The sequence below is a fragment of the Micropterus salmoides genome, unplaced genomic scaffold, assembly GCF_014851395.1.
Source record: "Micropterus salmoides isolate LMB-PRFRI ecotype aquatic unplaced genomic scaffold, ASM1485139v1 Ms_hic_scaffold_10, whole genome shotgun sequence".
In the NCBI taxonomy this organism is placed as follows: Eukaryota; Metazoa; Chordata; class Actinopteri; order Centrarchiformes; family Centrarchidae; genus Micropterus; species Micropterus salmoides.
Window position 1 is genome coordinate 3,019,569 of NW_024040041.1, and position 72,089 is coordinate 3,091,657.

The window sequence follows — 72,089 nt, forward strand, 5'->3', positions numbered from 1 at the left end:
AGATTGACAGATTCGTCAACAATATTTGAGAGATATAGGCCTTTTGTGTACATAGAGAAAATCTTAGATCTGTGAGTTCAGCTCATGATGAATGGGGGCAAAAACAAAAGTGTTTTGTTTATAATTTTTTCAGTGTATATGACAGGATTAAGTACAGGTCAGGTGAGATATTTTGAAATATAACTTTAAAATGGCTAAAATGCTGTGACTCAGTTATTTCACTCTATTAACAGCAGCATACAGGATATTATCATAATGTCACTGATTTTCTGACACCAGTTATTAGTGTGCTTGAATTTTGTTGGTATAGCAATTAAATGCTGCATTACATTACTTGAAAACTATTGTTTTTCCTGAATGCTAGATACACTATATTGCCAAAAGGTTTGGGACGCCTGCACATGCACATGAAGATTAATAACATCCCATTCTTAATCAGTTGGGTTTAATATGGAGTTGGCCCACCCTTTGCAGCTATAACAGCTTCAACTCTTATGGGAAGGCTGTTCACAAGATTTAGGAGTGTGTTCATAGGAATTTTTGACCACTCTTCTAGAAGCGCATTTGTGAGGTCAGGCACAGATGTTGGACGAGAAGGCCTGGCTCGCACTCTCCACTCTAATTCATCCCAAAGGTTTTCTGTCAGGCTGAGGTCAGGACTCTGTGCAGGCCAGTCAAGTTCTCCATTCCAGACTCACTCGTCCATGTCTTTATGGACCTTGCTTTGTGCACTGGTACCCAGTCATGTTGGAACAGGAAGGGGACATCCCCAAACTGTTGGGAGCATGAAATTGTCCAAAATGTCTTGGTATGCTGAAGCGTTAACAGATCCTTTCACTGGAACTAAGGGGCCAAGCCCTGAAAAACAACCCCACACTAAACTTTACACACTTGGCACAATGCAGTCAGGCAAGTACCGTTCCCCAGGCAACCGCCAAACCCAGACTTGTCCATCAGATTGCCAGAGAGAGAAGCGTGATTCGTCACTCCAGAGAACACGTCTCCACTGCTCTAGTGTCCAGTCGCGTCGTGCTTTACACCACTGCATCCAACGCTGTGCATTGCACTTGATGATGGAAGGCTGCTCGGCCATGGAAACCCATTCCATGAAGCTCTCTACGCACTGTTCTTGAGCTAATCTGAAGGCCACACGACGTTTGGAGGTCTGTAGCTGTTGTATGTGGCCTACCACTTCGTGGCTGAGTTTCTGTTGTTCCTGTCACTTCCACTTTGTTATAATACCACAAACAGTTGACCGTGGAATATTTAGTAGTGAGGAAATTTCACGAATGGACTTTGCACAGGTGGCGTCCTATCACAGTACCACGCTTGAATTCACTGAGCTCCTGAGAGCGACCCATTCTTTCACAAATGTTTGTAGAAGCAGTCTGCATGCCTAGGTGCTTGATTTAATACACGTGTGGCCATGAAGTGATTGGAACACCTAAATTCAATGATTCGGAGGGGTGTCCCAATACTTTTGGTAATATAGTGTACATACTCTGAAAGCTTTACTTCAAAATGTGTAAAGATATCTATGCCAGTATTTTTTTCTACCATATGACCTCTGGTGGGATCTGTACCTACAACTGTTGATGATTTGTTCTGTGGAACAGGGACACAGTTTCTGTAAAGAAAATGTTGCTGTTAATTTTTTTCTATTCACCTCGATTGTGTTGAGGTGGAGGCAGACATCTCGGAGACAGACATCAGTAAACCATCCTAGAAGATTTGCAATTTAATTTACTTGAGGTTGAAATCTTCTCATGGCTGCGTGAATCTGGACAAACACAGACTCTCTTGACCTGCATGGTTAGTCTGCCCAAGAAGCAATGAGTGTGTCACTTGTCTGGCACAGATCATATCCACGGTTCTTCTCAACACTGCATATAGTGTATGAATGACATTGCATACTGTCTGATACTTTAAAGTTTCCTGTGAATTACATGAGGATGCATTGTCCCAAACTGAAAATGTGAATATGACACATGATTTTGAAGCTGAGGTAGGCAATTTACTTCAGTAGCACTTTTGTTCTATTTGTTATTATTAAATCCCGACAGCAATAAATAAATCAAATGCTTTGACACAAAATGAAAACAATCCGGTTTCTGTGGCTGTAGCAGAACTGTAATAATCAAATGACTAGCTGGCCTACCTGCGTGCACTCTGTCTCTGTACTCACTGCACATGACCATGTGTTTTGGTGGAGTGGCTCTGGAGGGAGGCCTGTTGGATACTTTTAGAATCTAGCTGTCTTTTGCTGGTTTCTAAAACCTGCCCCGTTGCTTAAAGTGCATGTGCACTGGTGTACAAAGTAACATGTGTGGTCAATATTACACCAATTGAACTGCTTTATTGTACATACATTACAAATATACTAGATTAGGGCAATGACATGAGAAATCATTTAAGGATACTCTTTATGTGTTTCCAAAAAGTTCCAAAAAATCTCTTGGAAAGTGAAGAAGGTGAAATGCTTCTCTCTCTTTCTTTGTTTTTTGTTCATGTTTAAGAGTTAGTTGGCTCTGTTACTTTGGGTACCATGTAGCTACGGGGACCAGACGCAATAAAATAATAATAATAATAAACTTGTTTTGAGCACTGACAGACGTTTATCGTGTTCTGATTGAACACATTCTCAACTCACATTTTCTGTGTTTAAATAAGTACAATACGTCATGGCGGATGGGTTAAACTGGAGTTACTTAAAAGCCAAGGGTGTCTCATACAGACGCTGAAAGGTAGGCCTACCTTGTTTGTCAAATAACGAAGCTTTGTCAGGTTTCTCAAAGCGTCTCTATTTGGCGTCCCTGGGATAAGACTGAGCTGGTCTGACCCACTTAACCCAATATAAAAACAAACAATCCACCACATGCCTGAAGTCAATAATGATTTGTCTCTATTTGTGTCAATCAATCTGTCACTGTCAAGGCTGTTGCTTTCCTGACAGAACCTGTATGAGGTTAGTTGTCAAGCAAAAGAGAAAGTCTGGCTTTTCTATCGAGCTCCGGGAGGCTTTACACCTTCCTTAATGAAGTAGGCTACCTGGCAACAAAATGCTGCGTTCAAGGTGTTGTTGAAAGATGCGCTCGGTAGGTGTGCAAAGAACTGAGGCTAATTGGCTCGCATCCTTAAAATGCTTGGTGCGTGCAGAAGTGCATACAGGCTTTATGGGTTTGAAAATATGGTGATCATCTCTTTTGAACAAAGGCTCTGTTTACAATGCAGCTGACACTATATAGGCTAAGATCAGTTTTTCTGCCATGTGATTGAAAATCAGTCTTAGAAACGAACTATGATTTCTTTCAACTTGGGTTTCATATTTGCAGTCCAATCCATTAGGTTTAATGGCTATAATTGCAACCTCTCCATCTCACTATTGCCGTTAGCATGTGCCAGATTTACCGTCCCTCATGCTCACACTGTCCTGCGCATGAGCACGAACGCCAGCTGTTGCTGATTGGCTGGAATAGTGTTGTGTGGTTCAGTCTGAGCCACTTTGATTGCTTTCCACTATAAACTAGAAGGTGACATGGGAGTGGATTCTCACTCCAGTCCCATCCCACTCCCACAAAAAAATCCTGTCCTGTCCTAATCCCCGAAGAATGACTCCTGTCCCAATCCCATTCCCGAGAAAACTTTATTTATTTATTTTTTTAAATCAGAAAATAGGCCTAGAGTTTCTTCATATTAGAATTGCATTTTTATCTAGGCCTAATAATGGAACTATTATTCCCGTCGACTGTTTTCCTGTCCCATCACAGCCCTGTGATGATTGGGGAAATTGACTCCCAAACCGCGGGAATCCCTCAGGAATCCCGTGACCCGCAGGATTCCCGAAAAATAAGTGACAGGCTTTATTAGGCATACAGACACTGTTTTTCAGCGCACAGACAGACTGCTTACGCACCTTGAGGAAATAGGCTATAGCTAAATTCGATAATAAAGATTGTCTTTCTCTAGTATCGCATAGCGACCTTTAAACGGTTGAAATTGCTAGGCCTATCTTTTACCTGTGTAGGCTACTCTGGTTTACAGACGCCATCAGACTTCAGTTAAGTTGTAGAATGGGAAACTGCTATGGTGCCCGGTGCTGGTGGTGTTGGTTGCATTCAAAAGCCTATTTTACTATTTAACAGTGTATTGTGAGACAATATTGAATTTTTACACTCCTTTTTTGCAGTTAACTTTAATGTACATTGTAGTTGACAAACTAATTATGCACTTGATTCTTTGGTTTTGTGAAATGAGGCTTTGAACGCAGCAAGCAGCTCACTGTTGTCATGAATACCTCACTGTTACTTTAACTGTTTACAACATCAGAGATCAGAGTGAATGCTTTTCAAATAATAAAGCATATGTTATAACTGTGGGCAGGGCTTTGTGCTGTGAATGATCTGGAATAAGAATGGTTAAATAAAATGGTCATCAAACTGAATTTGTGTTTTGAGTTAAAGTCAATGACTGATTTTGAACAGTTAAAGCAGTGCGTTAAACGCCACAAAAGACATCAGGTCTCGTTAAGGACTGTACAAAGATAATTTGGTTGGGAAAAGTGCGCTGAGAATTGAAGATGATTGTAGCATGATGAATACGAACAATTATACATCTTCCATTGAGAAAGGAGTGAACTTTCCTTGATTTCATTTAGCCAACGCTCTTATCCAAAGCGGCTTACAATTGCTATGTCAGAGGTCGCACGCCTCTGGAGCACACCAGTGTGCTCAGGGACACACTGGTGGATGTGTCACAGTGGGGAGTTGAACCTAGGTGTTATCTTATCTTATCCACTGAACCATCACCACCCCATTTCATTAGTCACATGACCTCTGGGTCACTGCACAGATCCTGCCAGGACTCAAATTTCATACGTTTTGGATCCTACTATTGGTTCTGCTCTGTTAAAAAACATTTTGAAATAAAAGGATCTTGAGCAGAACCATTTATTACTTAAGATTTTTATGATTCTATTACATTTGGGTCCTCAAAAGACAAAAAAATGACACTTGTCATGCCCAAAAGCTAGATTATAAACAGATAAATAGCCATAAATTAATTATCATTAGTTAATATTTTATTTAACCATTAATAAAGCCACTAATAACGTCCAAGCCCTTTCCGAAGAGTGCCTTATTACTATGTGGTGCCAACACATTTATCTTGACTTGGTCATTATTTCTGGACGTTATCGGCTCACTTTCTTTTGGCCACATTCATTTGACTTCATTAAATGTGGCAACTCAAGGAACTTCCTTTACAGACGAAGGCCTTAAGATGCGCTAACAAAAGCTAGTGAGTGAGCCTTGAGATAACAAGTGAACAATAGTTGAAAAGGACACAAACAGTGTTGATTATGGAACCTTTTATTTGAAACAAAACCATTAAGAAAGTCTCTTTTCCTTAATAAAATCCATTGTTGAAACATCAATAAAAATACTTCATTGCATCAACAGAGAGCATAAAAAGGTCCAGGAGACGCAATCCTAGTCTGTCAGCTCATTTTGCATCGACAGTTCATACAGGCTAGAGGGGAAGACGGCTGGGCTAACAGGACTGTTAGATTTAACCAGCGTGAAGACACTTTAGAAAGACAATGAATTTACCTATGTGTCACGATTAAACATCAGAAAATACACACCGACTTTACAAATCGACCAGTTTATACAATAAGACCCATTGAGAAAGAAAGCAAGCCATTACCAGCTCACCTGTAATATACCTCACAGCGCCACAATTAGCCCTCCATGTGTTCTGGATCCCTCTGCTGGAAGCCAGCTTCTGAACCTCATCACAACTGTCATACAAATGAGCCAGACTAAACATATTTATATTGAAATTATACAAAACAAAAGTATAACATAATCTCTCATTTGTCCCACAAATATGATATAAGACACTTTACAGACAAAATGGCCCCAATCCTTACAGGAAAACTAGAAAATATTTACCCACAATTTTCTCAAGGGCAGCGATAGAATTTAAAAACTAGATTTTCAAATCAAGATTTGCTTTTTCGAATCATGGATGACTGGATTTAAATGTCTCCATTATGAAAAGAGGTAGGCGAAAGGCTGGTAAGACATCCGGCTTTGTCTAAATCAGTCTTCATTTGTTCCATAGTGGCACCTCACCTCTACAAGGCACCAAAAACCCAATGAGAGGTTCATTTATGCATCCAAACGCCCTTCTCCTCTATATCCTTGCAGTAATGGTAGCAGCAGACCTCTGGATCTTTGTTGATGAGTCACTACAGTACATTCATGCATCGGTTACCGGACCAACACGGGTGCAATTAAGTTATTTTTACTAACAGAGGGGTATATTATTCCTCTTCATCATATCACCATGTGTTTAGCACCTGGCTAGATTCATTCAGCCTCGGCTCTAAGCTAGGTGCAGTGTTTTACCACAGGTCCAGGTTTTGAGTCTTGCTGAAGCCTGGGTCTTTGCGGAGATTCCAGTAGGTGTCATTGTACAGCCACACCTCTGTGCCGGCCTCATTAACAGCTTTCCTGAGATAATAAAAGACAAGGGAAAAAAAGTTCATGCACTCATCTCTTGAAAAATGTTGTTTCTTTTAGCATCATTTTAACATTTAATATTTAGCGGTTACTAAGAGTAAAATGAGAAGTTTAATGACTCTTTATTACTACTTATTTTAGGTCATTTTTATAATCCAAGTACCTTTGTTGCCTGCCATACCCAATGTCTGGCAAGTTCCTAGATCCAGTTGAATTATTCAGGCTTTTACTAAACAGTTAAAGAGCTACACATTCTAAAGGTCATTTCCTTTCTTCTGGTTTCTGCCCAGAGAACTTAGATGTAGTAGATGACCACACAGCCCAGATGAACCATTAACTTTCAACAATAACTGTCTTTCCATTCTCCACTACATGAGGATAGGAAATAACCTGTGATGATGTCATCAAACTGAGGTGGTGAGTTTGACAGGCATGGATACGGTCTAATAAAAAGATGCTTTTCTGTCCTCCAGGAGCCTGAGAATTATTATTAAAATCATACCAGGGACAAAAAGTCACGATATTTTGGCCTCTGCTGCGTCTATTTCAATAATTTTTTTTAAATCTGTGTAATCTTGTGATATAAACGTGCAATGCAGAGCTCCTCACCTGAAGAACCTGGGGATGTGCTCCTCCCCTCTCTTTGCCAACTCCTTCCTCCTCTCCCTCTGCTTCTCCTCCACCTCATCCTTCTTTTTATCTGCCTTGGCAACCTTCCCTTCCTCTAGGAGCCTGATGGGTATAAGAGGGGCAGGAATTAAACAACTGGTCAACATGGGAGGGCAAAACAATAAAACAAGTTTTTCACTTTAAATGAATAAAAATCCAGTTTGTACCTCTGGTCTGGTCTGAAGCGTGTGTCTGTAGGCGGGAGGACAGCCTTCAGCTGAGGAGTCAGTTCATTTAGTTCTCTGGCATATTGTGAGAAGCCATAGAACTGGAAGTGGTCATCAGGCTGCACGTCTAACAGGAAATTACATCATGCATTTTTAGACTGGGGACAGTGGAAACATTTTACAAATCCTAAAGATAGGATTTCTGGTTGACAACTTTGAGAGGGATCGCTGTCAAAATAGCTACCATCTTGGAGTCAAGTTTTATTCTACAAAAGTGAAGACATGGGGAGGTTTTGTGAAGAAATTACAGATAGCCATGGGTATATGGTGTATTGTGAATGGACAACTACTAAGGACTTTGAATACAAGCCTATTCATGCCCTCCGTGTGTGTCGACATTGCTTAGCCTTTAAATTGAGGCATTCTCACTGTAGACAATTTTCCCTCTTCCTGCATGTGTCAGCTGCAGCTGTGTTACTGTGTTGCATTTGTCTAATATTACAGTTTGCAAAATATGACTCTCTGGTGCCAGTAGAGTTGTCCATCCAAAGAAGGTTAAATTCAAGGGCAACTGGATTTGGTTGAAGCTACTAGAAGACATTTTGTCCATCATCCCTCAGAGACGTCTTCAGTTCTGAAATGAGCAGTAGGAAAACTCAGCTATTTAACCTCTCTGGGGTTGTTTGCCAGGATCACCGATACCGCTGGTTCGTTAGTGCTCCTGGCTTTTGAAACGACAGTTGTTACAGTCGTTAGAACCACCCGTGGCCAAGTCTGAACGACCATCGTTGGTATCTTCACCTGAGGCCAAGAGGTAACATTTGAGGTAACAAGTTTCCTGGGAAGTGATGAAAGGAAAGCACTGTACTACAACATTGTACTAGTCATTTCAGAACTGAAGAAGGCTCTTGGATGAGGGACGAAATGTCTTCTAGTATCTAGTATCTTGAGGACTCTTCCAGTGCTCAGATTGGAAGGGGATGCTACTCACTGGGCTTCCAGATGCACTTCTGTGTAGGCATGGTGTCACAGACGATGCCCTCATGCCAGAGGCCTCCAAAACGGTGAACCACTTCTCCAGCCCGGTCCAGAATTACACCCTGCACCTCGTTCTTATTGTTGTCTGAGCTCCAGTAGCGAGACTGTAAAGGGTGGTTTAAACAGAAGAGAACAAAGCAGTCCATGTGCATTATTGGGACTTCTAACTGAACTAGAAGAAACAGATGGACGAGAGACTGTGTGCACATCAGTCTGTGTGTGTGTGTGTGTGTCTGTGTGTGTGTGTGTGTGTCTGTGCGCGCCCTGACCTTGACAAAGGTGATCTTGCAGGTGCAGACGTCGCTTTTTGTGTTTCTGATGACCACCTCACCATAGTGCTCCAACGAGCGCTGCTGACTCAGCACGTTGTGAATACATGTCACTGCCTTGTTCCATTCATAGTGATCACCGTACCTACACACACACCAACAATATTTAACCTCCCTTAATACTTTGGGCATTTTAGCCTGTTTTTTTAGACTTTAGAGTTTTCTAGATTTTAATGCATTTAAAATTCCAAACCCTCTAGAGCTGAGCTCATCTTTCCCTCAACAAGTTTAATTTATGTACCAAAATATTAGTTTATGAATGCAGGATTGAGCATCTCCAGCAGTTGTCCAGAGTATACTACAAACCCTGTCCAAAACAACCCAAAAATGTCTCTAAAAAGCTCTCTATACATAACCACAGAACTGACAACAAACCTAAATATTATGTTTGCTATGAAAAAGGCATACTTGGAATATGGTTACAGGTAACATACACGTATCACATACATATATCCTTACATCATGTCTGCATTGTCCACTAAAACAGGTTTTATGTGAGTGACTGGCTCAATTATAAAGACCCCTCTACTCTTCTTATATACACTCACAGCTTTATTGGCTGCAATCCTTGAGTGTTTTCATGCTGCACACTTACCACTGGATGCATCTAGCTGTCAATGTGATTTTACAACCAATTTCATTAAAAGGATCAGAGGTCTCTCATTCCAGATTGCAACAAGATGCTTGTTTTGCTCCTCAGTGTTAACCATTTCTGCAATACTAAGTAATATTGGCCGAAACATTTGTGTATTTTTTCTTGAATCCATCTACAGTAGCTTTATTTTGGTTGTCTGGTTTACCATGCAGAAATTCAACCACTTCCTGTGATGGTTAGTTTGGTTCAGCCATACTTAAACTGGATTTAATCAGTGGACTTTTGTCCTTCAAGAGTCCCCAGTTGTCTAACAATGATCTGTTGTTTTTATGAAGTGGCAACCTCCGGCGCTGAGCCTTAAACCTGCCAACAGGGGGCGACTCCACTGGTTGCAAAAAGAAGTCTGTGTTTTCGTCTCAGTACTCTGACCCTTTCACAGCGTGTTTTCAGTTCGTGAATAACTGAAACATTTTGATCACCTACAAATGTCTTCTTTAGCAGTACTAAAAGACACTAAGGATTTGCTGGAATTTTTTTCCGGTAAGCACAAGTTGTTTGCTGGTCAAAATTAGCATCACAATTTATATCGCAGTAAACTACAGATGCACCTTGCCAACTAAGCTATCCAGCTCCACCCTCTCATCCAAATATAGTCACTTCTGGTTCCAAAAAAACAAAACAAGATGGCAACGGCCAAAATGCCAAATTCAAAGCTCCAAAATAGTAGTCAGCAAACCAATGGGTGATTTCACAGTGGCCACGTCTTTTACCGTGTTGGTCTAAATATAAGACGACCCAGATCATAAGACGACCCCCCCTTTTTCAAGACTCATTTTTGGAAAATTAAGTCAGTTGTATGGTCGTACTTAAACTAGTTAGTAGCTTATCCTTGTGTCGTACATCTAGTGCTGCATTATGTGACTGGTGCTGTTAAATGAAGAAGTGGCTCACTTGGGGAGGGTAACATTGACCAGTCCAGAAGAGATGATCTCCACTGACTTCCCCCAAAACTTGTACTTCCATCTCTGATCTGAGAGCAGACAGACAAGAGGAGGAAACACACAGAGCATTAGGTTTGACTCCACTTCTACAGTACAGGTGAATCCAGCATTCATCTCCAAGCACACCGCTCCTACCTTGCCAGAAAGTGAAGTTTTCTGAATCTGCGTGACAGGCAGAGACGGGTGGGTGATGGCTAACCTGAAAGCCCAACAAATAACACAGCATTACAGTTTGTTGTAAACCCAGATGTTGAGGTTTGGTCACATTGTGTCTATATCCTTCTCTGCTGGTTACCTGCTCACTGATGTAGTGGAAGCCTCTGTCTTCTCTGTGGCTCTCGTAAGTTTCTCCCAGAACAGGGTTGAAGGGTTTGTAGCGATTCCTCCAGGTTGCCCATGCATATCCAGAGATGGAGAACACTGCCACGTAAACCTGAGAACATGCATTTTTTATTTATTAATAAGCTCACCACTGAACTCAACTGTATCTAAGCCCCCGCTGGTTAGGAATCTAAGTAAAGCAAACTCACCATTCTCTCATATGGATCATCAATGTGGTTGGCGATGTCCAGTAGCTCAGAGTACTCCAGCTCTTCACTGAGTCTCTGCAGCAAAGACACCGGCTCATTGAGAGCGATTGGCATGGAGACTCTGGACAGGTCTTTGCCTATGTTGTTGTACAAGATGGTCATGATGCCGATGTGGCTGTTGTCTGTTCCTGGGGCGGGGAGGGCAGTGCGACGACCTGGATCACAGCAACGCAAATCAGTGCAATCAAAGGGCCTCTCATAAGACAAAAAAGCACCAAGTAGTCAAGCAACATAATACAAGCATGGAAATATAACATAAGCATGGGGGAAACAAGCGTCTCTTGAGCTACTTTTTAAAGATGACCACAGATCTTAGGTCCAGTGAAGTCAAATAATTTATGAGGCACAACCTCTAGGGTAGTGGATCTCTAACTTTTCTAAACCTGGGGAGCCAGCATTTCTTTGAGGGCCATTTACAATGAGAAATATTTTCATTGCTTGATCTGACAGTCACTATTTCTTACTGGTACAAATGGTAAACCCATGCGCTGAAAGCATGCTATGTTACCGTGACTATCTGCAAGTGTGAGTTATCATGTCACCACTCTGAGCTACGGTGCAACTCCACATGTAATAATGTTGTTGTTTTGTGCAACAAAGTGAATTTAAAAAGTACATGAACAAATCTTGGCTCTGCCTGAAGACACTCCCAGGCACCCACTTTGGGAACCATTGCTTTAAGGCACAATCTCATTTAGCCTTTCGCAATCAACCCTGATCAGAGGATATGTAGACGTAGAAGTGATAAATGTCTGTGCTAAATCAATCAGTGTCTTTACATGCACTTTAGAAACTGGGTGACAATTGGCTTTTTGCACACATCTGATTTCTTAAACCACAGCATCAGTAAATCCACTTTTCATAGGTAGAGGATTCGAGAAACCAAATTTCTAGCTAAATTTCTCTGGGAGAAAGACAATTTCTTAACCATGTATGCGTTTAAGCTGGCTTCTAATTAGCTTTTTACATGTGAGCATGTGTGTGACAAAAGACTTCCGAGAGAGTGGCTGGATCAAAAAGGAGCGATCGAAGGAATGACGGCTTTTTGTCACCGCTGTTTTGTGTTACATCCATAAGGAGAAGTTGTGTGCTTTCACTACTGGGCCTGTCCACTAACTATCAGGAAGCAGTCTTGTGTCTCTGGTCTAAAAATCAGTACTGAAGAGCCTACACTGGTTAACAAAGAGTACACATCAGTGCACTCATTCACAACATAAATGAGACAACACAGTGGTGGTGTTACCAGTATTGGTGGGCACTGGGCTGGGTCTGGCAGGAGCACTGTTCAGACTGGCCCGGTAGTTGAGGGTAGCAGTGGCTGAGGAAGAGAGAGTCAGTCATTTTTATGCTGGAGTGGTGGTTGGGCAGTATGGTCTCTGACTGCTACTGGCTACTAGACTCACTGTGTCCCTCTTCAGGTTCTGAGTTGCTGGTGGTGGTGATGTCACTCAGGCCTGACTCATCCGAAGCTTCTGCCTCCGATGAGCTCTCGCACACGATCACCTCACTGGCATCAAAATACTCTGCCATGGATTCTGCTACTGAGGGCGCACGAGAGAAGTGACGACCCATAGATGGTGTCCTCTGCGAGGGAGCACAGGAGGAGAGGAGAACAGGATGTGTTTCAAACTATATATACAATTTTCTTAATGAATGTTCGTACAAAGTAAGAGTTGGAGTTGACAAGTAACAGGTAAAAAACACGGTCAGGTTGGAGGGTGAGTTCCCACAGGTGCCAACCGCAACATGTCGACAGGCATGGTTTCGTCCAGCTCTTGGGTACAACTGCCGGAATAGCATGAAGTGACCACACCAAGCACATGACAACTGTGTCATTCATTTGTGTTTTCTTGTAACAGACTGTATCGTAGGAGAAGAATCTCTTTGTTCCAGTGGTAGACAGTAATTAAGTACATTTACTCAAGTACTGTACTTAAGTGCAAATTTGAGGTAGTGTTTTCACACCACTTTCTACTTCAACTCTACTACATCTCAGAGGGAGATATTGTACTTTTTACTTCACTACATTTATCTGACAGCTTTAGTTACTTTACAAATTAAGACACACACAACAAGTGCAGCTGACACGATTATTAGATTGACAGTGAAATTAACTTTTCGTGTAAAAACATTTCATGGATTTCACCCTCACAACTGTGAAGATTAGCTGCTTTTCCTTTTAATTATTTTAATTTATTTGTGATTTATTTTGTACTGTTGGTTCGACAAAGCAAGCACTGAGGTGGTGTAATTTTGGGCTCTGGGTATTTGTGACGGCATTTTTCACTATTTTGAGAATTTAGAAAATTGATTCATGGGAGGAAATAATCAACAGATTAATCCATAATGAAAATAATTTGTTACACTCAACAGGACTTATCTGTAACAGAGTATTTTTAAAGTGTGTTATTAGAACTTTTACTTAAGTAAAGGATCTGGATACACCGCCCATGACTGACTGACTGACTCACACACACCTGAGTAACTTGAATTATTACTAAAAAGGAAACCTGTTTATAATGAATGCCACTGTTTAATAAATAGGAAAGTTTGCATACCGTATTTTTTTATTCTGTTTGTCATGTATGCAACCGCTGATAACCACACTAATAGTACTTAAGTATATTTAAAATCCGGTACTTTTGAACTTTTACTCAAGTACAAATCTAAATTTAAGACTAATTTTAGTGGAGCAATATTTAGCAAGGGTATCTGTACTGTACAAGTAGAAGATCTGTGTACTTTGTGCACTGCTGCTTGGTGAGATGTGCTCTGCTGTAACGGCTTGTGCGAGAATTGTGTCATATGCAAGATAAAAATGAATACAAATGAGTGACAGCGGCATAATGAAATGACATGCATGGAGAGATAAACCGTCTTTCACACACCAGCACAGTACACACCTGGTCAGGACGGACGGTGCAGAAGGATTCATCAGTAGAGTCAGAGGACAGGGAAAGCGAGTGGACTTTGGTCAGACGTGACTGTATGTCCAGCTAAACACGCATGCATGGGGACATGCACACAAATACACAGACCACCCATGCAAGACACATGAAGAGGAAACAAGAAAAAAATAAATAAAAATGGTCAGACTCCAGAGCTTTTATACAACAGGTGGCGTTAATCAACGTGTCGCTCTATCGTGTTAACAGGGCCAGAACACGCCACTGCATTTTTCTTTTGGTCAACAGCTATTAAGAGTCAATTAAGTATTTTTGCTGCACTAGTAATGCCTTTACCTGTTTTCACAGGTACTGCTAATCCTTATTATGTAAAATTGGTCAACAATTTGAGTGATTTTTGCCTTTATTCTCAATACCGAAATTATTGACAGGAATTAACTTGACTGTTGAAGAGAACACAGGATGACAGTCAGCTGTCAGAAAAATAAACACCATAATAAAGCCCAAAGTCACAGTAACTGATGCCCCATAGGTTGAAAAAGAGAAGCACGGACAGAAAACAAACCGCTAAGAAAAAACCTTATGCAACACCAGACGAGACGGGTCAGTTTGATAGCCCATCCACTCACAAGACTGCTCAGTTTCAGTGTGAGACAACGATAGTATTATTTGTGTCTTTGAGTGTGCGGAAATAGGGTAACAAAGACTTGCAGTGTGTTCCTTCAGGGAACACCTGTGAGAACTTGTGCCTGTCCTGCCAAAACAGCCCAAACCTGCTCAACAGTTTCACACAGCACCTCACCAACAAACTGTAAGGGCTTGGCTGCCATTGTCTTTTTTTCAAACCAAACTGTGCCTATATTTTATGCCAATAATGAATGTTTTAACTCTGGGAGAAAAAGTAAGGAGAGGTGGTGAGGAAATGAACAAAGAGGGAAAGGGGGATAGATCTTCAGGATGAACAAGGATAGTTTTGAGCTTTGTTTCCACCTAACCCTGTGTGTTACCTCAGATAATGTGCTGCAGAGTGTAGCAAGCTGCTGCGAGGTGTTCTGCCTCAGGTCTGGGCTGGTCCAGGCCTGCCTCAGTCTTTCCCTCTCCAAGGTCAAAACCTCATGTATGGACTTAAGAGAAGCATGAACTACACCCCAACATACAGAAAAACATCATCAATTATAGTCCAGTTCATACACATACCATGCTACCTGTAATAAAGAGTAGGAACCCAAATGTTGCAGATGATAATAGGTGTTAGGTTAAGCATGTTATATGTCCTTTTATTTTATAAAATGTCAAAAAAACAAACAATTAAACAAATAACAGACTTAAATAGTACCAGAAGTGACATCTTTAAATAGCCCATTTTGATTAAACATGTTTTTGCTTACATTAATAACAATCAAAAAGTTTAATGAATCAATTATTTCAGAAATTATTTCTGAACTATGAACAGAGAACTTTCATGTGTATAGCGCCCCGTTTGAAAAACAGACACCCGTCATTGAAAACTAGCTCAATTACACCTATTGACAGATATACAGCTGTAGGTGAGAGGGCCGTACCCCTCTGAGAAACAGTGCAGATGTCCTGGTGAAGCTTCTTGGCCTCAGGTGAGGTGACCTGAGGGTTGGACAGCTGATTGTAGACGTAGTCAGGGATGGACTGAACAGACGCCCCCAAACCTGAGCTGCCATTGGTACTCAGGTGGCTGGAAGTGAACTGGAGAAGATGAGACGGAGAGAAAATGAACAGCAATTTAACAACTTGTTAAACAGAGGACGTAACTATTTTACAAAACAAAATTAAGATGAATCACAATACTGCATAGGAGGTTTAAAGTCAGTCCTACCGTTCCCCCCATGGCTTCAACGCGGGACAAAGTCCTGGAGTGACCAGCCCCTTTCCCTGTCTTCCGCTTGGGTTTCTCCAGGGAGAGATTCTAAAAACGGACACCAAGAGGGTTAAAGCTTAGACTGATATTTACTACTGCTACTTTCTATTATCTACAGTGTTTTTTCATCATATATCGTTTGTCTTTAATGAAACTACAACAAACTAGCCTGGACTACACTCAATAATCATCTTAGTGCACCATTATTTTTCTAGTTAAATATCACTTCAAGAATCACACATATATTCACAGCTGTTACCAGAGTACTCACTTGCATGCTGATTCGCATCTCCAGGTCTGTGTTTGTGATTGGCAGGCCTCCTTCCAGCCAATGGAGTCGCTGGATGAGCTGGGCCAGTTCAGTCAACTCGACCTGACAACGGGCCAGGTCTGATAGACAGAGGACACAGACCATGCAAAAGGACACAGACCATGCAAAAAAAAAAAAAAAATCTCACATCAATGTGTGTTTATTATCTGCAACTTAATAAATGTCACGGCTGAATCTGATTGAATAGGACTGTAGACCAGGCTTCCTCTGTGGCTGAAGATTACAGGTGATTCTTACCGTTTGAGGATGTGTCGATGTCGTGGGTCTGCTGCAGCCAGGCTGACACCTTGTTGGTCACACCCTGGTGAGGGGCGATGGAGGGACTTCCCATGTCATGTTGGTACACTGGCGCTGAGCTGGCATAGTGAGGAGGCTGCATGGTCAAACACATCAGGGTTAAAAGTAAACCAGTGACAGAAAAATTACACTCTTTTACATAACTATTACACTACAGTCGTCGTGGAAAATACTGTAAATAATGCTGGAATGGTTCGTCATTTACCCAATGAATTAATCGACAGAAAAATGTATTGATCAGAATTTTGATATAATACCAAATATTTGCAGGTCACCGCTTCTCAAACATGAGATTTTATCTGCCGTTCTCCATCTCATCTAATCTTAAACAGTTTTTTGACAGAAAACAATGATTAAGATATACATTTGAAATATTTCATTAAGCAACTGATCCAACTGTAATGCTGATCCATATAACATAACCAGCTGATTGAGCAATAATGAAACAGTTCTTTGAACCCCTAACCTTTTGTGAATCTTGTGCACAGAAGCCATTACGTATTTCTTCATACTACATGCTGATAAGAGTGTGTGTGTACAAGGTTAGTACACAAATACTGTGTAAGAGACATAAAATAAATAAATAAATGAATAAATAAAATAAGATAAATGAGTGAGTAGAGTTGATGTCTCTACACTGTCAACCACCTCCCACAATTCTTTGTGCTTTGTTACCATAGAAATAACCCAGGGGGCATTTTCTTAAGAATGACACAACCCATGACAGTGGATGAGTGGCAGTTGTTGTCGTTGTCAGCAAATGTATTAAAATGTGTATTATCTATTTTGCCATTTTTTTGATAAAATGTGTGACATTAACTTGAGCAGGAATCTCTACTGACTGTTATTCGGTTTTTCTGGGCCAAAGTGGCCATGGCTGGCAGGTTGCTCGGGCCCATGGAGAGAGCGTGAAGGACACCACGATGGACACTCATGGCCTCGTTTTTCCTAAATACACGATGGGCACACAGCTTGGTCAACCAGATGTAGAACATATCATGGCTCTTTGCCTAAGAGGGAGGAAAACAAAGAAAGGAGGACACAATAAAGAGAGGAACAAATGTTAAGTTCATGGCAGGATAAATAATATCCAGGTGTTTGGTTGTAAACTTCCTTAGGAAACTCTAGATTTTACTGATAGTGAGTGAAGATAAACTCAGGGTTCTTGACATCTCTCTGAACTGCGTTGTGTAGGTTACCTGGAGGTGGTAAAGGTTGTCTCCAGCATCCAGATCAATGCGTTTGGACTTTTTGTTGATGGACATGACAGCCAAGCTGACGTCCAGAGATCCAAGGAGCTTCCCTCTCTGAATCTAACACACAATGGCAAAGTTTACTTTAAACAAGTAGAAAAAAAAAAAATCTATTTGGTAAATTTAAACAGAGCTTTTAAAACCACAATGGAAACAATAGAACAAACATGAACAGCGAGTTCATAGCGCTATCACCGCTCTGTGTGACAGTGTAGTGTTGGCACCTGCAGTTTTGACTTACATCTTGCTGTGTCTTTGAGTACTTGAGAATTCCTTTCTCCAACAAGAAGTATCTCTGAGAAGGACCAATCACAGTGAAGTGTTAGAAAGAAAACAAGGATGATCCAGTGGACACAGGAATTACATTATGCTGACTGGTTAGAAGGTTCAACAGCTATGCTTCAGAGTAACTATTACGTCAGCCAGAAAAGATTTACATGTTGAAGAGACCGTGCCATAGACAAGACAGCCTGTGTAAACAGAGCAGAAAAGGTCAGATGCTGTCCGTGCACACCTTGTGCCAGCCTTTGAGCGGGTACTTCCTCCTCTTCATCAGGTAGCCCTCACAGATCCCAGGAATACTGAGGTCCAGAGAGGAGCCGGGACCTGAACTCATATCCAGATGCTGCAAGTCGTCCAGTACCTCCCAGTTACGAGACTGACGAAAGAAACACTTCAATCATTACCAAACAACCCAAACCACTAAAAGTCAGTGTTTGATGGAGTTATATTTTGGAAATAAAACAAACAATTTGGCATAAAAAAAAATTAATATCAAATGTATCATCTATATATAATATCCATCTATGTACTGTTTAACACCATTGCTCTGTCACAATCAGGAGTCTTTAATTTTGTCATTCTGTATATTAAATATCCATTTTTCTCTTATGGTGGAAATGGATTTACATAAACATAGGAGGCAATAATCTATTTTTTTTATTTATTATAGAAAAACAAATGCATTTTTGTTTTTCTATTTAGGCTACATATAAGGCTAATGGCAAAATAAAATCCCTACTTTGAAGCAAAACAGTGGATGTGTAAGTACCGTAAAACTTTAATTAATAGCCCGGGCTTTTATTTGCTAAAATCACTTAATTGACCCTGCCATTACTTGGGACATGTGTCCATGTGGAACAGGCCTTGAATTCCTCTTTTGCACAAAACTGAAATAGGCTACTATGAAACAGTTTATTTCAAAATCAGAATATTACTTGTGTAAAAAGTATCCAATAGTGTTGTCGAGACCACCCAAACCGAGACTAAGACAAGTTCACCACATTACATGACAAACACTAAAATGTGGAACGAGATCACATCTTTCAGATCAATTGGAGAAGTACCTGAAAGAGCTGAAATCAACATAAGCATCTTTATTCAAACACTCCTTTTCCATGCCTACCATCGCGGGGAGGGGTGATAGTCGTTAACGGAAACAACACATTTTTAATTAGGGTTATTGGTTGCATTTGAAGCAATACATTTTAAATCCAATCAAAGTTAGGATGTTAACAAATCAGACAATGCTAAAGCAATTTATTGATATTCCCAAAGTTATGGTGCTTGAAATAAAATCCCAAATCCTCAATGTCCGAGACAAGACCGAGTATAAATGTGGTCGAGTCCGAGACGAGACCAAGACCATCAAATACTACAACACTAGTATCCAATAATATCAAATAGAAGTCATTCCTTTGATCTAGCGCCGACAGACGGCTTATGCGCTTTTATTTTGAAAGCAACAACATGGTGCAGGATGATAAAAGTGTGGCAGAAGTTGGCAGACAGAGCGATGGACCTCACAGGACAGGATTCACAACTTAATTTTTATGAAAAGCTGTTTGGACTCTTTTGATTGGTGGACCCTTACAGACTGAAGGAATATAAATAATCAAGGAATGAACACATTCGGACTTAACGAGGCTTCAAACATAACGGGAGTCAGCACTTTTTTTTCCTTTTCATCTCTTGTTCCATGCTTGAACAATTGAATTGTAGAGGAGCTAACCGATCTAACGATGTGCAGCATGTCCATACTGACATATTGATCATACGTTTAAACATTAATATGTAGCATATTAACAATCTAAGCAGCAGAGGTTTTATACATCCAATGAACTTCTATAAAAAGCAAATAAAAAGTTTATTTGTCAAAATGTGTTCCCACACCAGGTCAGTAAATGGGGTTGCAGCTATTTGGGACTCTGCTATTAATTGAAGTTTTACGGTAACTACAACCGCAGAATATACAATAAAATAAAGTAGAGACAGATAAATACAAAAAACACAGTATAGTCAGATTCTAAACCTGCGGGTCTTGTTACCTGTTTTGAGTATTTGGAGGAGCCAGTGCTGTTACTGCGTGAATGGCCGGGTTTGAATGTGCTGGCTGGGGATTTGTCAACGCCGCTGACTGACTGGCTGCTGCTCAGAGGGGGCGGACACACCTGAGGGTCCATTGGTGCCACGTGATGAGGAAAGCGCTGCATGGTGTGAAAGGACCTTCACAGCAAGTTATGTCTCATGGCAGAGTGCACGGGACTGCAGAGGTCAACAGAAAGTAAGACAGTACAGTGGTTAGGCAATCAAAGACAGAAACATTAAAGGAGACCTATTATACATTCCTAGCTCTATATATTTATTCAAGAATTCCATTAGAGTAGTTTTGCATGACTCCGTTATATAATTTTTTTTTTTTTTTTCCAGAATATGTTTGCTGCAGAGATGTTACATGAATGTATAAATAGTTATATCAGAAAAAACAGAAATTGAAAAAGATTTTTGAAAATGTTTCTGCTTAGTCATGCCAATCAAGAAAAACAAAATTAACAGTCTAACCAACAACTATTTAAGTTTCTTCCAAATAAGGCCTTCCTTTTTTCCTTAGCTGTGTCATTGCACAAAGCAGTTCTTGTCTGCAAATTTAGGTTGTAAGTAAAAAAATTCACATCAGCTAGGAAGGAAGGTAGAAAGAATCATTTATCATCAAGCTGAACACTTAAAATATAAACATTTATACCAGTGCAGACATAGAAATGCATAATTAGGATGGTACCATAGCAACAGATGTCCCATTAAATTAATCGAAAGTCTTTTCCTGCTCCTCTGGAAAAAACAAAAACAAGATTCTGGTGGCAGCTTGATGCTGATGGCTGGAGCCATTATCACATGGCGGTGTAAAAAAAACTGCTAGATACTAAGAACCTCCAGCTATCACAACAAATAAAGTGTGCTGAAACAAATAAAGTGTGTTACTTTTCATTAAATTACATATACAATGAAAGCTGCTTATCCATATCACCCGCTGCTACACTGAACGTAAATGAGCATGTGCAGCAACTACAGTATGTAGCAAATTAAAAGTACATAAAGCCATAACAAGGCAATGGAAAGCAACACCTAAGGATTTACGAATGCCTTGGCGACACAATAAGAAATGAAACACACCTGTGTTGGCCTGATGTCAAACAAGCTGCTTCCCCATTAGTCCATAGCCAAGTCCTTTAACTTTCCCTCAAGAATTGCAAAATTCACCTTAAAGTAGTTCCTGTTGATAAAATTTTTAAAAAGTCTTATACCACAAAAAGCTATTTTCCTGGGAATATCCCTTTAGCATCAAATTATGCTCTGAAGAACTCCCTTCAACTCTCCTGTGTTACACTGAGAGCAATGCCTCACCTGACTGCTTGTCAGACGGGTGCCTGTCAAAGCCAGCAGGTATCTGGGTGGGGCTGAAAGTACAGCAATACTTTTTTGACCTGACCGAACAGGCCTGCCAGCTCCGTCATGACGAAGGCAACAAGCTCTGTGTTAGATTTGTTGTCAGCAGATGTACATTAGGACCAAAAGAGCGAAAGCTGTATGCAAAAATGAATTTTGCGCTACACAGGCATACAGTATTGACTACTGTATGGGTGATTTAAAGGGCTAAATCACACATTTAAACTTCAACCGTGAACATTCTACTTTTGTTAGGAAAGTATAAAAACAAAATAGTTTTTTTTATAAAGACTGTCAAAATGAACCAATGGGCAGAACCACAGACAGGGCAGTCAGAACATAGAGAACGTAGTGAGAAAGTCAGAACGTAGTGAGAGATAGACTAAGATGTTGGTTTGTTAACAATTAAAAAAAAAAAAAAAGAACAGACCTCATCCTTTAGCCCAGTCAGTTCCTGGCTCTGTTAAGGGTTTTGGTGGGTTTGTGTCTTTAACAAGCAAAGAAACAAGCAAATGGAAAATCCCAATAAAGGCAGGTATTCACGTTGTACTGGTGCAGGTGGAAGCGGAAGCATGCTCGGCAAGCTGCCTGAGTGTATCATTTCAAAATACTAGGCCTATGCAATCACTGGGAAAAAATTTGTTCTATATATCTATTTCCAACTTTCAGCAAAATATGAACACAGCATTATCAAACATCTTCGCTACTTGTAATGTTGGCATTTCCGCTTTTGTATTGACCTCATAGTCTTTGGGACAGGATGACTTACAGGGGAAGACAACACTGTGAAACATTTGGAATTTCTTTCTAGAATCTCTCTTCCAGATGCCAAACTTCCAATAAAGTGGTTGGTTCTTGGAGGGAGTTTTCCTGCCTGACAGAACCACACAATCCCTGCATGCTTTGCACTTCACTTAAACATCACTATGTGACTATATAGCTTAGTTACAGAGTCACTGAATAACACATTCTTAACACAAAGTTATAAGTGTTATGGTGGACACCCAGCCTTATGAGGCTGTGTGACATACAGTCATATGAGGGACATATATGATGCCCCCCAGTTTCCGGAGTATTCTGTTTGTTATATGAATTACTCATAGCTTTTCTATGACTCTGTGCAGAGCGGAAGCTCCCAGTAAGTAAATTGATAACATAATGTTGATCGAACGCAAAAAGACGCAACTCTTGGAAGTGTGGAAATGCCCAGAGAGTCTGGGGTGTGCAAATAACGGATCATTCCCCCTGCAAGCGAATGTAAGAGCGTGAGCGGCAGAACATGAGCGTTAAAGTTAGCAGAGGAAAATATGAGCAGTAAGTTGTCAGGTAGGTTACAGTGTCCCTGTTAATGAAAGTCTGTGCGTTTCCCCAACTGCTAGAAAGTGAAAGCGGTTAGCGCTAGAAAACATCTTCGCTAAATTAGTAATGAAGTAACGTTGATTAGCTGCATGTCATTACTACCCAACGTTACTTGTCCAGAGTTGAGAGCATCAGGTACAAGCTTAGACTAATCAGTTGTACAGCTCTGTCCTGTCCATTCTGTACATCGTGAAGGTAAAATTATATTTCAGAGGAGTCTAAAAACTTATCCGAGATGTAGCTATGTTGGCATTAAATTTATTGCTCAGAAATAGCAGACAGCTGCAGCAGTGTGTTTACAGCAAACAGCTGATGGAGTTATGCTAATTACTGGGTCGGAAGTTGTTGTTTGAAGTTTTCATAAGTCAAAGTTTTTACACCTCCTCCTCTCCAAAACAAGCTGATCAGCTGATTACAGCAGGTAATAAAGCTCGTTAAACATTGCGTTCCTCCGACACAGACAAGCTGCAGCTGATCTGCAGCTCTTGTCTGCTGGAAATGTAATAATCTTCCAAACTGTTGTGATTTTATTTTTGTGTTGCTTTCTCTCAAACTTTATTGCATCTCTTCATTATACTCCCACACAAAATAGCCATTTTTAGTGGTCACGCAAAGCCTATAGTTTTTCATTATATTCCAATCAAATCTGACTGAACCACTGACCTGTTATGGAAATATCCTCACAACTCAACTCTTAACTGTGGAATAATATTTAATCCAATGGTGTGCAACACAATGATGTCACTGTGGGTGGTTTTACCACTGGCATTCACGAGGGTTCATTGGACAAAATTTCTCCAAATTCTCACAGAAACAGTGGAAACTAAAATAAATCTACAAAGTTAAACTGCAGCTGCAAGAACTATAGATTCCATTTAAAACAGTTTCTTCCCTCAGGCTGACCTAACTGTCTTTCTTCGGTGGACATCCACAGTGACACGTCCACAAAAATTCCTCACAGCTGATATCATAACCCAGGTATGACATTATGTGTTGAGTCTGTACTTGGACAGAGAAAGATGTTCAGAATAAGCACGAGAAGTATGTTGTCTGACCAGTTACCCAGATAGAGTGCAGGGGCTGAGATAGTCCTAGGAGCATTATTCAACAAACACCTAAACTGTAGAATTGCTTGTCAGTTCTAGAGTTTTTGTTTAAATTATGTTAACTCATTCCACAACATATTTCCTGTAATGGAAACATAGCAGATTGATTGCAAAGCTCAACCATCATAGTGTAAAAACAGTTTGACTGCTGCTGTTTTTTTATAGTAGTAATTCCGTAAATTGCAATTCAGAGTTGCAGTGAAAAAAAAGAAAAGACAGATGCATGTTTAACTGAAGCACAGTGACAGGGTTAGTGGAAGCAAGTAATTTAAAAGCTGTCACTTTGAAGCCCCGTAGGCTGAGTTCAGCCATATTTGGTGGTGTAACAGGAACACTGGGCTGCTCGTCATCATAGAAACAGATCATCAGATTGGGATGTTTATTGCAGCTTCAGTAATATCTACTGCCTTCCCTTCGACAAACAGCTCCCCTCGCTCACTTGTGACGTGCAACCAATCAGATCAGAGGCAGCTACATCACAGCCAAAGCAGCACAAGAAACAAAATCTGATCTGCCACTGAAACCACAGAATGATCCGAACCATGACTTCTGTGACCTGTTGCACCCCTGATACCAGTGGTTTGCACAACCAGAAAGTCATTAGAACTACGCATGTTCCAACAATTTTGATTACTGTCAACCCTCTCCCAATTCAAGGAAGTAGCTCATCGACAGAGATGGGGACTCAAGTTAGAGACTCAGACTCTAGTGCGACTTAAGTCGCACACAGTGACTTCAGACTCGACTCGTCCTCAAAAGACAGGAAACGTGCCGTTATTCCCTCCCTGCGTTACCTATAACCTGCCTACGTAGCATCTGCTGCGTGCCGCCACACATGAGAGAGGACAACAAACACCGGCAGCTGCGGCGCCATTCATCATAAACTAAAGACCAAACAAAGACGCGCTGAACGCAAAATAGGTTAGTAACCTGTGGTGAGTAAATATGTTTAGCTCAGAGTTGGCCTTCTAACGTTAGCTTGCTTCTTGCTTTAACTCTGATAGTCGTTCGTTATGAAAAGATGAATGAGCGCTTGTTTACTTGCCAAAACTTGTGATGATCGATTAATGTAATTATTTACGTCCCGCTTGTTGCCATCACATTAATTATTACCTTTGGCTAGAAACAGGTTCCAGGTTTATTTTTGATCATGTAGCCTTACAGTTTTATTTAGTTATAACGTTACACTGGTTTGAAAGGGTGCAGGGTGTGTTGACTTACAGTAGTTTATAAGCTGTCATTACCTGCATTTCACATTACATGGTTGTGCTCTGCAAGTTAAAAACAGGTTACAGGTTTATTGTTCATTATGCAACGTCACAGTTTTATTTAGTTAACGTTACACTGGGTTTAAGAGTCTGGGAAGTGTTTTGACTTACAGTATTTAATAAGCCGTCAATAATTGCATTGCCCATCACATGGTTGTGCTCTGTAAATGACAAACAGGTTACAGTTACGGAAATTCCTTATAGCCATGCAGTTTTATAAGCAACCTGGATTGAACGCAGCAGGTGATACAACATTCGTAATAACCACAAGAGACTTGAGACTTGGACTCTAGCTCAAAGACTTGTGAGTATCTCTGCTCATCAACTTTTTCAAACCCTCTAGGGATCAGCAAATTTCAGTTCATTTTAGTATTATCAAAAATATTTTGCAGAGATTTTTACATTTTTACTGATACTTGTTTAAGTTACTTATTTTAGGGGTGTTTAATAGTCTTAAAATGGTTGAGGGACCTGTGAATCCTTCCTGGGGGCACACTCACATGCTGGAGTGAAGGTCTGATTACAGCTCTGTCACATAGAATTTCATAAACTCTGATGTTTGGAAACTCACCAGGGAACGGCAAATAACTACCAGACATGGATTTTGTTAAATGGTCTGTACTTTTACAGCTCATTTCTAGTTTTCCGACCACTCAAAGCGCTTAGTGAAGTATGGGGCCCACTCACTCGTTATAGCTAGAACCATAGGACCAAACATTCAACAGAATCTTTCCGTGTAGAATTCTGCAGATATTTTATATGTACACACACACAAAAAGAAAACACCAACAAATGCATGTAGAGCAGAATTACGCAGAAACCCATAATTCAGAAGATAAAAGATTGTTTTACAGTCATGTACACAAAAAAACAAACAAAAATGCAGGGCTGAATTTAACCCAACCTGGGTTGTTTCTGCTACACTGCACTGAGTCAACTTACCCATGGACTACCAAACTTATGGGTAGGTATAATTTTTGGTAACTCAGAGACATACGTAACATTCCTGTCGACCGAGTTCCACAGTGTCTCACATATTGATCTTTTCCTACATAGGCTTTCCATTCATGTCTATGTTGCACAAGATGATATTCAACTTGCAGAATAACTAAACTTACTTAAGTCAAAAGCAATACTAACAACAGTTAGCTATATAAAATGAAGTCTCTTTCCCAACGCAGGCCTTTTCCTTGCATAGAGAATTACAAGACAGTCAAATTTGGTACCGCCTCCAGCTCTGGACAAATCTCTGACAGTGTCTCCACAGTAAACACTGTTATCAAGCAAGTGCTGCACTTTGTGGATTTCCTTTTTGCTGTATTGTAATCAGGAGGCACTGTGCTTTCACAATGAACTGGTTAATGTCTTTGCCACACAGCAAAATAATCACTAAAGAAAAGATGCGTTTTCCCGGCTGTTCCATGTCTTAATATAGTTTAATATCACCAGCAGGCCTTTAAAAATGCCATTGCAAATGGCATTTGTGAACGCTGCTCTCAGCACCTCTACATGTGGGACTACAAAGCCAGAGTGCGTTTGTTTACACCGCTGAAATTTAAAGAAATAAGTTTTCAATAAAAATAAATAAAAAAAGACTTCCCTCAAAAGGATGGCCTCATGTACAGTAGGCTTGTGTTGTATATATCTACAGCTAACACTACTAGTGAGTCAGCAAACGTGGTAGCTATGGCAACCACGGTACAACCTGTCCAAACCAAATATGAGATTCCTAAACAGATGCAACCTGTATTGTGGTGTGTGATTAAAGTGTTGTCCAGAACAATCTATCACATTCTTGTCTGTGACATCAGATCAGACAAAGCCAAGACCTGAACAGACTGGTTCTCGTTCTCTCTGCCTCTCTCTCGTCTATCCTCCACCTTTCACTCGATCCCTACCTTCACACATATGCGAGTGCAATATGCACAGGCTGTTTGTCCACAACCCAATGTTGGTTTTAGTTGCAGTTTTTAAGTGCTTAAAACGTCCCATATTATACAAAACTTTTTTCACATCATTTCAACATGAATGTCCCACCATCCAACACAACAGCAAGCGGTCATCATGACAGCCATTTGGGCGGTGTTTTCAACCTCAATTCTGTTTTTGTACAGAGTGAGCACTATTATTATTTCTATTAGTAGTTATTCTGACAATATTTTTTTCAATTAATTATTTAGTGTAGGTCATAAAAAAGTAAATATGCTCATGACAATTTCTAAAAGCCCAAGGTGTTCAAATGTCTTGTTCTGTCTGACCAACAGTCCAAGAAATTATAAAATAAACGCAATAATTAACTTTTAATGGGTCTAAAAACAGAAAAAATAAGCAAATCCCCACATTGAAGAAGCTGGACAAATGTTTGATATTTTTGCACGATTACTGTCTACAACAACAAATTGGTTGCCAGAATTATTGTTAATTTTCTCTTTCAACTTATCAATTAACTGTTCTACACAATATTTGACTATTTTATTTAGGCCAACATATTAAACATAACCTTTGGTAACTTTGGCTTCTTTTGTAAAATAAAATTCTAACCTTTTTTTTTTATAAATGTAAATGTCTGTAATTTGTAAATACAGAAAAAAAAATGTTTTGGTTCTGAACTGGTATAGCAGGACTATCAAAACCTTCAAGCCCTAACAGGCATCTTGGCCCCCTTTCCCACAGACTGTGATGCAGAATACCTGTGCAAAAGCCTTCAGTATCACATACATGAGAAATAAACAACTCTGAGCACTGAATTATAAATGCAATTTATAATCTGATGTAATCAAGGCTCTGATTACAGTACATTCAGAGCTAGCATCCGTTTTTCCTAAGACAAATACCCAGCAAAAAACCCAGGAAACTATTTCAAACCACTTAGTTGAAAAAATAAAAACAGTAGCATGATAAAGATTTTAAAACCCGTTTTTTCTGAACAAAGACTGTGCCGTAACTCTCTTTACTCAATTTGTACAACCTGAACTAAAATGAAAAATGTTTTAATTACATTCTAATCAATATTTTTCATACTAAATAACGTGTAAATAGTTTGTTTGACAAAAGAGCATGGACAGGTCTCATTTCCGGAGTCCTGGATTAGGACATCTGCGAAACGGGTTAAAAGTCTTTACTTACATAACAGACGGACTATGTTTTCATCCAGAGAACAGTCTGAGGTTCCTGGAAATACCTTTAAAGTTGTACTATCGTTAAACCACCATCATGGGTTTCAGAGTTTATGTTTTCCAATATTTTTAGATGCTTAGCTTTGTGATTCTGATGTAATGTTGAGGCACAAACTGGCTACAAACAAAACAAAACAACAAACCTTGTTTTGTTTGTAGCTTCCGTGCAAATTCATCAGCAAACAACAGTGTAGATACCAAACAAGACAACCCACCCAGCTGGCTCCTGCCGAGAAGCAGAGCATCAGTCACACGGGAGGGTGAGGCGTGTGCGCTCGCGTGTTTTTGGGAATGAGGACAGACAGAATAAATAAAACAGGTTTGGTTCATGTGAGCACCACATCAAACACCGCCACAGAAACAATGTGATATTGCACATGTCGGTAAAGACATTTCAGATTTTCTATGACATATTTCTTAAAGCATTTGTTTTTAAATGACAAAAAACAGAGAGTTACTGACATTCCCCAATTTCATTCACCTCGTAAAGAAAATTTCCCGTCACAACACGCGTGAACACCAAGCCCCCTGACCAAACAAACCACCGAATGATTTCTTAAACGCTTCCCCCGCTTTCAAACTGAAACAGCATCAAACATTTAACTTATTGGCGTCAAGTGAAACCGAACAACTAGCCATTATTAACAAAAGAACTGACCTGCTGGAAACCACCTGGTGAGCCGATGAAAGCCCTCTTCAAGTTTGAGCGTCGCCGCCCTCGTTCTGCTGTCTCGGCGTGCGCGTGGCACAGATTACAGTTTCACAGGTGCATCATGGGAATAAGCCATTTAATGTAGAGGCAGGAGGCTTTTATGTGAATAATGTATCCAAATCTTTCTTTAAGACGGATGGATACAGATCTTAACAACTTGTAAGCCTAAGACAATCCCTGCTCAGCATGCTTTCTTTTTGTTATTGATCGCTTAATGCAAACACTAATAGGGTGATCACTGATCACTGTAAGGTTGGGAAAAAATGTGACAGAGCTGTTCAAGTGTGTAGGTGTAAGGCCTTATCTTGTCACATTAGAAGCTTGACCAATAAGAAAATTATTAGTCTTTTTAAAAACTCCCAGTGATTTGGTGGAGCTGTGAATAATATTGTGTGAGCTATGAATAACAGCAATATTAAGATATGTTTTTCTTTTGTCAACATTCTCATTGTTACAGGGCCATAATTATCTCCAGTGGGGCAATCTGTCTTACATGCAATAAACAGAACAATTACTATTTATATACATATTATTTGTTGAATTCAATTGTTCTAAATTAACTGTGATTTGCACTTTTCTGGACCTAAATGTCACATTCATTTTTCACACACATTCATACACTGATGGCAGAAGCTACCGTGCAAGAGGGGCAATCTGTTGAAAGAAACTAATCATACACACACACACCGATAGCACAGCCATCGAGAGCAAAATCTGCAACACGCAGACTGGGGGAGCTGGGGATCTAACTGCGGATCTTCCAGTTAGTGGGTAACCTGCTCTAACTCTAAGCCACAGCCACCCCATGTCAGCCAATAATAGATACAATCTACAGGGGATGTACAACCTATCCTAAATTAAAACACTGTATGTGTTCTATTTTGATGCAGCACATTGGTTAAAACATTATACATTTGCTTCTTCAAAAATATAAAAAATATAAATAAATATATGAAAACCCTTTCAACATAATTGGAACCCAACATGTAATTGAGGAACTTGCATTTTATTCAAAACTAATATTTAAAATTTAATTTCAAATACACGTAAATGTGCAAAGTAGATGAAGCTCTTCTTCTAGTGGACAAAACAGAGTTCTTGACTCTTTCTCACTTGACTGAAGAGGTGGTGATGATTACAATCCCATCTCCATATAGGCCTACTGACAGCATCGCTGTTGCTAACGTATGGATGTGATAGTATATCATATGATGTTCCTCAAATAACATGGAACAAATTGGAATGTGGAAAGATCTCCCTACCGAAATAGACATAATGTGGAGGTTTTGATAGAACACTACTAGAACACACATACTTGTAGTCTAGGACTTGGCTTGGTGCCTTAGTTCCATTCAGGGGATTTTAGTGCTCCAACTTTTTTGCCATATAGTAAGTTTAGGTGGTCAAAATCATACATACAATTTTTGTCACCATAGGCAAGTGATTCTCTGAGATGGGCCCCCTTTGGGGTACACCATTTTTGAAAAATTCCTCAAATATTTGTATTTGAACTTTTGAGGAGATACTTTATGCCATCTCAGGCATGAAATCCCAATCATTAAAGGCATGTCTTTTTCGCTTAAAAGTTGTTCTAAGTTCAACCACGTAACAGCCAACATGGACCTTGTGTGAATATGACTTTAAAAGAAATCCAAGTCAATTCTTGAAGAACTTTAATAATGACTTGTCCTTTGTTTAAGATCACTTATTCAAAGTAGAATTTTTAAATACTCACTATTTGACTGCCAAAGCAGCTCATGAGAACTTTATCTAACAACAGCCCCATATTTCATCAAAAACATGCATTAACATTAGAACTTGATGATGCTTTCATATTTTGTCATAACCTTATATTTCTTCTCATCAATAATGAATTAAATAATGTTGAAGGGACAATCATTATTTTAATATGGCATGGATTTATTTACCTGTGAAATAAATGATAATAAAGTACTAAAATAGTAAATTAATTTTATTAAAGTCGACAGAGGGAAACAATCAGACTTTTCAACTGTCATATGAAAAACAAATACAAATACAACATTTTAGCATTTAAAACACTAAATCAAAAACATTAAGCATAAACGCATCACAGATATGAATGAAATGGATTTGTCCATATGGTCAGCAGTAAAATAAACTCATAAAATGTACAGCATAGGTTACTGTGAAGAAAGTTAACTTGCTGGAATCTTATTTTGATTAGTATACCGTACGTAACTTTGAACCCCAAAAACGTGACTGTAAAATGTTGATTCATACATCTTTTTCTTATCCAGAAAGCATGGCCCACATTTCTTTTTGAATTTTACAAATGTCATTACATCACAGGCTTAGGGGGTGGGATGAGCTCAAGTATGTCATCAAATAGATGCCATGGCACATCCTCACACATAGGCCAAAAGAACCTTTGGTCTGTGGGGTCCGTCTGTCTGTTTTTGCAGGTATTTTGTCATAAACCAAATTGTTGGACAAATTGAAATTTTTACCTGGTAATGGTGCAAAATTAGAAGTCCCCAAATCTTCAAAATCTCACAAATATGATGACAATCCATCCAATAGCTGGAAATTCAACTCAAAACCACATGCCAACCTCATGCTGGTGCTAGAGGAAAAGTCAGGGGATTACTTTGATTTAGGGGACCATGAATGTCTCTTCACAACAATGGCTGTAGGACACCCATCCAATAGCTGATATTTCAGTCTTTACCAAAGTTGTAGGCTGATCAACAAATATTTCCATTTCTAGAGCCACACCCCTAGCATGGTTATATAAGGCAATAGTGAGCTTGATGAAGTTTCATTCTTGGCCTTCAGTAGTGAGGCCAAATGATTAAACATAACACCCCTTGAAAAAGCGTGTCTTTTCTGACCTCCAGTGGTTTAACTTCAGGTTTTGCTGCAGCAGTGTACAGGTGTACTCCAGGACCCAGTGACATCACTGTTGGGTGTGGCTACAGGTGCAACAGGGCTTTGTTCAGAGTTCAGAATAGATGTGTTTTAGTTGGTCAAGGACTCCTCAATGTCCCCGGGTCAAAGACAGTTGGCCTCTCTTAACATAACTTGTTTTGAGCTGTGTGATTTCCATTCACCTCTAGGAGGTCATATAATGGCTTTGCAATTCTGGCAAAGTCCTGCACATAGGCTATATAGTAGCTTAGGAAATGCAGTAGCTTTCAGACAATTCCAGCAGTGTTTGGGGTCATTTCCCTCAAAGCTTGGAAAACTGCTGTGTCTTTGGTATTGATCCACACCCCATCAGCTGAGACAAGCCCCCCACATAGCGCACCTTCTCCATAACCCATACTTAGTAGGCCTGAGTTTGACGCTGTAATGTTGAAGAGCCCTCAGGACCAGGCTCAATCCCTTCACATGTTCCTCGAAGGATTTGTTGTAGAGGAGTATGTAATTCAGATAAAGTATGCAGAATTTTCCCGTAGAGAGCAAAACACCTCCTCCATACATCTCTGAAATGAGGCTGTGGCATTTGAGATGCCAACCCACTCATAAAAGTGGCTAAATGTAACCCTGGTGATATGCTTTCCTTTATTCCAATATAGACAACCGGCAGTGTCCTCCAAGTGTATTCACTGGGCCTGGGAAACGCGGGAGTGGGTGTCTGTTAAGGAACAGTCTTACAATTTAGGAGCTGGTAACCTATGCAGAGCCATAAGGTCTCCACCAAAGGGTTGTCCACAAATGGTCTTTCATAGTGGTGTACATCAACAAGGATCTAACTGCATGTATCTAACTGCTCTAGCTGTGGATCATCAATGCAAAGTTCAAACAAGTTACAACAACTTATTGTGGGCAGTCTGACCTGGGTGAACAATTCTTAATTGTTGTCACGTTTGTTAGCTTTTTTCTCTGCCTAGATGTCCTTTACAACCGCCTCAGTTTTCTCTGTCTTGATTTGCATGCATTTTGTTCAGCGCAGGACGGACAACAAAGTATTCTCTCCTTCCTCTGTGGTCGTTGTTCTGTCTGATAACTGGCGCAGTTGATGGATGCTTGAAGCGTGTATCAGACTGCAACTTAAAAGTTTTAATGATTCCACTGTGTGTTACAGTTCCAACAGAGCAGGCAAAACTTCAACTTGCAATCTTTCTGACCCAAAACACACCATTCACGGCACATTCACCCAAAGGTCCAAAATAACAGAAAACACACTCACTGCCACACCAGCTGTCTCTTGCAGGAGTCATGGCAGGATGGTTGTGACACATAATACCGCATTCCCTAATGCAACTTAGGTCTGGTTACAAAAAGGATCGAAAGCAGGAATTGTGTGACTGGAGAGGTTTTGATACTACTTGGTACTGGGTTATTTCGATTGATACTTAAAAGGTATCGAGTACCGATACCCAGCCCTAGTTGCTGAGCCCTGCACAGAATATTTTTATAATCTAGTAAAAGAAAAGAACATGACATTACAATGGTGCAAGTTTGAAAACCACAGTCTGTGGTTTATCCACAGATGACAACCTCATACCTGATCATCAAGTTGGTAGAAATATTTCTACAGCTAAAAATAGAGTGTGATTTTTCTAGCTGGGTGTAACAGTAGTGGCAATGTTAGTACTATTAGTGTAGACAGTAGAACAATGCTAATAGTCCTCACAACAGTGGCCTTTTTTACTCAGTAACTGTTGTACAACACTTGAACAAAACAAATCTATGTACACAAGGCATACCAGTGTGCTTGAAGTGTGTCATCTGTTTCAGATCTCGAAGGAAATTCTTGTCCATCACAACTGCTTTGAGAGCCCGGAAAGCAGGTGAATCTACTTTGAGCCTCTTCTTTCTTCTTTGCTGCTCCTCTGTTAAGGCTGAGCCGTGACAGGTGTACTCAAGCCACAAGTTTCCTCCTCACATCTAAGTTAACAGCAACAAAAACTCATCACCAAATAAAAAAAGTTCAAGTTAGATTAGGATGATGTATGTAATGTTATAATCAATGACTTGAAAATTGTATTGCACTTACTCTTGTTGACATGCCAGGTGTCAAATTCGTGGTCATGATTTTCCAGATGGATGACTTTCTGTCTGTCTGTGCTCATAACAGCCATATCCACTCCCATGTACTGACAGTGGTTCAGCCCGCTCTGGAACCCCATGATCTCTATTGCGACAGAGCTGGATGCTTCTGTAACCCAGAGCACAATAATATATTATCAGACATGTCATAGCCACAGTTTTTTGACAACCAATTATCTTGATGAATAAGGTCTCAAACAGATGTGGTATTTTATTATAGACTAGCACTGCACAGTGGATTCAACCAGTGGTGTAGTCTAGTTTTTGTAGTGAGTATACTGTGATTTTTCCCTCCCAGACTCATGCTCAGCTGTCCCAGAGCGACACCCCATAAGCATTCATGTAAATCAGAGCATTCTTATAGAGTGCTTATGTGTTATCAACATTTCAATTTATTATAAGGAACACAAGACTTTAACAGCCAATGCTATTTACAGCTGGTGAGACTGGGCTGATTTTATACTGTTTAGGGTTTATAACCATCTAACTCAGCCAGCTACATTTAGCCTTAGATGTTATATGAATATGGTCCCTGGCTACAGGTTTTATCATCTGGCTATTATTAATGCACATTTAAGAGTGCAAGTTGCATCTATTATGAACAGCTGAGGCTTCTCAGTAGCAGTATTAACAATGAAACTTTTGTGCAGTTCTGTCACCAACACATATTAATTACAGAATATTATGAACTAAACAGTGAGGACACAAAAGGTGGTCCACATCTTCTCAAGCACTCTTACCTTCTAAAACCATTGTCAAACTTGGTTTATGTAGGCTTCTGCATTAGCTTAAATCTATTTATGAATTGTCACCTGTCTGCTGTATTGTTTGTTTCCCTTTATATAAAAAATCATTTCCACTGTAAATTGGACAAGAAAATGTCTCCAGAATGCAGAAAATGAAGTGTTTAATGCTCCACTTTTCTGATGGAATAAGCCCAGACCCAGATTCTCATGCATCTTCTTGTGACTTAAGTGTATCATCACGCCCCTAATCTGAGCACTTATGTCCCCACCACTTTTCAACACAAAGTGACGCCCTTGCTGTTACATCTTTGTGTTGTTTCCAACAACTGGGTTGCCAATGTTCCATATTTCATCGACTTTTATGTTTAGTTTTGTTCTCCTACAGATTCTTCAGATCACTAGTAGATGATACTGTACATGTCAACGCTGTGCCATTTTCACTAATAATTGTACAGCCCATAAATCTTATCCATCCATCCATCGTCAACTACAGGGTCGCGGGGGGCTGGAGCCAATCCCAGCTGACATCGGGCGAAAGGCGGGGTACACCCTGGACAGGTTGGCAGTCCATCGCAGGGCCCCATAAATCTCATACTGTTTTATTTTGTCACTCTTTTGTTTTTTATGGATCTATCAGTGAATGTCCTTTATGACTCTTGAGGCTGTAGCTAAATGTGAGTTTTAGTAAATAGTATGTAAACTTGTAAATATAAATACTAATTGATAAATGTACTGTGAATGAGTCATCACAACATTTATTAGACTATTTAAAATATATCCCAACTAAGACAATTTCAGCAAGATTACTGAAATTATAGGGTTTCTTTCTATTTTATTGATATTCGTTAATATCACACATAATATGACTAATTAGCCATACATGAGAAAACACCTTGTAAAGGATATTATATCTCATTGTCTCATGTTTTAAATGGCTCTATATATGTAATGTATTCAAAAAGTATTTGCTTACATACTTGGTGTGCCACTTTGTTGTCGAGTTGATGTGGTTCCTAAATGCTTCCACTTAATAATAGCAATAATACCACTTATATTTGATTGTGGATTGTGTCTAGGAGGGAAGAAATATCATGAACTGACTTGTTGCAACAGTCAGTACTATTACAGTACCACGCTCGAATTCTGTACGCTCTTTAGAACAACCAATTCTTTCACATATGTTTGTAAAGGCAGACTGGCTAGGTGCTTGATTTTATACACCTGTGGCCATAAGACTGAATGAAACACATGAATTCAGTGATTAAGAGGTGTGTCCCAATACTTTTATCCATATAGTGTATGTTATGTAACTTCAAAATAGTAATATCAGACAATGATTGCCTCTTTTGAGGTGGCAGGAGTGAAAATTAGTGATCCTCAGTATTTGTTGTGTTATGGATTCACAATGAAGACAGTTGGACAACAATTAAATACAAAATCGGAGAGAGGCTCTACAGAATGATATTTTCCCCAAATGATGTACACATTTTTAGGCATTCTATCATCTGAAATTACTTGAAATAGCGCATATACCTGCCATAAATGGAAATAAATCTCCCTGGGGGAGCGCGCCCCTGGACCCCCCTAGATTTGGGCTCAGCACTGACCAATGCTGCATTGGTCAATGCTGCACTGACCAATAGATTTATTCTAACAATGGATCAAATAAGCATGTGTAATGTGAAAGGGGGTTATAAAAATATGTTTGAAATATGTATAAATATGTTTGTGCCATCTCAGCTGTGCATTTCTTATTTACTTTGTGCAGATTAGAAAATCCAGAATTCTGGATTAATCCTTAAAATTCACACCCCCTGATTGCTTATTTATTAAATACCTGCTGCATTTGTTATAGTGATGTTTAAGGTGGCTGTTAACGTTTGTTGTATGCACACCATTGACCTTAATTACGATGGGTTTGTGTGTGACAAATTCTGTTCGTGTTGCCTTAGACACCAGTGTTACAACTGACTGCTAAGTAAACTATAAGTATTTCATCAAATTTAAAATGAAAACTGAATGTGGAATCAACATGGACGATGTGTTGGATTAGCACTATCAGAGCATGTAAACAACACAGACATCTACATGGACAGCAAGCTAAATGCGTAGAGCAGTTTGTCCATTTGGGCTACTGTAGAAACATTGCTGCGCAACATGGCGACGTCAGTGTGAGGGGACCCGTGGTGTATGTAGATAGAAATGGCTCATTCTATCCAACGAAGGTTAAAATCAAGGGCAACTGGACTTGGTTGAAGATACTGGAAGACGTTTCGTCCCTCATCCAAAGGACTTCTTCAGTTCTGATACATGTGACATTCTACAGACATCCCCCCCCCCCTTTGCACTGACAGTGGTACAACTACAAGAAAAAGACTAGTCACATGTATAAGGACTGAACAATATTTTATTCTGTACTTTTCCATAACATCTGTACATTACCAACATTTTCAAGACCTGGAAATGTAATCACTCAGTAAACCAGGCTTTATACAGCCACAGAAGAACCCTGCTTTACGTACAACACAACACAACCAAACAGGGATATGATCACTTCACTTCCACTTCAGGAAGTGTGTTGCAATCAACATTTTGGCAATCACACATATTCTGCTAGGAGCGGCTTCTCATATAACCATTCCTTATCATAATAAAAGAAATAAAACAGAATGCCCTATATTGGTGATGCCAGTTGAATCTTGCTCAACCTAACCCCCGCCAGTGGACCAGGGTTTGATAAAAGGTTTGAATGACAGTTAAGGAAAACTGTGAGAGCAAAAGGCAGAGGCTGGAGGACGATGGAAGGCAGAAAGGAAATACAAGAAGCACAAACAGCCATTCATTTGTCTGACCCCGTTGTCTCATCACAAAGGGACAGTATGCAAAAGTTTAAAGAGTCTGTATTAAGACTTAAAGGAATAGTTCAACATTTTGAGAAATACACTTGAAAGTATGATGTGGTGTAAATATGTGGTTAGGGTTCAGCAGCCAGTCAGCTCAGCACAAAGACTGGAAACAGATAACCTATCCAAAAGTAGCAAAATCCTGCTACCAGCACCTCTAATTCTCACTAACATTTTACATGTATATATAAATCAACATTTTATTTTTTTATAGGGGTTTATGTACCTGAATTTTGTAAAATAGAAAATTAGGGAGCTTTGGAGGTGCTGGTAGGTGGGTTTTGTCACCTTCAGACGGAGACAGACTAGCTGTTTCACAGTGTTTCCAGTCTTTGTTCTAAGCTAACTGCCTGCGACTTCAGATCTAACATACAGACATAAGAGGGATTTTTGATTAGATGATGTTCTCATCTAACTCTCTGCAAAGTAAATATGCTTATTTTCAACTCTCTCTCAAAACAACACTAACATCCTGTATGTACTTTGGATTATGGATTATGAATTGGGTACTGGTTACTCAGTACAATCATTCCTCCTCCCCATACTGTCTGTGAAGAGATAACTTCCTCATATCCCGTGAAAAATGCATTGCAAAGTGAACCAGAAGCTTATTGGAAGATACCCACTTGATCAGACTAGCCTTGTATGTTACAGTCTTAGTACAAAATTCAGTTTCCACTGACAGTGCTGAGGGATATAATTGGTGTTGCACTGTAAGCAAAAAAATAAATAAAAAATACCTGCAATAAACCTGAACCTGACTACCAGGATGAATGGATCTCACAGAGATGTAGCCTCAACAGCTTCGGCTGACATGGAACAAGGACTGTAGATTTTGTCCCATGTCTTACAGCTGAGTCAAGCTGGAAAGGGATCTCTTCACAGCCAGTCTGAACAGGTGAAATGATTACAGACACCAATAACACTTTCAATCTACATAAAGCACAAGGAGTGTTTTGGAGTGTTTCCTCTGCTCATGTGTTCACACTGCAAGCAATGCTGTCAACAAGTCCTGTGCCACTGACGAGTGAATCTTGGCCTGTGTGTGCCCGGGCAAAACAAACTGATTAACGTTGGATAATCAGCACCTGATCTCAGATGTTGTCTCATTTCCTTTACTGATGTTTTTGTCAACATCAAACCAGACCGACATCTAGCGCTGAAAAGCATGCATGTCAAATAACAAATGAATACAGGTTGAGCCCAGGGTTTATCGGTTTATTTTCAACAAAAGCTACTTAGTCAGCCAATGCCATTTTAGGTATTTTCAGTATCAAGAAACCAAAATAAAAGCAGTGAAAAGGCTCGATTTGTCTTCTGTCTACATCGCTGTAGAGAAGCAAGCAAAGCCTTTGGTAGGCCCACTCATTCAGACAGAACAGAGCGACTGAGTTACTTGCAGCGTGAACACAGGCTTGCTAGCCTCCATTAAAACCCCCCCCCCCAACCCCAGGTGGATCTAGCTAAAGCACAGAATGGTTTGGTTTATATCTTGACAGGTTAATCACATCAGCCAGAGAGTCAGCAACCCAACGAACAGCAGTTTCCAAATAAACAATGCAGCCTACACTCTGCAAGTCAGTTTCAGCAAAAATGAGAAAACACAACATAGGATATAAAGGTAGATGTCAATGAAACTGACATTTGTCTAACAGCTTCTTATCTGATAAACAGATTTACTGTTAATTCAACAGCACTATTAGAACATAAAGCTAAGCAGGATTTATTTGTATAATACACAGGGCTCACTGTATTCAGAATGGCAAGCTGCTGATGTTTTATGTGGCCTGGTTGTAGAGGCGGCTGAGGTTCAGTCTGAAAGAGCTTCACCCTGACCAGACGAGGAGACGAGGCACGTGACTCGCAAAGCCTTGCTGATGTGCCACTACCTTAAATGTTTAAAAAAAGTTTCATCTTTCCTTCCTCCGGAACTCAACTACCTTTCCACTGCAATAGGTCACCCCACTTTTCCCATTCTGAGGTCCCTTTGTCTGGCCCAAACCTGCCTGGACTTCAAAGCCAAAGTGAGATCCAGGCCTTCACCTTGCAGATCCCCGCCAGATAGTCTTTCCCAGGTCAAGAGTATTAAAAACTTCCTAGATTTCTGTTTAGGCTTGTGGGTCAAAGAGGAACAACAGTCAAGAATGCTGCAATAGCTTCTTCTTTTGTTCATTTCAAGTTTGAGGTTTGAGCCATGAAACTAACCTCCTATATCCAAAAGCAACAATGGCTGGTTTATCTCAACATCAAGCAAGCATTTGGGCAGCCAACTTGAGTTTTAGAATCAAACATGACATCAAAATGACAGCTGGTTATAGCTACAAAAGTAGAACAAATACACAGCTCCAGGCCAAACTTGCCAGCATTTGACTAGCAATACCCATACAACAGAAGCTTGATTCCAATCCTGAACCCTGAACTCACTAAAGCCTTGAACTTAGGCATTGTATTATCTTCTGTCATTTTGTTCCTCCACCGCAACAAAACAAAAAAAAGGTCCCTTTGTCTTCAGCTCCAGGTCTGGCTTTGGAGTCCAGAACTGTCCAGGAAGTCAGGGCTGAGAGCTGCCCTGGCTGTCGGGGTCCGTCCCCGAGGAGCTGGTGTCCGACTCTGAATCGTCGTTGTGGTCGTCCTCCGCCAGGCTTTTCTCCCGTATCCGCCTGTGGGTGGCGCTGAGGCGAGCCAGCAGGCCCTGGTAGTCAAAACGACCACGCTTCTCGCCAAATGGGTCCTGGGTGGAGGGACAGAAAAGAAGCAAACTAAGTTTGGGAATGTAGGGGAGAGCAGGGTGATTTGAGCCTGTGGGGAAGTTGAGCCTCCCCTTGTTTCTCGGCAACCATAGAAATGTGACCACACATTTTTGAAGAGTCATCCATTATACTCACCCTGTGATGAGCACATTTAAGATCAAAAAACTGTTTTTTGCCATTCAAAGTGATTTTTTATGTTCAAAGAGTCCTAATTCTTGTGTCTGACCAATTACAGACAGCTTTGAGAAAATCTTACGCATGTGTTACTGCTTTAGGAAGTTACAATATGAGGCTATACTGTTAGCATGACGTTACCTTTAAACAGCTGGATGACACAAATTTGTTAAAATGGCAAGGATGGGGTAATGTGATCCAGAAGATCTGGGGGATGTTGAGCCAGATATTTTACTATAATTTTACACTGCATTCTTTTGCATCACTGAAATGATGTGACATTATGCATTTTAGACCAGAAACCATGATGTCATGATTCTATAAATAGATCACAGACAGGCTTCAACTCTTCTTTTGGATTTGGACAGGGCAGTGGGAGAAGTACAAAAATTGGAAGTCCGTTCATCAGGTGGCACGGGACATGATGACTTTAAAACTTCAGTAATAGAGTCCCAAATAGCCACCTACCTCATTCACTGGCCTGGTGTGGGAACACATTTTGACAAATAAACACCTGCCTTAATTAAACGCCTGGCCTGGTTTTTATAGAAGTTCTCTGGATGTATAAAACCTCTTAAACCCCACGGGGTTGCCAGCTTTACCTGCTTCTAAGCTGCTTAGATTGTTAATACAAATATTAATGTTTAAACGTGTGATCAATGTGTCAATATGGACATGCTGAACATCCTTAGATCGGTTAGATTCTCCACAATACCACTGTTAAGTTCATTTAACGGAAACAACAAGACCCAAAGTCTAATTCTTCTAGATTTACCGGTTTAACCTGCATGGCTACAAGAGAGGAAAAGCTCGTTAAGTCCGAATGTGTCCGTTCCTTGATTATTTAATATATTCCTTTAGTCTGTAAGGGTCCACCCATCAAAAGAATCAAAACAGCTTTTCAGAAAAATTTATCCAAGTTGTGAATCCTGTTATGTGAATCCATCGCTCTCTGTCTGCTAACTTCTCTCATCCTGCACCATGTTGTTGTTTTCGTGAGGTTGCTGCCTTCAAAATAAAAGCCATAAGCCGTCTGTCAAAGCTAGATCAAATGAATGACGTGTATTTGATAATTTTTACACAAGTAATATTCTGTTTGAAATAAATAAACTGTTTCATAGTAGTTTCAGTTTTGTGCAAAAAGAATTAAAGGGCTGTCCCATATGGACGCCTGTCCCAAATACAGGCAGGGTCAATTCAGTGATTTTAGCAAATAAAAGCCCAGGCTATTATTCAAAGTTTTACGGTACATATTTTAGTTGGAAACATTACTGTCTTGTCCTCACTTTAAAGACACATGTAAAGACTGGCTCAACTCACCCTGCTCTCCCCTACAGTATGTCACTCAGAAATAGAGCTTGTCCTGATGATCGTGCTACTGTAGGGGTGTAAGATAAGGCCACTCATCTCATTTCATTTTCTGTGTTATGTAGTTTTAAACCGCCACTCTTCATTCTCTTTTAAAAAAATGATTCAAAAACTTTGCATTGAAGTTTTGTTTAATACATATAACTATATACAGCGCACTGTGTTTTGCACTGGTGATTATTACTGTCACACAACACACTTACACTGTGTGCAATCAGAGATGGTTCAGAGCATCTTTGGTGTGATTGGACACCGTGGATTACAAAGAGGAGGAAGAGAGAGAAAATAACGAGGGTGCAGAGACAGGTCAGAGAATGCGACAGAAAGTGTTCACAAAAACTTTGTATAGTATGTCTACTGTAAAACTGAACTAGCCTACCACAATAGCATGACGTCTATACTTCAGAATCTCAGCAAAAAGCAGAACGTAACAGACAATGCGTGCAGTCCAGAGTGGACCGACATATAAAAGCTAGTAAAGGATGTAGGCTAAGTTAATTACGGCTATATGTAACGGCTAGTTTACAATGTAAATCAATGTGGTGATGACGTCCCTATGTTAGCTAGGTTTTGTTCAAGATATTAACCACAGAAAATGCTGCAGTCAATTGTGAAAGCCTGAGCTTCATTCATGTTTTCCTGTCCACTTGTTTTTGCCTCTTACAAATGTCACAAAGAGGACAGTAAAGGCTTATGTTATGCCTGAGCTGTGTTCAGGACGAAAGATATTACATTTCAGAATGTAATATGGCACTTAAATGCACAAGAGATTTATTATTGATTTATTATATTATTGTATGCAACTTCTGCAATAAAAATGAAGATCGTTTTAAAAAGGAAACAAATTAATTTTAAGAGACCCGTCTTATTTTCCCTATTGCATCTTTACGATTGTTCTTTAATAAAGCCAAAGTAATTGTTCTCAGATTACTCAATTAATCAATGGGATAATCAGTTGAATACTCGAGTACTAAAATAATCGATAGCCGTAGCCTCACAGTGCAATCTAAAGACCATGGTACTGAAAAGGTGTGCACGCTTACTGTTTTTAAAATTTATATATATATATTTTTTTTTAAACACACACTTACTGTTTTTTTATTTATTTTAATTTTTTTAACACACACACACACACACACACAGTTTTATTTATTTTATTTTTTTGTTACACACACACACACACACACACACACACACACACACTAACTGTTTTAAATCTAAGTGTTAGTATAAAAAAGATTTGCATTTCATCCCTATGGTGCATTGGAAAATCTTTGCATCATGAATATTAATCTCCGAATTGCCTTACAATTTCACAAACCACATACTGACATTAAGCTACAAAGTGAAAAATTCAAGGCACAAATGAAGGGAAAATGGATTAAAATAAATAAGAATATAGTCACCTGCATGTTCTGTCCCTGTAGATGGAGTCTCTCTTTGCAGACTCCCTCATAGAAATCATAGTATTCTAGGAAGGACTTTTCCATCACACTCCTAAAAACAAAACATGCATACGACAATCAGCTGATGAGCAGAAAGAAGGAAAGAGAGTGAACGAAGAGGAGTAAGGAAATGAGGAAAGGAGCACAGAGAAGAAAGATTAGTCAATTATGTCGGTCTCACCACAGAGCTTCAGGACAGGGGACTTTGCCCTCCAGCATGTCACACACAGCCACCCTCATGGTTTCATGGCGGATGCACTCGTTGTAGTTCTTACTGTCCCCTGGGTGGCGTTCCTGAGGGACACACAGACAGACCAAAACTGTATAGAAACTTGAATGAAAGTGCATTAAAACAAACAAATATAAGACTACAGTTGCAACCTATTCCACTGCAAAGCCTTGCTGTCTTCCATTAAACATGCGTAGGAGAAGTATAACTGGTTGGGAAAAACACTTCTTAAACCTTGTAGTTTTTATGTTCTGCTGACCAGTAAAAGTAGAGATATGGATCTCTCCCCATTCATTCATTCAGATAGGAGCCTGGTCTTGTTAGTCCGAAATAACTGTCCCAAGGCGTTGCCACGATGCGGCAGTGGCAGGACTTGCCTCTAAATACTTTGGCTTTGCTGGATTTTTCCACCCACTATTCTGTTTTCACAGCAGGTAATGATAATAGTTGCGTATTTTAAAATGAGTCTAATTACAGCATACATCAACACTGAGTAATATGCAGTAAGTTAATCACTGGCAAATATATTTTTCATCAGTGATTTTCTCATTTGTTTCCTAATACAAAGACTACTGCTCCTGCTGTTTTGTCCCGGTAATAAACTTGTTCCTCACTAGATGTAAATTCAAAGCCTTCCAACTTTTTGAGAAAGAAGTGTAAAGCTGATGATACACAGAGCAACTTTTAGAACAATGGTGTTGGCCAATGTTGCCGTCAAGGGTATTGAATAAAGATTACTGTAATCCCCTTCCCCCAATGCCCAGAAACATTGCTCAAAAAGTTGCCCCTGTATATCGTCAACTTAAGGTGAGGTCAACCAACACACACCCAGGCAGACAGACGGACGGAGGGAGTACCTGTTCAAAGCCAGGTTCGTTGTGATAGGGGTTCTCCGTCATCAGAGACTGAATGGAGATGAGGACAGATGAGATACTCTGGGCTGGACTCCATGCTGGGCCTGTCCATGTCCTGCACACACACGCATAGGTTATGGAACCATTTAGAAGTTTACAGTGTATTAAGTCCAAGTTGTAAGACAGAAACACACCGTGACCAGCCATCCTCAGTGGATTCAAATACAAACGATGAAAGGAATGAAGCCCGACTCACCCCAGGATGCTGAGGCAGACCTTGCCGTTGCGGTAAAAGTTGGGGTTGAAGCGGACGGTGTTGTGTCCGGTGGTGATGAGCTTGACCCGCGGCGGGTGGATGGGGTAGTCGGGAGGGCAGCGGAACAGGAAGAGGAAGAAGCCGCCCTCGTACGGTGTGTCAAATGGGCCTGTGATCAGGGCATGGATCTGTAAATGAAAGAAAAATGTGTGTCAAGAGGCAGAGACGTTTGTGGACAAGAGGAAGGAGGGATGTCGTGGGGGAAAACAGAAGCAAAAACAAGATGGTTTAGGGAAACCATGAGGTGTACATAGAGAGGGATGCTGGGGATGAATAGACCATGGAGCAGAGAATCTGACTTTGAAAACAAAACAACAGACAACGCCTACATCAGCCTCTGCTGTGAGGAGGAAATGTACAAATGTGAAGAACATTATGTTTCACTGATTCCATGACACCCCCATTGAGCCAAAAACACCCTGATCCTGCCCAATATGCACGCAAATTCCCTGCAAATTCCCAACAATCTATGAATAATTGAACCATCTGTATTAACTAGAACAACATTTTTTGTGTTAATACTTGACAGCTGCACCAGACTTCCTTTTTTCCAGCATCCAAGTTCATTCTTGGCCTTGAAAAGCTTGGCAAAAATAATCTTAACCCAACACGCACTTTTCCTAGACCTTTCACCCGCAGTAAAGGGTCTTCATCACCAGATCACGTTTCCTCAGTTGTCATGGAGACAGTTAAGTTACGTGACTGGAGTTTGACAACTGAGCCATCTCTGTAACACCTGGGCAAACTCCATTTTCCAACAAAGACATAAACGTGCAACTGAGAGCACTGGAAAAAAAGCTAACAAGTTGACTGTTAAGAAACATTTTTGCTATATTTGTTGAAATTATCTTTACACACCAACATCAATCTATAAATCAAATTCTCTGACAAAAGCATTTAAAATATGGGTCTCTGTGGCGGTCGCAGGACCGTAATAAGCAAAGACTAGTGGATGGCAGTGGCTTTGGAGGGGGAGGGATTTTTTCAGTTGGATACTTTTAAACTCTAGCTGCCTCTTGCTGGTTTCTCCATCATTGCTAGCTTTAACATGATTTTGTTCAAAATAAAATTTTAATTAATTTTTCCTTCTATAAAATGTTACAAAAAGTTCATATTTTATAGATAGTGTATGTTGTGTGCCACAAACACTGACAGAAAGAGATTTATAGTTTAAAATTATCTCAAATAATACAGCAGAAATCAAATACTCCACATGTCTTTACTTGATTATTCTTTCTCTGGAAACATAACACACATATTTGGGTTTAATCAGTTCACTTAAAAATAATCAGTTTCTTATTTTTTGGCCATATTGCCCTGCCCCAAACTATAATAAACCAAAATGAGGATATTCAGTCTGAAGCAGAATAGAATGCAGCATCAGGTGGTCATAGACCCCAATTACACTTTGTTAGGTTAAGCTTCCCGGCCAGATGGGATAGCTCTCAAATATTAGCTTAAAAAGCTAAGTAAATGCATTCTAGCTCGCCTAGATGTTGTAAATATATAAATGTATCTGTCTTTAAGACGCATACATGTAATCTTTACTCCTCCTGGGTGTATATCCAAGTCTATGTCAGTAATGTCAGTAAGAGGTCTGCAGAAGTAGCTAGAACAGTGTCTGTGTCCTGTGATTACAGCAGCTGAAAGTACACTACCATTCTCCCAATTTCATTAAACACAATCACACTGAAAGTGATCACACTGAACTGTTTATCTGATCACTGATCAGTTCAACCGCTGAATGATCCGTAGGAATGAGAGAGCAGTGTAAGTGAGAGTCTGTGAAGACAAAACATGTTTGTCTCATAGTACATCAATTCATTTCATCCACGTATTTTGAGTTAGTTCATGGCTACTTCTTGTTGTGCACCAGTTATTCTTCTTCTGGTGTTTTTAACTGCTACCAAGCAACTTCAGGTGCAATACCACCACCTTTTGGACTGGAACAGAGCAGAACGTGATTCACATGTAGCCTTGGAAAACCAAGTCGCAATTACAATCAGATTTGGGATCTGGGCAAGGGAGAAGTATGTGTTTATGTTCTATGTTTTTCCTGCATTAAATCTCATCTAGATTTTATCTGGACACGAGACACTTGAAAAGACAAGTGTAAATGGGGTCTCAGCGTGAATGCCTTTCCACACTGAACCTGCCGTTTTACCTTGGTCATGTCTTGAGGATCAGGGACGACAAACATCCCCGGTGGAGGTTCCTTGTAGATGGACATGATATCCCTGCAGGGAGACAGAGAGAGGGAAACAGATGAGGTTCCTCAAAGGACAAAGTTAAAGCAGAGATGGAGAAAAATCACACAGCGATATCTGTCCCTGGCCTGGCCACAATCTTGCGTCAACAATTTCCATAGGGACTATTTCTTTGGTAGAAAGTCGTTCCAATAAAAACTAGCTGCACTGCTGTGACGCTGATTCTGCAAACACAACATGCTGTCGAGGTTTCACCACAATTCCACTGACCTCCACTGTATGAGTTAGCAGCAGAAATCTCAGACTGATGCCTCAAAACCGGAGCAGCAGGGACATTAAAACTACTACTACCTGGTACCACAAGAGGTAAGCAGAATGTCTTTGGTAATTTAGGTGAACTGACCTTTTAATGTGTTAGTATTGTTTAAATAGGAAGCAAAATGGCAACTGTAAAAGACAACAATTAAAATGTGTAAAAAACTAAATAGGTGATCCTTACATACTACTTTAACATGAGTTCTGTGTATTATTGCCTAAATTAAAGTAAATGCTTAAGTTTCCAGAAACCTACCCTTCATTTGTAAAGGTTTCACTGATGGCAGAAACTTAAAGTACAGCTTTCACTTTCGATTTTACTCACCGTACTAAGATTTTAGGCCTTAACATACCTGAAAACATACAACAGTGACCACACAGACATGTCCTCAAACTGGTTTGCAGCTTGGAAACGTTTTTATTAACGTTACCTCTTTATCCTCAGGATGCACTGCTGAGAAGCCTTCTCGTTGTCCCAGTCCGTGCTTAGGGTCGGGTCCCAGGAAGTAGCGTGGATTTGGGACAACAGGCCCGCTCCTGCCACCCCGCCGACCCCTAACCCAACACCGGTGAGAGGCGAGGAGGCGTGTACGGTCTGAGACACGGCCACGACGGGGGGCGATGAGCCGGGGGTGAACGTGTTCCCAAAACTGGCTGGGGTAGCAGTGACAGCGGACAGAGGCGCCACCAAAGCGGTTAGGCCACTCTGCGCGGCCGCGGCGGGGGCAGGGGACGCAGGGTTGGAGCTGGAGAGAGTACCGCTGGCTGCAGAGTGGCCCCCCGGCAGAGAGTTAGCCAAAGTCGGCAGTCCGGTAACGCCTAAGCCAAGGGCACCGCCGCTGGACTGCTCTCCGAAGCTGTCCGCCATGGCTCGCAAGCTAGATCAAAACCGTTGGTGTTAATTTATAATGCTAACTGTTAGCCGCATTGACAGCTGAGTGCGAAGTTACCTTTGCTTGTTTTGTCCACTGGGATCAGAGAGCAGAAAAACCGGTTAGAGACGAGGCCAGAAAACAAGGCATTTCTTCCCACGACATGGTGGCTACTTATCGTTAGCTTAATGTTGTGTTTTTCCTCGGGCCTCCAAAAAGTATTAAGTCGGTAGCAAAATTACGTCGTTCACTTAACTACGGTTTCTGAAGGTTGTTCAGTTCGGTTGTTGTCGGTTTTTAAAGGAGTGTGGGATGGTATCCGATTATTTTGGTTTTAAAACGACCACATCCCCACTAGTCCATCTCCATAACGCAACTTAGGATCTGATTTCTCACCAGTCAAGTTCCTCTGAATTGAAACAACACGGGATATCCGGTGGGAACTTTCAAAGTAAAATTCCTCTGACTTTGCGAGTTGCAGGTTGCAATAAGCACTACTGAAAGTGGTATGTTGAAAATTAAAGTGGTTAATTATTACATCAAATAATAAGTGGAAATATATTTGATGACTCCAGTTAAGTCCCTGTTGTATAAAAGTCCAAGCCGCCCATCCTGCTGATTTACAAAAGTCAAAAATGTCTTATGAAAAAGGCAGTACCATATGCTTATATCGATGTAGTTCATTATATTCCTTTTAAGTTTGTTAACAACAGGTATCTTAAGAAAACTTGCTATGGAGGTCTTGAGGAGTCTAAACCAGTGATCTTCAATACATGTTGGGTACATAATGCTAAAAGACTGAGGCTAAAGCTCCCAGGCATAACATCAGCATCCTCACCAGTTGTTGATCCATGTAAAGGACTTGTAAGAGAGCAGCACTGTTTGTGTATTTCAGTGTAGAGCTAGCAAGTTATTAAAACAAATGTAAAAATAATGTTAACATTCTAACATAAGCCATGAATTGCTTGGATGCTTATTACAGAAAAACGTCTGGGGTTAGATTTGGGCTAAGCATTATTGTTTGTATTTAAACAGTTTGCTTCACTTTTACAATAGAAAATTATTTGAGGAAATGAGTAATAAGACGTAGTAGAAGTAGTAGAGCAAAAATACATTTAGAAGAATAAATTACATACCCAGTAAGCTCCTGTTACCATCTGGTGCGTTTATTTTGAAAATCCAGCCTTGCGTGTGGCCCAGTGTAAGCTCCAATTACCATCTGGGGCCTTTATTTTTGAATTATTTAAATATATATTTTTAGGGCATCACGAAATGGTTTGAGTTCCAGGGCTGAGAAAGAAAGTTATAAGCAACATTGTTAACACTGTTACATTACAGAGAAATACAAAATGGGAGAACAGCTATAGCTTGTTATGACTGTGTAATTAGAGTACGGACAGTGAATATTTTATAATGCAGCCAATAACGTTATGACCATTATTTCGTCACCGTGGCACCTCACAGTAGGTTGGACATATTAGGCAGCAACTGAATATTTTGTCTTCAAAGTTGATGTGTTAAAGTGGGAAAAATGGGCAACCGTAATGATTTGAGCACGCTAACAAAAAGGGCCAAATTGTGATGTCAGACGACTGGGTCAGAGCATCTCCAAACTGCAGTGGTTAGTAGGCCTACCTGTTAAAAGCGTTAAAAAAAATAAAAAATAAAATCCAAAGTCAGTCGCAGGTTTTATAGACCAAAATGTTAATGCTGCTTTCATAGTAGTACGTTACCTTCTTATGTAAGGAACTACCAACTGCTGTTGTGACAAACATGTTAAGGTGAAATATGAAAATTTTTAGTCTCACCCAGTACGTTAATACATCATCACGTCATATTTAGCCAACATATCTCAGATTTGTCTGATGATTGAATATAGGGCCATGTGTAAAAAATGCTGCATGTCATGTTACAATAATAAGCAGTCCGATTTGTACAATTTTTAACAGGGGATGGCCACATGGGAGCACCACACTACACCTTGCTACTTCTCACTTTGATCATGAAGGAGACATGAGTATATAGGCTGAAAAAAAAAAATATATATATATAACAGGGGTATTTATAGTATTTCACAGAATATTATAGATCAAGAGGAAACTGACCATGTAGCACCCACAAAGCTTTCCCCATTTTATACATTTAAAATCTTTTTTTAGACTGTTTATCAAAAAAAGGCAATCTGAAGACATCGAAAACTCTGGGAAGTTGTGCTTTGACCTTTTCTGGGCTAAACCGTAAACCAAGAAAATAAAGAACACACTAAACGACAATAAAGTAGTTGTAGCCCTAATACCAGTCAAGTTTTATGACTCTACAAAATTGTTTCATAGTAAACTGAAGTAACGTCACTTGTACTCAACAGGCCAAAACAGCCAAAACCGTGGTGTGGTCACAAAGTGTGGTCCTTTAAACCCAGTTAAAATGAATAAAATACACTGGAAAATTTGTAAGATCTCAAACCTTTCTAAATTCAAGTGCCCATGTGAAACCCTTTATCACAAGTGGGGTTAACAATACACTTGAGCTGACATTCTGGTACTCTTCACATCTGCTATACTTGCCATGGTCAATCATAATACATCGATCGGTTTTCAAGAATACAAAACAGGGAGGTCTAAGTGGGGAACCTTTGATCTAGAAGACGACACTGAACACTACCTACTGTCAACTTTGGTCATCATTTATAAGGTAACACCCAAATGACATTTGAAATAGCTACCTGTATGTGAGCAGTTACATTTTCTTAGCAAAAAACCAAACACGATTAAAACACTGCAGACCATTTTCAGTTATCCCAACCATTTATTTTGGACAGATTTCAACCGAAGTGAGGTCTTACATAAAACTTCTGAAAAACAAAAATAGCACAGGAACATAAAACTGTAGGGTTGGAGGTTTGTTACCCTCAGACTTTTTCCCGTTGATTGAATAGCCTACCAGCACATTCGGGGTTCCCCCTTTGGATGGAAGTAAGGGAGCAAAAAGAAAAAGGAGGCAGGGAAGAAAGGGTAGGTGAAGGGAGTTGTAGGCGTGTTTCCAGATTTACATGGCGAACAGGATGAGGAACGCCACCATCAGACAGAAGAGACCCATAGCCTCAGACAGAGCAAAGCCCAGGATGGCGTAGGAAAAGAGCTGCTGCTTCAGAGAGGGGTTCCTGTGGAGGACAACCAAAAATGTCAGACTTCTGAATGCAAAATCCAAAACATAAGTTTCATGTGATCAGGGTCCAACATTTACTTTGTTGTCTACCAGCCAATGGCTGGATAACTAGAGTTTTCCATGGGTATCAGGTAATGTTTCATATGAAGACATTTCATGGTTCCAGCTTGACAAATGTGAAAATTTAGAACTTTAGTCATTTTCCGGATTATACTACACAATATGCTATACAAAGTTTTACTCAACATTTCCAATATAGGACTTTTAAAAAAAAAAACCAAACATGTGGTCTAGTACTTTTACTGAAGGATTTGAGTACTTCCTCACCACCGCCCTTCACTGTCTCAGTTATATAGTATATACAGTGTTACTGGCCGAGACTCCCTGTTTTAAGGTAGCCTTGTTTGTAACCTGTATGCGAGGCAGACCAGCAGGTTTGCTGTGGAAGAGCATCTGTGTGATATCTACCAGCATGCTGCTGCAGTCACAGAAACGCGACTGCTACAAGACGCGGTCAGTTACCTTATGTGCTTTAGTGGGGAGTTTGTGGTGAAGTGTAGTGAGGTCATTCATTCATTACTATGGATATGCTTCTGCCCATTAAATGTTACATATTATAAACATGTTATGTTGTTGGTGCTGTTGATAAAAATTATTCATACTTCACCTGGCATAACCAATGATGAGGCTGCCGAACACTGTTCCGATTCCTGCTCCTGAGCCGGCCACACCCACTGTGGCAGCACCAGCACCAATGAATTTGGCGGCAGTGTCAATGTCCCGGGAGACAGCGCTGGTCTGAAAGGAGCGGGTCAGGATTGCAGACCGACTGACTGGCAACAGGGCCTGGAAGGGGAACATACAGTACATTTCACTACTGTGTCAGCAAATAGCTTCAATTATATCTTATTATGCATTGATCTATCAAAGTGTATCCACTGAGTTGGGGGGGGGGGGGGGGGCCACATAACAAAATTGTGAAATATGTGTCATTGAACAAGAAGGTAAAGGGGGCAAAAAAACACAATACAAAAAGGTGGAGCAGGAAACTTAAGTACCCATCTACTGAGCATCAGTGAGGTGCCTGCAGAGCTCAAAGGATATTAAAGGACAGTACCACCCAGTCACAGCCTGTTCACCCTGCGGCTGTCTGGAAAGAGATCCAGAAGTATCTGCTGTCACATCACACAGCTTCTTCCCTCAGGCTTTGTTCTATTACTTATTTTGCCACCTGTCTGGTTTATATAATTTTGAATGTAATGTTTGTTTTTGTGAGCGCTTGCTCATGGTGGGAAGTGTTGGGTCTCTGTTATTACAAAAAGTATACATCAGTTGTCTTGTTCAGTTACCTCAGTTGGACATACAGTAAGATTTAGCTACACATTTATACTGAGGTAGCTAACAAAAAAAAAATCCAACCACCAGCTTGTAACAAATATCCATCTCCAAATGTAAATCAACATTGCAATTAAGTGATACACTGACAGATTTGATCAATATAGGCTATCCATGTTGGCAACAAGGCAGTAGCCATTTAGAACAACTGGGTGTAGGATCACTGACAGTCAAAGGACTGACCTGCTGCTCCACTGTGGCTTCAGGTCTGTTAAAGAGGGAGACTGAGACTGGCCGGGCGAGGACTCTGGACCCCCCACGCAGCTACAGACAAGAGAAAAAACTATTAGTTCACTTCCACAAATGGAATGTGGAACCCATCAATACATTTTCTACTGCAAAGACCAAACTACCCATCTCCAAGTTTCCCCTTTCACTGCATACCAAAGTTAACTGGAACGGACAGGATTACTACATTGTAGTGGAGTTTTTGGAAAAGAATCAGGGGCAATGTAAGGTATACAAAGGCCTAAAAAACCAAGACAGTACAAGATGTCAGCTGAAATTAAGGAAGTGCATTCAAATAATTTTCTCAAAGAAAGAAAGTTGTGAATAGCAAACCAAATTAAATAGAAATCTAGTAAAACATTACTTGTATCTAAGAAAAAAAAAAGAGACTAAAAGTTAAGACTATTCTGTCAAACTAGTGACCAGAGTAAAAAAAACCTGACATTGTTCTTTATTAATCTGATTAATACAATTCAAGTGCCAAATTATCCACTATGCAATTTCAATGCTAAAGTTTCACACCCCACAGGTGCATGCAGCTACATATACACAGATATTTTGTTGGTTTCTACTATGGCATCTAATCCCTAATCTGGTTATAATTGGCCCATTGCAGGCAATTTTGGAAAGCCCCAAGCAAGACCGACTGATCAATAGCATGTCTGCATTAGTATCAATTAAGCCCATCCCAGAACCAACTTTTAGTCTGGTGCTGTTCTGCCCGTCCTGCTGGACAGTGTCAGATGTAAATAACTTTGCCCTCTACAACACCTCCATGCTGCAGGGTCAGCTGCCATGGAAATACCACTTACTGTCCAATGGTCTATAAGAGCATGGACAAAACATGGCTGTCATTCATTAGTGTCCTTGAAGACCCAAGGATGCCAAAAAGCTCATGCAGCCATGAAACTCTGTAGTTATTTGGAGTCATGTCACTGAAATTCAAAATTCTAGGTTCCAAAGGTTGGTTTAGTTTTCATAATTAAAGTACATCCAAGAACAGAGCTGCATTACAGACAAGCGTCACAATGAACTGATACTCCGTCAACTAGTTTTATAATATATAAAACCTAAAACATGAAACAATTATACTTCTTTGTCTTAATGATTCCCACAAGACATTACAGCTGACGTACCATAGCAGGAGATGTGACAAACTTGGCGCAGGCATACATGGCTGGAAGCTGGAGAGAGGGAACATTTTAGTTAGGTCTCATGGACATTCACCTCTGGTTGATCAAAGAGCAGATTCAGTGACCTGGGTAAATTCTATTGCAGGAGTCAAGACTGGAAGGTTTGTCATGAACAGTGCAAGTACTAAGTCACCAACACCTGTCAGAGAGGTGAGACTGTTCTTTATGGGACTGCAGCTTTGTGAGCTGCATTGTAGAGAGACGTTACTTTAGATTCACCGCCCTGGGTCAGAGTTCAGACAAGTTTCCAGTGCAAAAAGGTGTGAAATCAGTTTGAGGATAAATACCCTGATCATAGAAAGGAAAATCTGAGTAGGGTAACGCAAAGGTTAAATCTAGCAGCGAGTTGATCGAGCAATTCTGTCTGTTGCTTCTGGCCAGTTCAGTAAAGAGGCTAATCCAATTGCATAGACTACTGCAAGGATCAACTCCAGATAAACTGCTACACATCCACACATGCTACAGAATTAATGGCTTTAACAGGACTACTCTCTGAAGCCATTAGCAGAATCCTCGAGGACATAAGGTTTCACGTCGTCGAAGAAATTCGGTACAGTAAATATCGGCGTAGTGTAGCATTTTGTGAAACCACCAATACGTTTGTAATTCAAGCAAGGCCAGAAGGAAGGTTAGCTTGGATGATTGCCGTAGTAGCTTAGAAGTGGGAAAGCGCCGGAGCTAAGCTAAGTTGCTAAGCTAAGCAGTCTGCAGACTTGAAGGTCAAAAATGAGCCACAGACGGTCACATTGGCGGCGGAAAGCAGGCACTAACGTTATCTGCTGCATTAAATCTCAACTGTGCTGTAGCGCAATGACAAGGGACGACATGACACCGCGGGTACCCGACAAGGGTGTCCTTTTTGCGGAGGAGTGACTCAGAACACTGTAGGCCCATAGTGTCAGACATTTTGCATTCAACTACCCGTCAATGCTACCTGGCCGCGCTGCGTCTGGTGCGTGACCCGCCACTTGCATTGGAAGTAAAGTTACACCAACGCTAGTTGAAACGCACTGCTCATGTTACTACTGCTACATGACCTGTCGCACAGGTGAACCAACAGCACAGATAACAGTTAAGTATAAGTAATTCCTAGCAACCAAGTCATTGAATGGCCGACCTATCGTAGCTTGCTAGCTGCCAAATGTTAGCAATGACAGCTAGCTTTACAAAGGTTTCCTGAGGACGCACACGGTGTAGTTAAAATGACAGAAACACGCGTGTTTGAAACACGGACAAAACTGAGTATATGAGATGCAGCAGCTATGAAAGGCAAATATTACCGGTTTGTTCGGCTTTCGGAGGGTCCGGGATTAGCTGCTCTCGCACACCGCGACAGTCAGTGAATGTGGGATGGGCTAAATTGTCACCTTGTCATTTATAAGCTCAGCGTCTACGTCCTAAACGACCATTGGTCGGAGAGAACCCTCCTTCACTCATCATTGGCCCATCGCCAGATTGCGTCGGTCAACCTAGCCTATGAGACAGTGCTTTGTTGAACTACAATGTTTTTGGTTGGCCGGGAGGTTCATGGGGGCGAGACCAAAGGAACGTTCATTAATGTTATTGGACAGTGTTGCCGGGAATGACGAGTTTACGAGGAGCGACCTTTCAAAGCACATCCAGTGTCCTAAGTACCTATTGGTTAGTCTATAGGAAGTCCCACCTTTGATGAAATGCTGCATTCAAGTTCTCCCTGATGATCCAATTTTCCCGAGTTGGGAAGTCCTTCTTCCGACTTTCGTGTATTCGTGAGATTGAAGTCATAATATGGAAACAACATGGACTTTTTCTATAGCGCATAGCGTGTGGGTTATGAGATGCTTGTTTGTGATGTTGCTATCCAAGTATGCTAAAACGTTTGAAGCCTTGTGATCCCAGATGCTGCACCTGAAGGCTACATTTACCCATTTGGCAGACACTTTTATCCAAAGCAACCTACATTTAAGGAACAACACACAAACATGTATAAAGCATCAATAAAGTAATGATGTAATTCTAAAGCACAATTAAAGGCTACATTTCCTAAAACGCTACAATATTGCTTTACCTGACTTGTTAATGCTAATCTAGGTCACTATTTGGACAGCAAGTGTCTTCAGTTTCAAGAGTTAGTCAACTGGAATACATAGCCTGTTTATATATATAATTTTTGTGCACTTTCAGAGTGTTTGTTTCGCATCTTGCATTTCCTCAGAGCTCTGACTTGACAAATGTTTATCATCTGAAGCTTTGGTAACTGGAGATACTTTCACCTGACAGAAAGAAACATGATACCAAATTAGCAAAAATGGCATCCCAAAATATGCATTCATGGAATATTATGAACAACGATACATTTTACAATGTTTTGGCAGACTCAGACATTCAGCCATATTTGTCTGAGCCAGAGTATACAGGCAAAGAAATGCAGCGGAAAGAGGGACCCTCCAGAACTTGAGCCACTGAAAGCAAACACCATGAATACTTAGATACTGAACCCTGCTACGAACCCACTGCTATGAATGTGTGCATGATTAGTTCCTCTCTGATGTGCAGTTGACACCTTGCATTGCAGCCACTGCCATCAGTGCATGAATGTCTGTGAATGGGGTGAATGTGACATGACTTGTAAAACTTAACTATTGCTCAATAGGCATGGTTACGTCATTAATCAAAGGTACCACAGCGGGTGCAGTGATCGCCCCAGAGGAAAGGAAAGAGAGCTGGGATAGGAGCCATGCTGGCCCAGCTTGGACTCAAGGCAGCTCCTGGCTAATGTCCAGTCTGGACGAACATCCTGGATCCTGGCTGGCGGACCGTGTACCGAGCTGTCAGAGTGCAAGATTCCGGCGAGATGCGAGGAGGTGGACTTTATGTTTACATTGTTGATGCTTGATGCTCAAACAGAGTCAAAGTAGATGAAAACTGTTTCTTAAATGTCAGACTTTTTGTGTGAAGATGAAAACCATATTGTAACTATCTTGTTGCTGCTGTTTACATTCTCAGAGGTATAAATTTAAAAAAATGCACTGCAGAATTAGCTATTTCCTGTGTGTACATGTATCTATGTATATGTTTATATGTATACGTCCCTGTTGCTGTAGACCTTTACCACCACAGGTGTGCTGAGGATGACTTGGAGTGGTCCTTTTCACCTGGGCTCCTGTCACAACCTGCTGTCAACCTTGACATAGACCCATTCACCTGGTTACACCAGTCGTTCAGTTTGGGTTTCCAGGTTCCAGCACTTACATCAAGCAGGACCAGACAAGAACAGAATGTTGTCTTTTGTTTTCTCTTTTGTTTTGTGTTTGCCAAAGAGATTTTTGGATCCCAAAGGAGATTGTTATACACAACATAACGATCTCATACCTGCAGATGCAAATTCTGCCGTAACTTCATGGAGAGAAGAATAATATGGAATCAAATCTGTCTAACCAGATTTTGAAATTTAAAAGATACTGAATTTCTAGCATTGATTTTTAACCTTGAAATCATGTGTCTGAATTTTTTTTCAAATACTTTTATTTTTATTTACATGTTCACATGCATTTGAAAATATTCTTGTGCTTTTGATTGTCTTTATCCAGAGTGTTAGTATGGCTGGTCCCAGTCATCCCAGCTAAAATGGTCATAGAGATGCTGCATGAAGAACAGGATTAGGAAGATGAGGAGGCAATTCGTGGTCCTGATTCTGAGTCTGAAAACTGTGACGCTGATGACCTAGACCATGTATCACAGGGCCAAGCTACTAACTAATCACAAGCAGAGTAGGGCGGGTCCTGACAAGCTGGTAACCAGGGGCGAGTTCAATCTCAAAACCAGTACCGGTGAGCAAGGGTGTGTCAGAGGTGTTACCCAATGTGTTCAAGGCACCACCGTTTCCGTTGAAATAAACGTTTTGCTATGTTTTGTCTGCGCTGAACTCAGCCCAGGGTTTCAGTTCAGCTATACATGTTCCCACTGACATATCAGAAATTTAAAATAAACATTCTCTGCACTCAAAGAAACCACTCAAGCAGGAGTGAGGTGAACTTTACTGTAGTGGTTTTATTTTCTCAGACCTTTTCAGCTGAAAGGGATGAAAGTCTTTGCAAAAACATCACCCGCTTTCACATAAAAATGGTGTGTACATGAAGTAACATTAAGTTTACGTTAGACACATTTGAAGTTTAACATGTTCTTTGTAAACAATCTCTGCACTCAAGTAAACAACTTGACAGGACTGATCTTGTTGGAAGGGGATGCAATTTTTTTGTAGTATTACAAAACATCTGTTAACTTCAGCTTTCAGATAAAAAATATGGTTTACATGTATTTTAGGTGACCGCTGAACACCTGAGCCATCATCGCAACAAATGACACACCCCCTTGTCTTAACTGTCAAACGGTAGCAATGGCTAACTTGGCTAGTTGTAAACAATGGCTGGCCGGGCAAGGTTTTCCAACTTATAACTGGAACGCCGTCAACTCGGGTGTCATATCATTCCCAGCTCCAACCTCCGAATTCCGGGTAAATGGAACGCAGCATAAGCCTTGGTGAATTGTTAAAAATCTCCCAAACAACACTGTTCTTCCTGCTGTTGTCAGGAAGAAGGTAACAGATACATTAGGCCAACACTGAGAGGCTCAGGAAGAGCTTCTGCCACCAGGCCACTAGGATGCAGAACCTAGCCCTGTTTGATTATATGTGACAAATAAACTTGAAGCCAAGCTGAGGCTGATGGTGGGAGTGTCATTATTTTTCCGAGTGTGAAAGTAATGACACAAAGTGAATCAATAAAGTGGTCAAATTAAAATTTAACCTGATGATGGCGCCAGATAAAAAGTCAGAGGATTACTTAAAGAGGCTATTATGCTTTTTGGAGGAAAATGGCAATCCTGACACTTCCCAGGACAAGCCAGGGCCCAGTGTGCTGCTAGCTTTCTCAATTCCCGTCTTGATAGGTAAGAGAAAAAGAATGGTGAATGTGTTAAGAATCAGGAAGCACTCAACACATTCAGCAAATTTAGCAAATGTGGCATCAATTCCTCGTCAGCCACAGCCTGTCACAAAAAGTGGGGCAGAAAATGTTTTTAACACACTAAATTTAGCTCTATTAAACGTCAGCTCTTTGGCAGGAAAAACATTTTTAATTAATGATTTTATAATCATGCACAATCTTAATTCAATGTTTTTAACTGAAACTTTGTTAGACCAAGATAACAGTGCAGCTGTCTGTGGTGTAGTCTACCCCTCCCAACTTCGGTTTAATGAGCGAAGCTAAAGCACAGAAGAGAGGATTTGGAGTAGCCATTTTGTTTAATGACTCCCTCCAATGCAAGAAATTTTTTTATGGAAATTTTGCTTCTTTTGAATATGTGGCTCTTCAATTGAATTCCGATTCTCAAGTTATATTTTTAAGTATCTACAGACCACCTAAATACTGTGCAAACTTTTTTGATGACTTTGGTGAACTGCTGTCTATAATCTGTATTGACTTTGACTGTATAGTTATTGTTGGTGATTTTAACATCAATGTTGACAACCCCCCAGGACTGAGGGATTAAAGAACTGTGTTGTGTTCTTGATAATTATTGGCTGACTCATTGTGTGACAGAGCCCACACACAAAGAGGGGCACACGTTGGACTTAGTCATCTCCAAGGGTCTGAACATTTCCATGTTGTTGTGACAGCTGTTGCTCTCTTTGATCATTCCTGTGTTTTCTTTGAGAGTGCTGTCTTCATGCACACAAATGTTCACAAAGAGGTAAACACAAAATGACATATCACTGAAAACACCAGTGAAATATTTATTTAGGCTTTCTCTCACACCCGGCCTCTCTTGGGTCTCAGTCAATGAGCTTGTAGATCATTTCAATTCTAAAATAACTAATGTTATTGATGCCATTGCACCCACTAAGGTGAAGGCGGTCTCTGGTAAGAAAAGATCTCCATGGAGAAATGCCGTGCTGGTTAGAACTCAAACAAGAGAGTGTTGAAAAGCTGAACGCAGATGGCGAAAAAAAACAAATCTCCAGGTTCATTATGACATCTATAAATTGAGAAATGCAAGGCGTTCCTTCTTCTCTGACATCATCACCAAAAACAATAATAATGCACATACTTTGTTTGCTAGTCTCGACAGTCTAACCAACCCTCTTGTGTCTGTAGCCTCTGAACTTCTATCTACCAGGGCCTGCAATTAATTTGCTTCCATCTTCATGGACAAAATTAAAACAATTAGACAAGGAGCCAGTGCCTCCATGTCAGGTACAGGATATGTGTCCCTGTGTCCACCTAAAATAGCATGACACAATTCAATTCTATCAGCCATAAAAACCAGGAGGATATAATACAACATCTGAAATCCTCCTCCTGCTCCCTTGATATTCTGCCAGCAGTTTTCTTCTTAAATGTTTGTTGTTTTTACAAATTGGCAACATGTCTCTTCTCTCAGGTTTCTTAAAACTGGGTGGGACTTTCTGGCACAGTAATAAACTTGTCTGAATCCTAAAGGACAGGGACTACTTTGTGTCTATAGGCAATTACACATCTGAGCTGACAAAAATGACCCGTGGAGTTCCCCAAGGTTCCATTCTGGGGCCTCTTCTGTTTAACATCTATCCAAGATATGGTCAAACACTGTTCCTGGGGCACTTAATATTACAATTGCTACCCAGAGAGGTTGAAAGGAGAAGTACCATTTATTCCCTTTCCAAAACCTAAAACAAATCCAGAAAAGTATAGGCTGTGGATTGTATCTAATGTAATGTAAGTTAGCTAATGCTACCTAACTTAACTTACCACTGAATGTAACGTTATATAACCCTACTGCTTTTGCTTTTTAATGATTGTAATAGTGAATAGAGACCTACCCAGCTTTACAGGAACTGTGTTAATCCTTAATATTGTTATCCTCTTAATTGTCAGGTGGTTGACCTTTACTCTGTGATCCGTAGGCTTTATCTTCTATCATGATAAATCTGACAGATCCAACAGTTTGTTGGACTTAGCAAAGTAACTAAGGGGGGCATGGCTTAGCGTGGGGTCAGATATGCAGATGACACACAGATTTACATAACCATATCACCTGGGGTCTATGATCCCATACAAGCGTTGAGAAACTGTATTGTACAAATCAACAATTGGATGTGCCAGAATTTTCTTCAATTAAACAAAGATAAAACTGAACCAACCATCAAAATGAATCACATTGCTCCAGTTCTGAGGTCTTTACACTGGCTTCCTATCTGTCAAATAATTGATCAAAATATCAAAATATTTCTGTTGGTTTATAAAGCACTGAATGCTTTAGGGCCAAAATACCTTTCTGAACTTTTGCTATGTTATGAACCATCCAGACCTTTCAGGTTATCTGGGACTGGTCTGCTTTCTGTCCCCAGAGTGAAAACTAAACAAGGAGAAGCAGCATACAGTTTTTATGCTCCATACATCTGGAACAAACTACCAGAAAACTGCAGGTCTGCTGAAACTGTCGGTTCTTTCAAGACTGAAGACTTTTCTTTTTACCAATGCCTTTAATTAGATCAAATGTAAGGCTGTAGATTAATAACTTACACTGTACTGTAATTTCTACTGAAATGTGTGAAACTTACCTTGCCTTGTCTTTATTGTTATATATATATTTTTTGGTGCATGTAACAGGTTTGCAAAGTGAAAAAGCCCAAAGGCCATCCAAAGGGAGTTCCCATCTCCCACAAAAAACACTGCCTGAAAACAGCTCGATTGTAGTCCAACCTTTACTTCCGTAACCTATCTGTGTCACTTTGTAACACGCGTCATAATGCTCAAATAGTATGGCACGCCCTCAAGCTAGTTAATATGAAATTAAAATAACATTAGCTACAGTCAGTAGAAAGAAGTTGTTACTGTTGTGTAGCGACAGCGCACAGTTAAAATGTTATGTATGAAAGATAAACTTGTTGCGAAGCAGATTCAGGTCTTTCTGCTTGTGTTTGAGGATCAGACTTCAGCTTGAACATGTTTAACTTAACTGATGCCAAGGTTACCGGCTGAAGCAGCTTTGTTTAGGTAAGTAGTCCTTACTGCACATGTGCAACTCCAAACATCTTATAGAAGAGAGATGCTTCACTTGGTAGCTAAAACAGTGTTCAGCACACAGGGTGAAAAGAGGTCCTACAGCTATTTGCAGTATGGCAAAAATATGGTGTATTTTAAATCAAACTATGTAAACCTATGGTACAACCCCCAAATAAAAGTATGAACCTGAAAATGAGCATAATATGACCTCTTTAAGTTATTACAGTCTGGACCAAGGTTGTGAACCGACCGACATTGCCATCCTTAAAGCCACACTAACAGTGTGTTTAACAGGACAAAGGCATAATTAGAGGAAGAAACAAAAAAGTAATGCAATGTCACGTTGTTACAGTGAGTGGTGGCTGATTACATGTACAATAAACAGTAAGGGACAGACAGAGACATGGTGAGACAACCGGACAGATATAGGCCACCAATAGGTGTTTGTTTTACAGGCAACAGCTGTATTGAATTTTCAAATGACCTAAAGTTGTTAAATAAATGTAGTGTAGTAAGACGTACTACATTTCCTTCTGAATTATATTATAGTAGAAGTATAAAGTAGCAGTAGTAGAAAATGGAAACCTCAAGTACACTACTAGTAAATGTAAATTAACCCATTATCAGACACTGTGACCTCTGACCCCTGCACTCACTACTGTACTTGTCCAACCAGTTACTGCAGATGAAAACGTCAGCTAAATGTTAAAAATGTAAATGTAAATAATTCAGTGCCATTTACTGCCACCACTGAAGGGAAGAGGCAAGCTGTCAGCTTATTTATGTTTGCAATGCTGACAGCTGATTGGAGGAAAGCCCTACTCATAAATATTCATTATATCTTGTAAAAGAATGATAGATTCCTTTATGGAGACTCAGAGAGAGACACACAGGTGGAGGGCGAGACATTGAGCTCATTTACTTACACTCCACAGCAGCAGAGGGCGCCAGAACACAAGACGTAACAAAGTTTCCTATGGTTTGGGAGACTGACTATATATAGTACTTCAAGAATCAAATTAAATTCACTTTGGTTTTTGGTTTAGTTTTGGTATACTTTATTTCTTGACAGTGAGTATTTGTATTTTCCATATACTTTAGTATATACTATTAATTTAAAAAATAACCCATTTGTGGTGGTGTCATCGAGAGGACACAGCTCTGTACTTGGGGTGGAATTTGATTTTCTTTATTGTCAAGTAACAGAGCATCAAGGATATCTCACTGCTTTCCTGGGCAAGAGGCACCTTCAGTAACAGACTGATACCACCAAGATGTACGCCTGAATACCACAGAAGATCCTTCCATCAGTCTGTACGCAACCCACTGAACACTGAGAAAATCATCATGCAAATTCAATCCACTGCTGTTAATGTCTATTTCATCTTACTGAGCATTAAAAATTCTTCAGGATGAATAAAGTACTATCTTATGTCTAAAAGTCAACTGTAGAGACAACCACAGGCTCCTCCCGAAAGAATAGATCTCATCTAATAGATGAAAATCCCCCAAGGAGGAAATGAGCTGCTAGGCTATTAAACCACCTTCTTTGCATTGTGTATGGACCACATCACTCAAATATCAATGAAGTGCACACTGCATATTACACATGACAACCTTGGGATTCAGTAAACAACCAGTAATTTAAATAACAAACCCATTTTTATTTAAGAGCATGCTTTTTGGTGTCCTGATAGCATAGTGGTTAACGTTCACACCACATGACTGCAACGCTCCCGTTAATTCCTGTCAGGGACCTTTGTTCGCTATCGTACACCTCTTTCTCTCACCTACTTTCCTGTCACTACCTAACAAAGGCAAACATTTATCATAAGGCCCTTGGCATTTCAGGTGATACTGTGTTGTAGTGGGGCATAATGAAAATTTAAAATTAGTTAAACTACTGTACTACAAACTAAATGACACAAGGTAAATCTAAAGAGAGGGGCATCTGGGGGCCTTGGAGCATATTTCTGGTTGGTAATCCAGCCTTGCTTGCCTGATTGTGGCTAGAAAACACGAGAGCTGGGACTAGATCATATGAATACTACAGAAAAATAATAGCCACTAGCAAACATTTCTTTGTTTTAATTATTTTTCCTGTTTTTCCTTTATGATAAACAGCTGACCAGTTAAATTGAAAGTAATTATTTCTCCACTGTGAGTGCAAATTAATAGTTGGCCATTTATTGATTGTTGCAAAGTGCTTCAGTAGATATAAGTTGGTGAATACAGGAGCTCTCCACTGATGTTTGCAGGAAGAGAGAGAGAGGTTTGTCCGTGAGGGAGCTGACTTTGGCCCCAGTGCTGCCTTCCACTGTCCAAACTCTCCTCCAGCTGCCCACCAGATGTCCTCCCAAACATGATCATGTGTCCGGCTGGAGCTGATTCTCATCACAGACACTAGCCCCATGCAGATAACAGCTGAATGCAGGCCATTTTCATTGTATATTCTATTTGGGCATGAAACATTTGATATAAAAAATACTTTGTACAGTTGTTTTATTGAGGAGCGATTATACATCAACAGGAATAAATGGTCTGATCCCAAACGTACCATAGATTCTGTTGCCAAGAGTTATTACAGCATATAACTACATTAAGATAAAATAAAAACTAATAATTTGTTAAATACGGTATATGCACATATTGTAATATTTCATTTTATATGCCCTGGTATGATTAAGAGAGCAAAGTTCCTGTGCCAAGTTCTCGTCAACTTTAACAGAAGAGCAATAGAAAGCATTCTGACAGGAAACCCAAAGCTTAAAGAATACAACATCCTGTTCACCCAGCTGCCCACTGGCAAAAGAAATACAGAAGTATCACTGGACTTCAGAGCAGCTTCTTTCCCCAGTCTGTGAGACTTTTAAATTAATCCTCCTCACTCCATCAAAATTATGTTTTTAATATATTTGGAAATTAGAAATATTTTTGTTTTTTATTTAATCAGCTTTTTATTAGTCATAAAATAGGATTCTAATACATCAAGAAACACTAGCAGTCAGACTGTACACTAAAAGAGGGATTACTCATTACATTACAAGTGTGCTGACCATCAGTTGGACTCACAAATACCATAAAATACGATTAAACAGTGGGCTTGTTTACAGCCTGTCTGATCGTCTGACTACTTGTGTTACTGATGTTGCCGTGTTCTCTGATCTCAGCTATTAGGTTGGCAAGTATAATACTATATTTAAATACAACTGATGGTCAGAGCTACAAAATTAATAAAATACTAAACCGTAACTGGAAACAGAACATCAAGATGGGGACCATTCATTTGAAAGACTCAGATCATAAGCCAAAAAGGTTTTCATGCTTTCTGTTTTGCCTCTGTGTTGCCTCACACTGCACACGGACACTAGCGTTTCTCTCCCTGACCCTGCGCACTCGATCACACTCAGCCCATAGACTGTATGTTGGAATGATGTCACACACACAAAATAGTCATTCTAAGATCTGAGAAAGTTTAACTGTATTGATCTAAAAATTCGGAAATTATTATATGCACCTATTTCATACAAGAGGTCCATGCAGGAGATATTTTGTTGCAGTACTGAGTTCGGCCACTGGGACAAATTGGCAGCAAGGTTGGGTAGTAGTAGTAAATTCATCACTTTTTTATTGCCTCTTTGTAAGCGGGTTGTAACCTCTCAAAAAATGAACCATTAGCCTGCAACCTATTGGACAGGTAAACACACGGTCAAGACCCCTTGGAATCAGTTGGTAGCACACTGGGAAGCCCAGCGCCATAGTTCAATACGCTAACAGCAGGAGTAAGGAGCTGGAAGAGGTGGACAGGTGGGCTCTCCCTCTTAATATTATTTAATTTTCTTGAGTCTGCTACACTTTGTTTACATACATTGTTTGCATCCCACTGTATCTCTTCCCTTTTGTATCCTCTCCACTCTGTATATTATTACCTTGTTTGTCCCTCAGTACTAAATATTTTGTAATTTGTTTCCCCTCCCGCCTCCCCTCTTGCCTATGAGGGGGAAAAGTAATAAAGGTTAAATGAAGAAAAAATTAAGCTATGTAAGTTCTAAAGGTTAAGTCGCTTGGCAAAGTAGCGGTTGCAATCTGAAACCTCACCGCTAGAGGCCATTGAAAACCACACATGGTCCCTTTAATACATCCATGTATTGGTCCCAGCTGGTTAACTGCCCATTTGGCTGTTGGAATTGAAATGATACGCCCATACAGATATCGCACCAATCAAATTACAGTAGCCTACAGACATTGTCAGTCTGTGCCAAGTTAAATGCCTCACACCCCTACATTGAATGCTAATGTATGGGTGCATGTCACCACAGAAAAATAAATCAAACTTGAGTGTTTATCAGCAAGCAAGACAAGTCCAATTTTTCCCTGAGGCAGACAGATTGAAGTCTCCCTTTACCATCCAGACAAATGAAGGCAACACACACACATGCACACACTGAGAGGGACTGCAATCTTTATTAGTGCTGAGTGCCAATGTGGCCTCTGGATTTATTGGCAGGCAGAGGGCAAGCAGACATGTATAGACACACAGCTACACGCGCATACACACACACACACCTCTTCAGCATTCCATTCCATTCCACAGTAGCCTAGTAATAATGACCAACCTCTGTGAGATCGCATCATCAATAGACTGAAGACAGATGAGCCTGGTTATAAAACGAGTAGCTCAAGTCAAGCAATCTGATTGGTTCATAGTAGTCGTGTAATGAGCGTATATGCTCGGCTATGACATTGAATACCTTCGCACAGATCTGTATCACTCCGTGACAAACAAGCGGGAAGCTTTCAGTATGAGACATGAATCCAATCCAAGTCCCGTAAACCTGCATTATATTAAATGGCCAGCAGGGGGCGACTCTTCTGGTTGCAAAAAGAAGTCCGGTTCCATTAGAAACAATGGGAAAATGACCCTACTTCTCAGCTGATTTATTACCTCAGTAAACACTATCCTAATGAGTTTATGGTCTCAGTCGCTATAGTGTCATGTCTTCTTCAATACAACATGATGTTCATTTAGTAAATTATAGTCCCATTTAGAGGAAAATAGACCAGAAAGCTTCAGGGTGGGATTATCTATGACTGACTAGGCGTTACCATGGCGACTTGTCAGTGAGGCTAGAGCCGACTCATACCGCCAGCACTGTGTAACTTAAACCAGCGCAGTTGAAAAAGCTTATTGAGTACATTTAGTTTTAAACCTGTTGTTCGCTAGACAAAATTGTCAGCCCTGTTAAAATGACAGTTACTGTGAATCACAGCTAAGCAAGCTAGCTAGCTCCACACACGGCCGTTAGCTCCACCATCTCGTCCAAATATGGTCACGTCCGGTGCTGCTGGTTGCAAAAACTCAACATGGCGCCGCCCTATTGGCCAAACTCGAGGCTTTAAAACGGCAGTCCACAAACCAACAGGTGACGTCATGATGACTACTTCCAACTTCTTACATAGGCCTAGAGTCTATGGTGACAGACACGGTTCGAGTTATAATCTGAGCTTCGTGGGGAGATCGCATTAAAAAAAGGGCAATGTTCAAATAAAAATAAATAAATAGTTCTAATAATTCTAGCCTTTGATGTATGTTGCTTAGCAACCATCATGCACTACGTAGCCTACTGGCATCCTACTGGAACTACCTTTTGTATTCATAAAGAAATGACTATTGATGAAATAAAACAAAGTCAAATTGTAGTGCGTCTGTTAGCCTACTTTCTTTTTGCCATACTTGGTAACTGTTTTATAAAAGCAATAACTCACTTCAGGCTGTGACACACATGAACACCCTTTAACTCTAATATAATAAGCATATACCACATTCTGTCGTAAGCTATTGCTTAATTAACACACACACTTTAACATCTTCACTTTGCTGGTCTGGTCTAAGCGCAGAAAGATGGATAGCTGCATTCACACTGCAATTAATGATGTTTTTACAAGACTTAGTGAACTCTACCCAGATGTGCTCGGGTGGTCAGATCTGCTCGGGGGCCTGCACCTGTCGATAACGTCACATAATGTGATGACGTGGCAGATTGTGATTGGCTGTACGTCGGAGTGCTTACGGATATAGTTTTAACGGGTCCTTGGATCTACTATGGAGGCCCCAGAGCCGTTAAATAATCTTATTTAACGGCTCTGGGAGAACTTATACAATGAAATACAGCTCTACTTATTAAACAGGACTTAAGACAGCCTGGCAATAGCTGTGTATTAATGTTACAACACTAATGTTAGCTGCCAATCAAGTTAAGCTAAGAGTAGCTAACTTAAGCTACTCGGACAAACTACATAGAGTCCCGGTTATAAATGTAGGTATAGCTAGCATTGATACCAGTGTCGGACGATACTGTGTCTAACCGCATTGGGGGCACGGCAAGAGACGTGGAAGAGCAGGTGACAGCTAAGATAAAATGAAGTGTGTATTCTTCTTTACAACTTGACGAGACCACCGATGTGTCCGGAGATGCACAAGTGCTTGTATATAAGAGATTTGTTGAGGAGAACAAAATTAATGAGGCTTTATTCTTCTGTAAGCCTCTTCCTTTTGCTTGACACAAATGTACGTGAGCATGGAATTGACTGGAACAAGTGTGTAGGAATCAAAATATTTTCAACCTCAAAAAGGGGTCGGACTGCCAGAAAGGTTAAGAACCCCTGATCTAAAGCATGCTGGAAACACAGCTGGATATTCCTTCCGCCCTCAGAACCATCCATTTATTTTGGATGCAACTGCTTCTCCATTTTATGTGGATGGGGTTCTGGAACCTGACACAACAAGCAATGGGCTTGTAGGTAGGTTGTACTCTGGACAGGTTGTCTTTCTGTCACGGGCACTTTAGAACTTCCAGTTCACCTAACCTGCATGTGTTCAAAATGTGAAAGACACAGACCACGGAAGAACATGCTAATCTCATTACTTCCTTTCTCTCTCAAGGAAGGGTGTGACAGGACAGTGGGATGTGTTCTAATAAACTCTTTGTTGGGTAGTTGTTTTACTCAGATGTCACCAGAGGCTAAGACACAGAATATCACTGCCTAATAAACTGTGCTAATAAGACACACTAAAATAGGCAAGAAACTCTGACAGATTTAAAAAAGACAGAACTCCTACACTCTTTTTACCTTTTACTTGCAATAGCAGAATTATAAGGTCCTTGGACCTTCATAAGATAAAACTGAAAAACAAAGAACATTCCAGAAAGATATAGCTAGCACTGGGCGAGGCCAGTCAGGGCCCATGAGCTGTCCCACAGTATGCATTTAGCCAATTAAAATCTCGCCATCATAAAGCCGTTGCAGTCAAAACTGAATAAGAAATTGCCATACAAATAGAATATTCTGATTTTCACAACATGAATAAAGTCAGTCAGAATAAACATAACTGAAGTCATCTGTGGAGTAGACAGTGGTTTTAGTCACATGATTGTTTTGCATTTGAGACATACATCCATGACTGCCTGAGACTTAATTCAGCAGTCCAATTGCTCTAACCATAACCATAACAGAAAAGGAATGGCTGTTGATGTAATGTGTAGGTATGGATACCAATCACAAACATATGCTGGTAATGTGCCACCCGACCACAAAAATGTTAGGAATTTTTGACATTTATTTTTTCCTGGTGCAAATGACATCAATAAAGTGCGTGGTTTGGTCATGAAAAAAGAGCCTTCCAAGTACTGTGTGTGTTTGGGATGTCCTTAATATGCCAGAGTTACAGAACAACCCATGGAAGTGGCAGGTCTGTCATTGTACATGCCAAAAAACCACAGCACTCGATAAAAGACAGTCAGCTGCAGCATACAGTAAGCTGACGGCAGTGACTAAAGGCAGCAGATTGTGATGGGTTGTTATATGTGGGGTTTTGCAGGCAGCTGCGGTACCCTCTGAATCTTTTAGTGGTACGGATTCCAGACCGTACCGGCCTACTTTCACCCCAAATCAAAGTTATACCTTTATTTGACATCTCCTCCAAGAAAAATCAACCAGGTCACATATTTTATTAAACAAAAGAAGCCAAAGTTCTCAAACATGACATTTTAAACATGACTTAACTTGAGATTACATCCAAATTTATTTCAAATAGAATTTCATAAATATCTGCAGAATAAAATGCAAATATTGTGCTTTTCCATCCACTACTGTTAAGTGAATATAATAATAATTGGTGGTGCTAATTCTGCTGCCATTAAAACATTATAGAAGAAGAAGAAGGAGAACCAGTCAAAGCTCGAATGAGAGCACACCCTGTGGAAAACATGACATTTCTGTTTGTTTCATGTATTAATGTGTATCTTGAGTGGAAGCTTCAGTTGACACTTAAGTGGGAAGATTCATGTAAATCATGATTTTCCACCTCAGCCAATTATAGAATTTATTTGTGATATTCTGACTTTTTTCCCTTTAATTTCTGGCATTTCCATTCAGTTTTGTTATGCATAAATTGAAAATGCACATAAAAACAGATTGATGGAAACACACTTACATAGGCAAATGCTTGGGGGGCCAACACACAGTACAACGATCAGGGAATGATGGAAGAAAGTAAGAAAGAAAGACAGCAGTTCTACAAGGCAATTACAGAACCAGATGTGCTCAGATGATACCATCCAGGAGTCATAGGGATGGCACCAAAAACTTACTGTTACTTTGAACCTATTTGTCAACATGGTAAAGGAGCAGCGGGAATGGGTACAGCAGGCGGAATTATGCTTTTGAAAAGCAACAATAGGAATGCGGGACAATAAAGAGTGCTTGTTTTGGGATCACAGGAGATGATGTGATTGGATTGATTGAAGCGTACCCTAATGCCTGGATTCCACTGGGCATGGCTCTGCAGGGCTGGACTGGGACAAAAAATTGGCCCTGCCATTTTTGGCCCAGGCGGCCCACCAAAATCGGTCGGACACCCCTCACCAATACACCATCCTTCCATTTTAGAATATATTTTAATAGGCCTACTATTTAGGAAAAAAATTTATTGATGAAATAGTTGATAGGAGGTCTGGGTTTCCTCACCCAGAAGATTTTGAGCATTAAACACTTAATATCCTGCATTCTGGGGACATTTTCTGCACCAAAATGCAGGTGGCAGGTGACAATTCAGAATATAAAAATGTAATAGAATATAATGCAGTAATGGGTAGCTTATTATTGTGTTTAGCCTAGGTTACTTTTTTGGACAATGCAGAGGTTTCTTCTGCATTTACATTGCATTGCAGGCTTATTGTGCAAATAAACCTTTTTCATAGCAATTTTATTTGTTAATTAACATTTCTTGGTGCAAGCTATTTTTCAGAACATTTTTAACAAATGCTTTCAAAAAGTGGCGGGTAGCCTACACGTCCCCAGCGTTCCCAGTGTAAATGACCCTCCTTTCCTGCTCCCTCCCTACAGGAAACAGAGAGCAGAGAGGGTGGGGGCTAGTAAGAGATGTGATTGGGCCGGCCCAGAGTCAGTATAGAAAATTACCCAATGGGCTGCTGTCCATGGTTTATGGGCCGATCAATAAATTCATAATTTACATTACACTGGCCCCAAAGTTTTGTTGGCCCACCGGGCATTTTCCCGGAATGCCAGATTAACAGTCCAGCCCTGTGGCTTTGTAATGTCATGTCTGTGACTCGGTTTTGTTCCGTCCTCTGCAGGATTCATACCCCACAGGGAGTGTTTCAGAAGCAGAGCATTTTGCCTGCCTGATTTTGTCCACTTGCCTATATTTTGTTGATTCAGTCATTTCTCCTTATTTTTAATTTCGACCATGGCAAGTAGGCCACCTAGTTAAATGGTTACTTTTTGTCTTTTTTAGTTTGTTTATTGTTTATATATGATTGTGAGTCTGCACAGGGTGTTTAATTAAAAAAACAACCAGATTCTGTACACCGATTCTGTGTTTGTGACTGCCCCGTTCATCTGTTCTGTGCT

At 40.3% G+C, this 72,089-nt stretch overlaps 3 protein-coding genes across 5 annotated transcripts; all 3 read right to left on the bottom strand.

Annotated features, from left to right (window-relative positions):
• Positions 1-5,348: 5,348 nt before the first annotated feature.
• Positions 5,349-28,972, bottom strand: LOC119919255 (oxysterol-binding protein-related protein 7-like). 3 transcript variants are annotated; one of them, XM_038739685.1, is made up of 23 exons: positions 28,882-28,972; positions 19,919-20,135; positions 18,106-18,249; positions 17,833-17,886; positions 17,538-17,651; positions 17,181-17,348; positions 16,279-16,414; positions 15,982-16,100; positions 15,669-15,758; positions 15,382-15,538; positions 14,827-14,960; positions 13,817-13,909; positions 12,317-12,497; positions 12,157-12,231; positions 10,854-11,068; positions 10,619-10,756; positions 10,459-10,522; positions 10,274-10,352; positions 8,668-8,812; positions 8,352-8,502; positions 7,361-7,487; positions 7,134-7,256; positions 5,349-6,515 (listed from the first exon to the last, which is right to left on the bottom strand). In XM_038739685.1, the coding sequence occupies exons 2-23, from the start codon at positions 20,081-20,083 to the stop codon at positions 6,407-6,409; spliced, it is 2,781 nt and encodes a 926-aa protein (XP_038595613.1). In that variant the 5' UTR covers positions 20,084-20,135; positions 28,882-28,972; the 3' UTR covers positions 5,349-6,406. The 3 variants fall into 3 exon arrangements, with proteins under 3 accessions (XP_038595613.1, XP_038595612.1, XP_038595615.1); XM_038739684.1 differs by lacking the exon at positions 28,882-28,972 and adding an exon at positions 21,042-21,260; XM_038739687.1 differs by lacking the exons at positions 13,817-13,909; positions 28,882-28,972 and adding an exon at positions 21,042-21,259.
• An 8,135-nt stretch (positions 28,973-37,107) lies between these two features.
• Positions 37,108-48,562, bottom strand: ube2z (ubiquitin-conjugating enzyme E2Z). Its single transcript, XM_038739697.1, has 8 exons — positions 48,230-48,562; positions 47,711-48,157; positions 46,922-46,994; positions 44,698-44,885; positions 44,445-44,556; positions 43,540-43,652; positions 43,320-43,410; positions 37,108-40,352 (listed from the first exon to the last, which is right to left on the bottom strand). The coding sequence occupies exons 2-8, from the start codon at positions 48,145-48,147 to the stop codon at positions 40,173-40,175; spliced, it is 1,194 nt and encodes a 397-aa protein (XP_038595625.1). The 5' UTR covers positions 48,148-48,157; positions 48,230-48,562; the 3' UTR covers positions 37,108-40,172.
• A 2,374-nt stretch (positions 48,563-50,936) lies between these two features.
• On the bottom strand, positions 50,937-55,523 carry atp5mc1 (ATP synthase membrane subunit c locus 1). The gene is made up of 5 exons (XM_038739706.1): positions 55,413-55,523; positions 54,076-54,123; positions 52,895-52,975; positions 51,984-52,162; positions 50,937-51,311 (listed from the first exon to the last, which is right to left on the bottom strand). Exons 2-5 carry the CDS (start codon positions 54,112-54,114, stop codon positions 51,197-51,199), a joined length of 414 nt encoding a protein of 137 aa, XP_038595634.1. The 5' UTR covers positions 54,115-54,123; positions 55,413-55,523; the 3' UTR covers positions 50,937-51,196.
• Positions 55,524-72,089: the final 16,566 nt, after the last annotated feature.

Coding starts and splice junctions, on each gene's coding strand:
- LOC119919255 (XM_038739685.1), bottom strand. CDS start 20,083: ATGCAGCGCTTTCCTCATCACGTGGCACCAATGGACCCTCAGGTGTGT. Junction 17,652..17,832: donor ACTCAAAGACACAGCAAGAT/GTAAGTCAAAAC, acceptor ATTGTGTGTTAG/ATTCAGAGAGGGAAGCTCCT. Junction 12,232..12,316: donor AGAACCTGAAGAGGGACACA/GTGAGTCTAGTA, acceptor TCTCTTCCTCAG/CCACTGCTACCCTCAACTAC.
- ube2z (XM_038739697.1), bottom strand. CDS start 48,147: ATGGCGGACAGCTTCGGAGAGCAGTCCAGCGGCGGTGCCCTTGGCTTA. Junction 43,411..43,539: donor CCCTGTCCTGAAGCTCTGTG/GTGAGACCGACA, acceptor TTTTGTTTTTAG/GAGTGTGATGGAAAAGTCCT. Junction 40,353..43,319: donor TACAGGGACAGAACATGCAG/GTGACTATATTC, acceptor CCCTCCACCCAG/GACCCATTTGGCGAGAAGCG.
- atp5mc1 (XM_038739706.1), bottom strand. CDS start 54,114: ATGTATGCCTGCGCCAAGTTTGTCACATCTCCTGCTATG. Junction 52,976..54,075: donor TTGTCACATCTCCTGCTATG/GTACGTCAGCTG, acceptor TCTTGTCTGTAG/CTGCGTGGGGGGTCCAGAGT. Junction 51,312..51,983: donor CTCATCATTGGTTATGCCAG/GTGAAGTATGAA, acceptor TGTCCTCCACAG/GAACCCCTCTCTGAAGCAGC.